Source organism: Chanodichthys erythropterus, chromosome 16 (genome assembly GCF_024489055.1).
Source record: "Chanodichthys erythropterus isolate Z2021 chromosome 16, ASM2448905v1, whole genome shotgun sequence".
In the NCBI taxonomy this organism is placed as follows: Eukaryota; Metazoa; Chordata; class Actinopteri; order Cypriniformes; family Xenocyprididae; genus Chanodichthys; species Chanodichthys erythropterus.
The window spans coordinates 17,446,580-17,518,668 of NC_090236.1; the positions used below are offsets into that span (position 1 = coordinate 17,446,580).

Consider the following 72,089-nt stretch of genomic DNA (forward strand, 5'->3'; position numbering starts at 1 on the left):
TACATTAATTAATATCAACAAACACAACTTTAGATTTTAATAATGTATTAGTAAATGTTGAAACTAACATTAATTTAGATTAACAAACATGGTAGAAGTATTGTTCATTCGTAATTCATGTTAACTAAAGTAGTTAACTAATGTTAACTAAAGAAAGCTCATTGTATAGTGTTACCAATATAATGTAGTCTGATTAAACCCAAAGCTTGATTTTGTATCAAGGATGACCCTTGATTATCTTTGTGTATTATTTAGTGAAGTATCATTTGCCAAAATGTGACTGAAACTGAAACTGCACAATTATTGCCATTATCTCAAATAATTGTGACTAGATCGAGTAACCACGATTAATCCGTAATCGTGACAGGCCTATTCCCCTTATGTTTCTGCTTATGATCTCCAGCTTCTAAGCCTGTGTCATATAAAAAGGAATATTCTGGATATGTTGATTTTGAATTATGATATAAGACCCATTACAGGAGCAGGAGTAATTTTAGCTCTGAAATAGGTAAAGGATAATTTGCATTTCTGTGAAAATCATCAAGTTTCACAAGGATCCCAATTAGCTCTATTCACTATGCGGGAGTTCAGCAGTGTTTTTAGGTCCAGGTGAGAACACATCACTGATAAAATCACTGGCAGTTTCACATCATTATTTCACATCATTAGTCTGGCTCTTCTAGTTTAATGCTTTAGTACAAGAAGATATGGACAAATATCTTTGTATGATCTTGCAAGCTAGCACTTTTCTTGGCATTTTGAACCCATCACATTAATAGGCCATAAAATGGTCCATCAATGATTATTTGACATAATTGGGCCTTATCATCTGTAATACTGTCTATAATACCACAAAAAGGTTAAAGCTTTTAATGTGTCTCTCGTGGATGTTGACATGCTTGATGTTGCAAAGAGGCTTTTTGAATCCATATTCTGACACCTTTGAGGTCTTTATAAATATCTGAGCACACGCTGTGCTTTACAAGGTTCACATCCCAGTGTTACTTGGTAACACATTTCTTGATTACCTTTTCCAGGAAAGCTTGATGGCCATTCTTTTAATGAAAAGATTGTATGAAACATAAATAATAGCCTGTGCCTCATGTTTCCCATTTAGATTTTATTGCATTGGTGCCCTCCTAACCCCCTCCAGCTCTGACCCAGGTGCCATTTATTACTTTCCTGTTTTATGTTCTTCTTTATCTTTAATTTGTTTCTCTTTATTATTTCATATAGCTCAGAACCATATGTCTGCTGACGACTGTCTCAAACACCTGTCTGTTGATTACTTGTAAGGAAGCATGTGTGATCTTATTAGGAATATTGATCTACATTTGACTTTGTTTTACACTGAATATCTCACCAGGTGTGAAAAGCAAATAGAAATGCTAAATATCTGTCTCCTATGAAATTTAAAGACCTCAGTAGAACTGAATGATAGACCTCTTCTAATCTTATATGACTTCAAATAATGTTTTTGGAAAGTATTTAATTTTCACCAAGTTTATTATTATTATTATTATTATTTTATTTTTTTATTTTTATGGAAAATGTGTTATTAATAAAAACATGCAATAATATAACCCATGAGGTAAATAATACTAAGGTACAACCATGTTGTTGAAATGTCTTGCCTTAAAGTTCACCTAGAAATCTTCTAGGTAAGTCTTTGAAAAATATGGAAGTATTAAAAAAAGAGAAAACATCCAAAAGTTTTAAATTTTTATGATATTCTACATTATTATATTGTTTTCATTTCTATCACTTATTTACACATAGTATCTAACACAAACATTTATTTTGCATATGGCAAACCATGAAAGAATTGATTAACTTTTCATTTGTTGTCTATATAATTGTATTGAAATAAATTATTTTATTGTTGAAAATTTCAAAATATTTTTTTTTACCATTTACGACAGACTTGTCTCCCACCATATTTCACATCGACATTCTCATTCCAACATATCGCCCAGAACTAGTAAATTCGATATTTCCAAATTAAACAACGAAGTATCCAAGGGTTTTCAATAGCAACCTGTTTTACTTTAAGAAAGCAACCATGCATTGGTGTTTTATTTTCTTTGCTATTTTATTATTGTTTTTATATTTAATTTCATAATCATTTATAATCATTAGTCATTTATGTAGTTGGTATTTGATTTATCATTTATTCATATTATTGTTGTTATTATTATTATTATTACTTGATTTACATCTTTTATTCATTTTTATCATTTAATTATTTTTTTTATTTATGTAATTTTGTTTTTTTATTTTATATTACTTATTTATTTTCTATTGTTGTTTAAATCTTATGATTATGTGGTCTAAAGGGATGTTTGTCTTCACAGGTAGGAGATAAGAGAACGTTTCCATTTCAATGTTTTTATCGTCACAGGACAATGTTGTGAAGCAGCAATTTTCTATTCTTTTCCACTTGGTATAATAACATTTATTGGAATTGTACTGGTCAGACGAAGTCAGAGCATTGAGCAGTGTAGCATGTAGATGAAGTCTGAACTTTGAAACATTTATCATTAAACTCTGCTCTTTTATTATCATCACTTACTCTCTTGCTTCTGCTCTTCTCTGGCTTTATAGTCAACTCTTAGGCTGTTACAGTTCTTCTTTAACTGCTTACATTTTCAAAACTTTGCCTCTTTTTTAAAAACTTTACACACAAATCCAAGAATTGCACACACAAAATGAAGCACTGCATTCAAAATATCACAAACACATCTCAAAAGCAAACATTTGTCTTACATTGCAAACACCTTTGCCATAATATTCTATTTTTGGATATATCATATACACACAATTATTCAAAACCTAAAGCTCTTCTTTCATGAGCTCCTATGTACATTTTTGTACAAGATTGAAAGTAATTGTCAGAGAGATGTTGAAAAATTCACTGTAAACATGAATGCAAGATTGAAACCAAACTATTTTTTTACTGTAAGCATTTGTGGTTGTGAATACAGTATTATACAGTACAAAAGAAAAGAAATACATCACCCATGTGTAGTTGGACAAAAACAATGGTTGTGTTTGAAAAAGGAAATCAAGATACTTCCTGTTACATAGAGAATTGTGTGTTTTGTTTTGCAAAAAATGTTTTATGAAATTGAAAATTGTGTCGAAGGCCGAGAATTAGTGTATGGTTTTGCAGATTAGCCATGTGGTTCTGGTGTTTGAGTGTCAGATTTCAGAAATTGTGTGACAAGTAAGGATTTTGTGTGTAAGCTGTTGGAAAAAAAAAAAAAAAAAAAAAATCCTGTAATAGAGTTCTTGAGGTAACAGACAAGACTTTCTGTTGACAGGTTTGCTGGGTTGCACACACCAGACAAACGGATATCTTTTGACAAGATCCGCCATCCGGAGCTGAATTGGATATTTCTGACATGGAGATTTCATCAGATCTAACACAACCATATATAAAAGATCATTAAATTTCAAACATTGTTCCAAGAGTGCTGACAGCACAACAGCACTGAACGTTTCACTTTCACGACTTCACACCCCATTGTTTGCACGTTTCAGGCCAACACGATCACATGAGAATGCGTATCAATAGTACGAGTTTGTAATCTCGTAGAATATATACGGCAAAATGAGTTTTGGCGTGCTTATGGTACGCAGTTTTTCACGTGCATATGATACGCACTTTATGGCGTGTATATGATACGCTCTTGGTTAGGATGGGGGTGGGGGAGTGGGGGGTTCGTACGTATAATACGCCATAAAGTGCGTATCATATGCACGCCAAAACTCATTTTGGCGTATATATTCTACGAGATTACAAACTCGTACTATTGATACGCATTTTCGTGTGATCGGGCTCTTCAGGCATACTATCAATCTCCTTCATTGACATTCATTCAGTTTGAGCAAGTTATTCATTGGATCATTCACTCAACTGATCTATAGAAAACACTGATTTGATTGATTTGATTTTTTTTTTTTTTTTCAGACTATGGATAACACTCTTCAAAATATCTTCTTTCAGAAGAAAGGAAGGTTTGAAACAAATTGAGAGTGAGTAAATGACAACATTTTTTGAAATATCCCTACATATTGTGTCTAAACTGTACAGTAAGGCATTCAAAACTTCTAGTTTACTGAACTTGTATAACACTAGTATAAGTATTAATCTGTTTAATGGAGGTGAGAAATGCTGCTTTTCAAATTTCGCTTTTAGATGAGCCATAACTATGAGGCTTTCGGATAAAAATAACAATGTCTGCACTAAGCATAAAACTCATAAAGAGCATTACTTTGTTTTTGTGGTGTCTGCCATATACTGTACCTTCTGGACAAACATCCCACTGCATTGCATGTGTGTCGCCTTACTATGTTTTCACAAAGGGACTTGAAAAATGAAAGAATTATGAAATATATGCATGATCTTGATGACACATAACAAATCAGTCGCTGCTCCTTTCCCTGGTGCTCTCTCTCTCTCCTAATGTGGCTGTCATAGCAACATCCACACAAGTGCCTTTTGGCAGCAAATGTAATGAGGTGAGCACACACAGTGTGCATGGTGTGTGGTTTGGCAGACTCATTCGGCATAGTGGTCTTCACAAAAATTAATATCAGCAAGGATCTAAAGCGAACTGTCTTGCATACACCTCTTCATTCCAGCATCAGACAGTGTCTTACCATCCTTTTAAATAAGCTTTGAAAACACAGTACATTTTACATTAGTTTTACATTCTCTTTTAGCAGAGGCTTTTTTTATCTAAATTGTTATAGAGAGAACTGATTGAAGTTGCAGTTCAGTTGGAGCAGATAACTGCTTAAGGGAAAAAGATGTTATATCAGTAAGACGGAATATAGGTAGTTTCTCAAAGCCAGACTTTTGGCTAGCGGCATAAAGTCTGATCCACTTATACTGGTCAAGAACTTTCCAATAAGACAGGAACAGACCAGGGCTGGAAATAGTGGGGGGCACAAGGGAACTGACTGAGTCTGTGGAGTAAATGTCAAGCAAGTTTTGAATGGAAACAGTTCATCGTATAATAAATTGAATAACTGGATACATAAGGTGCGTTCACGCGGCCTTGTAATTCCTGTAGTTACGAGATTCTAGCTTGTAAAAAGCGTTCACGTCCTCATAGAGATCGTAGTTACAGTTTGTAAGCTGGGAGTTTTCTGAAAGCTCCCAGATGTACCACGTGGCCACTATACCACCTGACCGCTGTAGATTAATTTAGGCATTGATAGTGGTGCCATGGAAATGCATAATTCCCAGTCCAAGGACCAAAAGGACGTGAACAGCTCCGAATATAACGTCACATGTTGTCATTTCAAGATACCGGTAAATACAAGGTGACGTGAATGCAGCATAATCATGTTTGGTATGACATATTTATTTTGTAGAGAACTATGTTTGGAGTGTGCCTTAAAATAAAAACAGAAATCATGGAAATTGTGTGACAGGGTGTTAGTTTAATGGCCTCTGTGTTTATTAAAAGTATTATTAATTGTCTTTCTGGAGGAGATACTGGCTAAAAATTTTTCTCAAATCAAGACCAATAATAAGATAAATAAATAAGATTTCAGTTTGTTAGCTTTGTCAAGCCAACAACAACAACATGATATATATAATATATATTAAAATATATAATAAATTAAACAATAAATTAGTTAAAATATATAAAATAACATAAATAATAACAGCATATAATATACATGTAATATACAGTACCCTCCACAATAGCCCCTGTAGTCTGGAGATCATCTCAAGCTTTCTTTTGGGAGCAGAATACCAACCACATTAACGATCTCCGGTGCCCACAAGGAAACTGCCTACTTAAGTAAACCCCATACAGGGGAGGCAGCTATGACATAGTGTGTGCCAGTGTGTTCCCTTGATTAATGATTCACCTGTTGTTCAATTAACTCACACAGTCTGTGTATATATACTACCTGTATTGTTCAGTTCTTTGTCTGGTTTAGTCTTGGTTAAATGAATGTGTTTCCTATTTTCCCTGTGGATTTTTGGATTAAAGACTGTTTCCTTGAATTATTCTTGTCATACTCTTCATATATACAGACACCCATGACAGAAGACTGGGTTATTAACACAAGTTATTTTTGCATTTTTTTTCTTTCTCCTCTTGTGTGTTTGTGTGTGTGTGTGTGTGTGTGTGTGTGTGTGTGTGTGAGTTTGTTAATATTACATTGTGGGGACCAAATGTCCCCACGATGTAATATAAACCTGAGTTCACCTACATCGTGTCCCCACCGGTCCCCACCGGTCCCCACAATGTAAATTAATTAATAAAAATACTAAATTATGTTTTTGTGAGAAAATAAAGGTGTGCACAGTTTCCTGTGATGGTTAGGTTTAGGGGTAGGGTAGGGGGATAGAAAGTACGGTTTGTACGGTATAAAATGCATTGTGGCCTATGGAAAGTCCCCACAATTCCCAAAAACAAACATATGTGTGTGTGATATGGACCTGCCTGCTGTGAACTTCTACTGGAGGACCATCCACTGGAGGGCCATACCCAAACAAACTCGCTAACCACGACCAGCCTGCCCAGGCCAGGAGGACACTGCCAGCCCCACTCTGTGCCCAGAGACCAGCCAGGTGTTTTCTTCAGCTACAACAGCCGTTCCTGTGGGGCTGCTCATGGAGTTCGAGAGCATGGAGTGGAGCCCTGCCTACACTGCCACAGTTGAGGTAATGCTGGACCTGGTCTATGTGGACATTTATTGTATCAATGAGTTTAAAGAGGATGTTTCCCTTTTCTCCCCATCCCCACTGGTTTCTTATGTCCCCGCTGGTTACGCCCAGCCCAGGGTTTCCTGTTCCTCCAGAATTCCCAGCCAGCCTCCCTCTCCCACCTCTTCTACAAAAACCAGCCAGTGTGTCGGGGGGCGCTGGACCCTTCTAGCTGCCCTACTCATCCATCCACAAATGGATGCGCAGTCTAGCTTCCAGTCACCAGCTCCGTCATAGCAAGAGACCAGCCACAATCTGGATGGAGATTACACATGAGCCTTATATATATATATATATATAATTTTTAATTGCACAGCATATGAAAATTAAAGTGCTGCAACTCTAGAGGGCGCGGGCTGATAGGTCCTTTACATGCAGTCTGCAAGCAATCACACCGTGGCACAAGCTGATTAGCCTCTGCTGATCCTGCAACCAATAATGAGATATTCAGCACTTAAATAGTCTGGTTTAGTGTTTTATGTAAACTAATCCTGCAGCATCTCCCCCAGCTCCACCTGCCTAGATCTGCTACAGGATTGCAAAATGTGATATTGATTTCATACAACAGTTCAAAGGTGACCTATATTTTAGACTGAGAATATTGCCTGTTTTTGCGTTTTTTTTTTTTTTTTTTTTTTTTTTTTTGCCAATGAAAATGGTTCCAAACAAATCCAATGTATATTGTGTCTCCAAACAACACTAATGTTTCATTACTGAAATTGTGTTTTTGAATTGGTCTTATGAATGGCTAGTATTTGAATAGTAGTATTTGAAATGGGCCTCTGAGCTGCAAAGGGCACCTCTGTATAAGTAGATGTATGGAAGCTTGTTTTGCCACAGAATAAAAAAAATTGAAAAAGGTAATTGTGACCTTTTATCTACAATTTATCTACATTACCATTACCGATCGGTGTATGACATCAAAGTACCATGAGAAGGATTAGAGAGCAGATGGCCCTGTATGCTTTTAAATTGCTCTTGCGGTACTTTGATGTCATAGGCTACACCGATTGGTCTGTGCAGTGCCGAATGAAATGCGCGGTGTTTTGCTCGGAGACAAAGAGTTCTGCTTTGTCTTTATACATTTGTGCTCAGAATTATTGGCACCCTTCGTAAATATGATCAAAGATGACTATAAAAATAAATCTGCATTGTTTATCCTTTTGAACTTTAATTCATAAAATTAGCAAAAATCTAACCTTATATAGAAGGAAAATAATTAAAAGTGGGGGGAAATCACATATGAAATACATTTCTTTTTCTCCAAAACATGTTGGCCACAGTGATTGGCACTCCAAGAATTTTTTTATAAGAAAAATATCTCTGAAGTAAATTCCGATGACTTCCATGACTCCAGCCATGACTTCCTGTTCCACAGGAGTATAAACATGAGGAAACACAAAGGCCAGTTTCCCATAATCATTCATCACAACGGGTAAAACTAAAGAATAAAGTACTGATGTGCAGCAAAAGATTGTTGAGCTTCACAAAATAGAAAGTGGCTGTAAGAAAATCCAATTTCCACTACCAGGGCAATAATAAGGAAGTTCCAATCAAATAAAAATGTTACAAATCTTCCTTGAAGAGGACATGTCTATATCATCCTAATGCATGGTGAGGAGGAGAGTTTGAGTGGCCAAAGACTCTCCAAGGATCACAGATTGCAGAGATTAGTTGTGTCTTGAGGCTCAGAAAACCTAAAACGAATTATCAAACAGCACCTACATCCCCACAAGTTGTTCAGAGGGTTTCAAGAAAAATCCTCTGCTCTCATCCAGAAACAATCTCCAGCATATTCACTTGTCAGACAAGACTGGAACTTCAAACAGGGATAGCTGACAGATAGCTTTTGGGCAGCAAACCCACCAGATGGGTTTGGTGCACACAGAGATAAAAAGTACCCCATGCCCACGGTTAAATATTATGCTGGATCGTTAAAGGGGTGGTTCACGTTTTTTTTTTTTTTTTTTTTTATAGCAGTTTAACATGTCTTAATGATTTGTTTAAAAATTTTTTAAACAATTTTACCTTTATTCTACACCACTAAGCCCCTCCTTCAGAAATACACAATGGACTGAGATTCGTTAGTTGGCCCTGTGTATTGTGATTCACTCTCTGGAATACGTTGTCATGATTCATGTTGTCCGGAAATGCCACGCCCTTTATTTAAGGGCAAACATTGCATGTGCTTCGGTCAAAGTCCAGCCTTTGCTTCGGTGAAAATGTATATAATGGCTTCAATATTGCCGTATCAATTTGAGCCCAAATCAGACCCAGATAGCAGTAATGATGAAGAGGGTCAAGCAGAACCTCTGCAAGCACAGCTTTTAATGGATGTTTATGAATGTTAAGTATTTTTGTTTGTATTTGTGTCAAAGTGTTTAGATATACTGTCACTTGTAAATGTTACTGCTGGCCCATAGTGTTCTGATTAAAGCTTTACTGTAGCTGAATACCTGACTGAGTAGTTGCATTTTTGTAAAGGTATTGTTTAATTTATAGCATGAACGAGTATGTGGGTAAACACAACATAAAAGTGAAAACAATGCTGTACAGTGACAACAGAAATGCCAACAAACACCAACAGAATTTCGCTGGTGTGATTACATAGAATTTTGTTGGTGTTTATTGGTGTTTGTTGGAGAAGTATGAAATAGAATTTAGCTAAGTGGCTAGTGAAGCCAAACTGCACTGGTCTTTGTTTACGTCCCAGAAACTATATAACTTTATAAAAAAAATAAAACATACTTACAGGTTGGGGCCCATAAACAGCAGCTCCTGCTTTTAAAGTGGGAATGTCTAGGTTACTACTGTAACCCCCATTCCCAGAAGGAGGGAACGGAGATGTTACGTCGATACTGACGTAATGGTGTCTCACCTGGGAGCCCTATCACCTCCAAGGATACAAAACAAGCCAATGGGAATTGGCCGGTGAGATTTACATACGGGACCGGCATACTCATAATAGGGCCGGCATACTCACCTTCATTCATATTTTTGCTGAGGAGCCGAGATAGATATCTGGCCGTTCAGCGGTGACTCAGAGCTATGGCAGGGGAACATAACGTCTCCGTTAAACATTGTTCCGGAAGTCCAGCGTCCCTAGGAACAAGACTTTTATGTACGTAACATGGCCTCGCCCACTTTTTTACGTGTTCCCGGGGGCAGTGTTTATGTTAATTGCAGGGTTTATGATATCACCAAGCCGGGAAGAAGCTGCTTCTAGTTTTTGTAGGCATTAAACTGCCATAACTTTAAAAGACAATATCTCCGTTTACATTTAACTTTCAGTGTTTTAACTTTGCAGATACTGTTTATGCTCAAGCAGCAACATTACATACTAGCTAAAGTTAAAAAAGTGTAATTGCAATGAACCACCCTTTTAATGTTATGGGCCTATTTTTCCACTGGAGGTCCTGGATATCTTGTTCAGATACATGGTATCATGAATTCTATCAAATACCAACAGATAAAAAAAACAAAACCTGACCACTTCTGCTAGAAATCAAATAATTGACCGTGGTTGGATTGTCCATCAGGACAATGATCCAAAACAAACATCAAAACCAACACAAAAATGTGTCACTGAGCACAAAATGAAGCTTCTGCCATGGCCATCCTAGTCCCCTGACCTGAACCCTAAAGAAAATGAGTGGGGTGAACTGAAGAGAATAAGCACCAACATGGAGCTGGGAATCTGAAGGATCTGTAGAGATTCTGTATGAAGGAATGTTCTCTTATTAAACTGTTGTATAAAATCAGTATCAAATTTGCACTTGTGCAGCGTTCGTGTGATTTTGCACTTGTTGCTCGTGTGATATTGCTTAGCTATGTCATATTATGTAAACCCAAACGAGGCAATTTTTGCCCCATATCTTGAATCTGTTGCCCTGCATCAAATTCGTCAACAACAGTATGAAATGTCACATGAACTACGTAGTTCTAGGACGGGGCAAGTGCATTAAATACGTTAATAATTTTATTGCGTTATTTTTTTTCACCATAATTAATTAAAGTAACGCATTAAATGAACAGTCATAATAATAAAACATCATATGTATTTGTTACTACTGTAAAACTATATTAAATCATTCAATCTTTCAGAATCTTTACTGTTTTTAAAATAACTTTTTTTTTGCATTTTTAAAATGAACATATTTTAATGACAATATATTTATTGAAAAAATAATTATTATAAAAAAATGTATTTATCAAAATAAACCAAAAATAGTAGTTACAAACTTTGCTGAAGTGATTGTTTTTGAACAAGTATTAAATTAATGTTAACTTAACATTATTAAAAACATAATTTTACCTAAAATATTTGTGCCATTTGCCCCATGCTGGTGACCACCTTGCCACCTCATACATTTATAAGATTTTTAAACAAACAAACCACTTTTATGATTTATTTTCACACAAAATATGTTGCTGCATCAATGTTCAATAAAAACAAAGATTTTTTATTTAATTTTTTTTCTGCAACACTTTGGGAGTAGTGAAAAGCACAAAATTTTTCTTAGGATGTGCCTTTTAGCCCCACTGTAGGCCTAAACTCACAACTGCAAGAAAAAAATCTAGGTAAAAGGTCCCAATTGTGCCTACCTTTATTATTTTTTTTTAATTGTGTGGCAGAAGGATGTATGTATGTGAGGAAACGTTTAAAAAAATAAAATACATAAAACGGACACAGCGCATGTGAACAGTTCCGTCTCTTTTTATTTGATATGATATCAGATGAGGCGTTTTACACCAGTTACTGTTTACTGTCACTGTAAGAAGGATGGCATTTAATGATTTTACTTTGAAAAAGTAAGATATTAATACATATATTTTTGGCTTTAACATGTGTATATGGGGTTGCTGGCACCCCTGTCTCTTGTACCATACTGCTTATATATTTATAAAGTGATAGATGTCCTTCAGCATTGCTGTTTCACACTCCAGTACATTTAACTTTTGTTCAGTTGTATTATTACAATTTATAACAGGGGTCTCCAAACTCGGTCCTGGAGAGGGCCACTGTCCTACAGAGTTTATCTCCAACTTGCCTCAGCACAAGTTTCTAGTATGCCTAATTAGACCTTGATTAGCTGGTTCAGGTGTGTTTAACTGGGGTTGGAGCTAAAGTCTGCAGGACAGTGGCCCTTCATGACTGAGTTTGGAGACCCCTGATTTATAATATCTGCATATATAGCAGCCCAGTACCTTGTTTTTTTGACTTTGTTTCCCATCTGACTGATGCAACCTGACTCTCAAATTGTGTTGCAGCCAGCCAAACAGATTCTGACTGCTATTTCATTAACATTTTTTTTTTTCTGTGCAATATGCATTTGGCAGTGAGTGTGACAAATACTGTGGATTGAGTAAATTGTATTCAACCTGGAATGTTACCTGTAGTTGTAGGCACATGTTGAAAGAAAGCACTAGGTACAATTTAAATATCAGCTACATACAACAGATGTTTGTTGTATTTCCATGTCGCCTCAATGAATCCAAATGTGCAATTTGTCCTGAACGCTGAATTAGAGTTCACACTCAAACCCAGTGTTCTTTAGGACCGCGCGGTGTCACATCGGTCTGTGCTCGCCGCTCTCAAGAATGGGTTCAGTCCGCGCGCACAGCACACACACTGCCATCTCCAAGCGCGAGCGGAGCGCGTCAATTTAATGACGGCATAATCTGATGAAGTAGCAACAATTCGGGGAAAAAGTGGATCTTCATGCGCACATTCCCAGGAATATTCCAGCTGGCTTCAGGATGAAGACACCAATGGTAATTTTTATTGAAAACAGTTTGTCTCGCATCTCTCCTGTGCAGCATTGTTGCTGAAGTACTGCGGCTCTCTGTTGTATTCACATGCTGAATGAAAGAAGATTAAAGACAATAATAATAAAAATGTTGTTAATCCCCATTTCTGAATAATGAGGAGTTTGTCGGAAATTAAATTTCTGAAGACAGGAAATTTTGCTTTGTGGAAAGAACGTGGCTTTTCTACATTTATTTAAAAATATATTTTAAAATGATTTTCATGAGATTATTATGTATTTTTATGTATTGCAAAATGATGCTAATAGTTTTCTTATTTTAGTGTGGCACTATTAAATAAATAACATTCGTTGAAATAAGGGAGCTTTTTTTTTGCTATGACATGATCAACATACACTAAATACAAAATTTTACTTTGTTTAATGTTGCTGTTGCAAAACCATCACTGCATGATCTGATGCATAGTTTTAGGCATCAACATTTAGTAAGAACCTGCAAGTTCTTATAATCTCAATCTAATTAATAATTGAGCATGGAATGTGATTTGTATCCTATAATTGATTGCGCCGAGCGCATGAGTTGGTGATGATTTATGACCTTGCGCTCTGTGGTTGATTTGAACTTTTGCCCTCGTGTTTTCCAGCGTCATGGAGTAGCCGTGTTTCTCGCGATCACCATGTGCACCAGTCTGTTGTTCGTGTACAGCGTCAGCTACAATAATAATACTACAGCATCCAGCGCGTCAAAGGGCGCGTCAGGTGAGAAAGTGGAGCCCACCAGAGCGCCGCGCGTGCCTCCAGCACTGCAGGGATACAGCAGCATCATTGAGCACAAGGTAAACGGTTGTACTTCATCTATTCAGCTGAAGCTGGCTGTAACCAATGGATAAACAAATATCTATCGTAACAATATGAGAGGTTGTTACAAGAATAATGCTCATTTGTATGTCCATTTGTGTTTTAAAAGAAGATAGCAAGTTTATAACTGACATTTTTATATAAATTGTATCAGGTTAAATATCAATTTTCCTACAATAATATACTCTATTCACAACTTTACTATGAATCAATGCAGGCTAGGTGGTTGTACACCAAACTGTGGGATATCTGTGGGATAACAACAGTCCATTATGTTTGAAGCCATTATGGTGATTAGTGTACCTGCTGGCTGGCTTTCATTTTCTCCCAGCCCATAATAGTGTAACAATTGGTTCCACTGTTACATAGAGAAAATGGTTTGAGCATTATGATTGACCTTTAAGCCTGATCATAACTTGCAATCTGCACTTTATGTACTGTAGCCATTTTGTGCTCAACAGTTCAAATATAATGGGAGAGAGGGTTTGCAATACTATTGTGTTAATCTGATTGGTTGTTATATCTAGGGAACTTTTAATGTATACTTTTAAAGGATTAACCAAAGCTGGACTCCATTAACTGGAAACGGATCTGTAAATACATTTTTCACTGTTTTATGCAAATAATCTATAATTATATCTCGTGTCTGTTGCCTTGGACTCAAAAAAAGATAATTAAGCTAACACTCATAGAAAAGGCTAGAACGGTGACATGATTAGATAAAAAATAGTATATAATATTATTCTAATCATATTCAAGATATTGCTGATATGCAGACAGATAATCACTGTCATTCCATGTTTACTGTGAAATCAGTTTCCTTGAAATTGTAATAAATTGTAGAACTAATTCTGTAAAAAATTACTGGTAAATTACAACAAATAGTAACCAGAAATATACTGTAAATTCATGATTGTGGTATTGGGACATGTTATCACCAAATGTTTCCCTCTGCAATAAAGGTGAAAATGTTCAATAGCTTTTAAAGAAATTGACTTTCAAATTAAACCTGCTCTAACAATGAAATAAAAGATTATGCTTTGTTTCTGGTCTGATTGGTGTTTTTAAATTATTATGGCTCAATGCCATTTTTTAAGTTTGAGATTTGTTTAGAGGTGAGCTTTTCATGAATTTTAAATAGTGGAAACCAGGGTCCCACTTTATATTAAGTGGCCTTAACTACTATGTACTTACATCAAAAATGAGTACAATGTACTTATTGGGTTCATATTGAATTGCAAATCATTTTTGCCGCTTTTGAGATGGGATACGGGTAAGGTTAGGGACAGGTTTGGTTGTATGGGTAGGTTTAAGGGTGGGTTAAGGTGTAAGGGATGGGTCAACAGTGTAATTATAAATGTAATTACAGAAATTAATTACATATGTAATTACATGCATGTGTTTTTAAAATATAAGTACAATGTAAAAACATGTATGTACACAAGAAGTGCATTGTATCAAATGATTAATTTAATTGTAAGTACATAAGGCCACTTAATATAAAGTGTGACCGAAACCAGTTTCATCTAGGCCGTGCAATACACTAGAAAAGTACCTTGATACATTTTTGAACAATGATCTTGGAAGGGCTTGTGGTTAAAAATTAAACCGTGGCATTTAAAATGTCTACAGACAGACATATTTCTCCTAGCTTTTTCCAAGCTTTGAGCCAGTTCAGTTAGTGCTGCCTGAGCCATTCTGACTGATTTAAAGCTCATTCAGTTGCTGACACTTCTAATCAATAAACAAGATAGATTGAAAAATCATAACATCAGTGCTGGTGTTCTCTAAGCTCATCTTAACTGGAGCAGTTTCAGGCATTCCATTTCACTTCCATCACTGAATTCATTTCTCTTGTTCAAATCATCTGAGTTGCATGAGCTTTAGCAGATTCTACAGAGAAGGGCTGAAGGGAAGAATTAGATCGCAGGCACTCGCACAGTTCTTTGCGAAACCTTCCACCGTCGCCCCATTAATCACTATTTACCCCAGCTCAGGCAGACGGGTGGTTCGATACTCACCTGCCTTTAGCAATATTAGCTTCAACTCAAGCGAAATCCCTCATTGCCCTCGTCTATCTGTTATTGATAAACCCAAAGCAATTTTTTCTGCAATGAGATTTGACACCTCTGTCTGATGCCTCTCCCAATGTCTGCCATTGTTGTTCACATGAGGGCTGATAGAAAATGTACTGTTATGGTAGTCGCGGTGCACTTTAAGTCACAGAAGAGCTGTTGACAAAGCCAAATGACTCTGTGATCGATTGCAGAGTTACTTTGACGGCTGTCTGTGAGATGGTCTTCCGGTGCTCAGTTTTACTTTTGCGAAGTATCTGATGGCTTGAGTTGACATTTGTTGAATGATTTCATTTAATAATGACAATAGTGATAATTTATTAATCAAAATTCTTTCTTTAAAACTCATGTTGTATAAACAATGTAGGCCAGAACCTAAATATGGACTGAGCATTTTTACACAAGTTGCAAATACCCGAAACTTTGACCTTGATAATGACCATTAAACATTGTTATTTCATTGTTGCTGTCTTTATGGTGGAAGAATTCCTGCTATTGAGCAGGACACAAGTGCAGACAGCAGATGTTTTGTAATATTCAATGATCTTACATGGTGTTAACACCTTTGTGAAATACAGTATATTGTGTACATGTATTAATAATTAATTTTAAATATTTTATCAATATGTATCCTCACAGGTAGTTATTCACAAAGTTGTCACAAGCAAAATGTAGAGAACTTAAAATGTAAGTTTCAAACACAACCTCTAAAATTTTTTTGTAACATTTTACAATAAGGTCTCATTTGTTAACATTAGTTAATGTAATAACATGAACTAACAATGAGCAATATATTCTTTGTACAGCAGTACTTTGTCCCTTTGTTAATGTTAGTTAAAAATGTACATGTTCGTGTTAGTTTACTAACTAATGTTAACAGATACAACTTTTGATCTTAAAAGGTTAGTTCACCCAAAAATGAAAATTCTGTCATTAATTGCTCACCCTCATGTCGTTCCATACCCGTAAGACCTTCGTTCTGCTTCGGAACACAAATTAAGATATTTTTGATAAAATCCGATGGCTCAGTGAGGCCTCCATTGACAGCAAGATAATTAATACTTTCAGATGCCCAGAAAGCTACTAAAGACATATTTACACAATTCATGTGACTGCAGTGGTTCAACCTTAATGTTATGAAGCGATGAGAATACTTTTTGTGCACCAAAAACACAAAATAACGACTTTATTTAACAATATCTAGTGATGGGCAATTCAAAACACTGCTTCATTAAGCTTCGAAGCTGTATGAATCTTTTGTTTCGAATCAGTGGTTCAGAGCGTGTATCAAACTGCCATAGTCACACCCCCATTGATGAAACATTGAAATTTCGAAACACTTATGTTGTAACAAAGAAAACTGAAATCAAGTGACTTTGGCAATTTGATACATGCTCTGAATCACTGATTCGAAACAAAAGATTCGTAAAGCTTCAAAGCTTCATGAACCAATGTTTTGAAATCGGCCATCACTAGATATTGTTGAATAAAGTCATTATTTAGTTTTTTTTGGTGCACAAAAAGTATTCTCGTCACTTCATAACGAGGTTGAACCACTGTAGTCACATGAATATGTCTATAGTAGCTTTCTGGGCATCTGAAAATGTTAATTATCTTGCTGTCAATGGAGGCTCACTGAGCCATTGGATTTTATCAAAAATATCTTAATTTGTGTTCTGAAGATGAATGAAGGTCTTACAGGTGTAGAACGACACGAGAATGAGTAATGAACTAATCCTTTAATAATGTATTAGTAAAGGTTGACATTAACATATAAATAAATGCTGTAGAAGTATTGTTCACTGTTAGTTAATGTTGTAGTTAACTAATGTTAACAAATGAAACCTTATTGTGAAGTGTTACCAATGTTTTTGTAATTTCTTTTCTCAGGAGAAAAAAACAAAAAAAAAAAAACATTATCACCCTATTGGTTTGATAAAAATGTGATGATATTGGATTTGGCTATTGAATTCTGTCTTCTACACTATTACACAAACAATAGATAGATAGGTAGATGGATAGATAAATAGACAGACAAAATGTAAAATTCACAAAATGTATTTATACTCCTATGTCCTGCACTATATATGTACTTATATTTGTTTTTGTATATGCAGAATTATGTGTGGTTTAATGAATGTTTTTGCAACTTTTGTTTAAGACTACTCAAGCTTAGTGGATCAGAATTCAGCTCATGTCTTTTCAAGCACTGTCTAAGTACCTCAACCTCAATGGATGTCTGGGAGGTCTGTTTCTTTTAGCATCTGAATTTGAGATTCTGCATTTGATCAGTGGCTGTCAGTGTGAAAGCAATGTATGATTTCAGCATTTGTGATATGTTCAGGACAGTAAGGTCAGAAATGAGAGCAAAGTGCATGAATCTGCTTAAAAACATTTGGTATAACTGATGGCAGAGTGCACATGCATTTATGCTGCTTTAAGACTTTAAAGATTAAACCCCTGCACATTTTTAAAGTAGATGCCAAGTGCTGCTTATTGTTTTGTTTGCCACTGGATTATGTGGGTGGATTAAAAAGTCCCCCATTACATCAGTGATGTCTGGCTGACAGTATAGAAAGAATGCATATTATACTGCCCTAAATTCAGACTTGCCAGTTCAAAGGAAACAATTCTCAAGAGCATGTTAGAGAATGTACAGCCTGCTAATGTGGTTTGAAGATACGGGAAGGGTTCAGTTTGAAAAAACCACACGGACGCAAATAGAATGATGAAATACTATTTCAAATGCTTGTAAAGCCAGCTGAATTATTTGAAATGCCAAGATACTGTACGTATTCCAGTGCTTTCTACCATTTCACAGATCTTAAAGAGATAGTTCACCCAAATAACAACAACTACTCACCCTCATTTAATTTCATTTTAAACTCAGATGACTGTCTTTCTTCTGTGAAAAGCAAAAGAAGGAATTTGGCTTAATGTTCAAACTCTTTTTTTTTTTTTTTTTTTTTTTTCATAAAAGGCAAAAATGACCCATGGCATCTCATTCAAATTTGTGTATATTCAAAACTTGTTAAATTGTGTGTGTGTGTGTGTGTGTGTGTGTGGATGTGTGTGTGCGTGTGTGTGTTTGTGTCAGAACTGATCACAATGTGTGAAATTGGATTATGCACATATTCAAATCACATCAGTGAGATTTTGGACATACTGCACAAAAAAAGATAATTTCAGTGTGTCCCTCACATAAAACTTACGACTTCAAAAGACTGCACACAAAATGAACAAACCATTTTTATGATGTTTTTGTCATTTTTGATCTTGACAGCTCATGGTTACTAAGAACTGTCATACAATGAAAAATAGAGACGTGCATTCTTCAAAATATTTCCTTTTGTGTTCCACAAGAAAAAAACAGCATACAGGTTAGGACTGACAGGAGGGTGAGTAAATAATGACAAAATGTTCATTTTTCTGTAAATTATTAGGATAGCAGAAAACAATTTTATAGTCCATAGCTCTTATAATTCCTCATTACACAGCACATTAGTTGCACACAGGCTCGGATCCGTATACACTTTGAGTGTTCAGTAATTGAGAAGACATATACAAAAGTAGCATGCATTTGGGCATCAAAGGATTTATGCTTATTAACCTCATTCTGTGATTGTGGATGATTATACCAGAAAAATTTTGAAACAGTTTAGTTTAATTTTTGCACTACTCTTTTTCATAAATCGCAATATACTGTATTGAAGATAAATGTGAATTTTTGAAATGTCACTGACACTGATGAAGGCAAATAGCTGAAACCTTTGTACTATTTTATCTCCTGTTTGAATATAATAAAAATGTTTTTTTTATTATATTCAAAAAAGTGCAGACCTTTTGCATTTTTTTACTGAATTTAAAAATGTTATATTGTTATCATGCACTATAAAAAATGCTGGGTTAAAAACAACCCAAGTTGGGTTGAAAATGGACAAACCCAGCAATTGGGTTGTTTTAACCCAGCGGTTGGGTTAAATGTTTGCCCAACCTGTTGGGTAGTTTTATTTAACTCAACTATTGTTTAAAAATTACTGTATTGATTAATTAAAATTAACCCAAAGTATGTTGGAAATGAACATTTATTAATGTTCAATGAATAATTAAACAATAAACACTTATTAAATTGCTTATAAATACATTTATATTAATAAACTATTAAAATTATATTAATAAAATATTAAAGCTTATTAATAAACATTCACCTTTTGTCTATTATTGTTGCTTCTAATTGCATCTGGATTTTAATTTCCCAACTATTTTGGGTTCATTTATGCTAGCCATATAGCAATTTTTAAATAATAGTTGGTTTAAATAAAACTACCCAGCAGGTTGGGCAAACATTTAACCCCACCGCTGGGTTAAAACAACCCAATCGCTGGGTTTGTCCATTTTCAACCCAACTTGGGTTGTTTTTAACCCAGCATTTTTTAGAGTGTGTTAATACTACAAATACAGGGGTTGGACTATGAAACTGAAACACAGGCCATTATAGCGTTGAAGGTTTCACACCTATATATCCTGGTGGTCAATCCTCACACATTTTTAATTCCATCAATTAAAATGTCCCATTTCCCCACCACTTTTTGAAACATCTCGCGGCACGGATGTATATAATACAAAAAGAAACATAGTTGATTAGCAATTCGTTCGTTTGTGTTAAATAATAGGCGATCTGGCGCTGGGATGTGTTTTTGAAATCAATTGCTTTCTTTTGCGCTCATGCACACTGCACAGTCTTCACATGGACGAGCGCTTCAATCTATCGGAGACTCTCCCGGTGAAATCACAAAATAAAATGCACATAAACGTGTCCCTGCTGTTGATATACGATCACTGATGAACATCTTTGGTTCTAATGAGAAAAAAAAAAAAAAATTATTCGAGGGCGGATTAGAACCCAGAACCTCTGGCACGCTGAACAAAAATCCTACCACTAGTCCATCAGGACAATCCAATACAGAGCACGGATCCACGCATTTATTGACTAACATAAATACTCTCTGTATTTTCTCTGTATTCTACTCTCAAAGACTGAAAATATTTTATATTATAGTAGATGTAAGATGAAACTATGCCAATACATTTTGTCTATTTATTATTGTATTAATAAAATTACAATACACCAACAACACACATTCCTGTCCCACCCACTTATTAAAACAAGGTTACGCCACTGTCCATCAGTAAGAGCAAAGTGTAAAGTTTGAATTAGCAGAGCAAAAGCACAGCTGTACATAAAATATTGCAATTCACACAACATAATGGGAGATATATCAGAGTTCAAAAGAGGACAGATTGTTGGTGTGCAACTCGCTGGCTCATCTGTGGTCAGGACAGCAAGAGTTGTATCGAGAGTTGTACCCAGGGTAATGTTGGCATACCACCACGAAGGACAAACCACATCTAACAGGAGTAACTGTCAATGCAAGAGGAAGCTGTCTGAAAGGGATAAAATAAAATAAAATAAAATAAAAACACAGCTGCCCAACTCACTGCAGAATTAAATGCACACTTCAACTCTCCTGTTTTCACCAAAACTGTTCTACGGGAGCTCTACAGAGTCACTATTCATGGTCAGGCTGCTATAGCCAATGCCAAATGTCAGATTCATTGGTGCCAACAGTGTAAATCTTGGGCTGTGGACAATGCGAAACATTCTCTGATGAGTCCACCTATACTGTGTTTCCCACATCTGGGAGAGTTACGGTGTGAAGAAACCTCAAAGAGGCTTAACACTTGGACTGTTGCATGCCCAGAGTAGAGCAAGGGGGTGGATCAGTGATGGTTTGGGCTGCAGTAGGCATTCCCAACTCTGCTTGATGGGCGCATCACAGTCAGGGACTACCGAACCATTCTGGAGGACCACGTGCACCTAATGGATCAAACATTGTATACCTGGAACGCAGTGTTGTGTGTCAGCATGATAATGCACCAATACACACAGCAATACTTGTGACAGAATGGTTTGATGAACATGAAAATTAAGTTGCACATCTTCTGTCCTGCACAGTCACCAGATCGAAATATTTTTTTGCCATTTTGGGGTATTTTGGAAGATCAATTCAGAAAACCTTTTTCTTCACCAGCATCACATGGTGTTCTGGAAGAGGAATAGCTCAAAGTCCCTCTGGCCACTGTGAGTTGTATCTGTCATTCCCAAAGATGAATTGATGCTGCATTGGCCACAAAAGGAGGCCCTATACCAGGTGTTTCAGTTTCATTGTCCAATTCTTGTACAATAATATAATCCAGCAACTGGTTGACACTCCAACACAGTAGGTGGTGGTATTGCATCTTAATTCTGGTTGCCACCCATTATAAAATGGAAAAAAGGAGATGACGCAATGTGTAGCTACTATTGCTGCACAAAATCAGGATATAAAATGCAAAAGCAGGACACTCTAAACAAACCTGAAAAAAGGTTTATGCATAAGTGTGGGAGTCTTTTGGATTCCAGGAAAAAAAAAAAAAAAAGATGTGCAAGTTCTTTTTGTGTGCTTTTGCACATTGTGGTTACAAACTCATTCTTTGCCTCCCTCGCATTTTGAGTGATTTTTTTTTTTTTTTGGGTGAAAATGCAAATTAAAGTAAAAGATAAAAACTGATGAAATTTGACTAAATAGCATTATGTATTTGTTTAAATTTTGTATCAATTTTTTTGTGATTTTTATAAAACAATATTGTAATAATATCATTATTGTGAATACTTTCACTGATATTGTGACAGGCCTAGTTCCCGCCATGGTAGTGATTTGCATAGTTTCTATAGTAAATTCTGTGCAAAAATAACGCAATTGGTGTGAGCGAATAAACAACTACTATGGTCAAAAAAATATCTTGTCTTGAGTTGTGGTCAAGTAATGTTGACACAGCACAGTCAAATGTTAGAGGTAAGGGTCTCATTTAATTTTGTCAGTCACAATTCAGAAAGGATTTTATCCCAGCCTATGCAATTAACAGTTTCCGAAAGGTGGATAGTAATAGGATTGGTCCCCCTGCTCTCTGCTGAGCTCTCTCTGCATTTCATTTGCTGGATGACTGCTCCTTTGAATCCTCCCAGTGTGGGACAAGATGAGTGTCAGTTCTTCTCTCGACTGTGGAGAGGGAAGAGAATCTGAGTGAGAGAGAGCAAGAGAGAGCGAGTGATCCCAACGGTCTTCCCTCAGCTCAGCAAGCCGGGCTGATGTCTCCAGTGATGGTGGATTTGCACGGCTCTCAGCTCTGGGCTGAAAACATTCTCTGCTCTCACTCTGAAAACACACAACCTGTGGATGTAACCAGCAGGGGAGCTTTGAATGCGTACTGATATGTACACATCAGGAACACAATTTAGAGGGTATTGGAAAGGGAAGGTTATGAATGCCATTACCCTACTGTCATTATCTGCCAGTTCAGTTGTTACTATGTGCCTGATACCTCATTTCCATTAGGTACTAAAATTTTGTTCTTCCCAAAGCTTGTTTGTCATGCAGATTTTACTTTTATGATGGCCTAGTGGCTGCTAAAATTCATTCAACATTTTCAAAGTTATTAGTGCTGTTTGCTAAGGTGCTTGGTGTTACTTACTTTTATGGATTTGAACAAACTCTAACCCTAAGTGGTAAATGGGATGTATACATTTTTAATTAAATTTTTCCCTAAGGTACATTTATACTGTTTAAAGTTTACACCATCTCTCTAACCTGAAGAATTTAACAGGTCTCTATTTTTTGTGACTATGCCTTTAAGAAACACCTCCTCCTTTAAATTTTGAATTTCTTGAACCACCAAGATGTGAATAAAATGGGAGCATATACAATTTTTAGAGATACACAATATATGGGAATCTATTGGTATTGGTGACTTTTTTTTTTTTTTTTTTTTTTTTTGATATATTAGTATCAGTTAATACTTGACACCAATGAGCCAAAACATTATGAGCTCCTGCTTAACATGCTGTTGGTCCTCCGTGTGCTGCCAAAACAGCACTGACCCACCAAGCCATGGACTCTACAAGACACTGTACTGTGTTATCTGGCACCAAGATTTTAGCAACAGATCCATCAAGCCCTGTAGGTTGCAAGGTGGAGTGATGCCGTGGATCGAACTTGTTGGTCCAGCACATCCAACAAGATGCTCGATTGGATTGAGATCTGGGAAATTTGGAGGCCAGGGCAACACCTTGAACTCTTCATCGTGTTCCTCAAACCATTGCTGAATAATGTGTGTCAGGTTGCATTATCCTGCTAAAGGAGGCCACTTCCACCAGGGAACACCATTGTCATGAAGGGGTGTACCTGGTCTGCAACAATATTTAGGTAGGTGGCACGTTAAATTTACATCTACATGAATGGCTGGACCCAGTGTTTCCCAACAGAACATTGCTCAGAGCATCACACTCCCTCCACCGGCTTGTCATCGCCCCACAGTCTATCCTGGTGCTATCACTTCCCCAGGTAATTGGCGGACACATACAGAGCTGTCCACGTGGTGTAAAAGAAAATGGGACTCGTTGGACCAGGTGACTTTCTTCCACTGCTCCAAGGTCCAGTTCTGACACTCGCATACCCATTGCAGGCACTATCGACGGTGGATAGGGGTCATCATAGGCACTCTGATTGGTCTGTGGCTATGCAGCCCCATATGCAGCAGAGTGTGATGCACTGTGTTGTGAAACATTTCTTCCATAACCATCATCAAAATTTTGTGTGACTTGTTTTCCTTGTGCATCAATGAGCCTTGAATCACTGTTGGTGAATTCTCACCACTGCTGACCAGGAACAAGACACAAGACATAAGACACAGAGATACTCTGACCCATTCGCCTTGCTATAACAATTTGGCCCATGTCAAATATGCTCAAGTCTTTATCCTTGTCCATTTCTATCAATCTTTATTTAAATCATTTATAATTTTAATAACATCCATTTAGCGCTTGTCATCCATAACATGACATTAATTATCAGCTTATCAGCATCGTCTAGAATTTTAATGTCTGTGCATCCCCAACATTTTTTATTCCAACTAGAATTCCTTCATGAATGTAATATTGTGGACAAGGCGGTTTGGGCATTCTAGGTCAGGAAACAGCTTCTCAATGTTTCAGTACAAAGCAGGAAATAGGGGGATTTGGGAAGCACTTGTCTGTACAGAATGATGATTTTATGATTTTCATGTTTAACCTCTTATTTTGTCTGATCCGTCAGCTTGAGGGAATGATGTTTGCCAGTTGAGTCTCAAGAGGCATCGCACAAACCACAAACCGCTACACAACAACATATTCTCGCTACGGTCTGCAACAAGGTGTACATACATAACAGATGGATTGATCTTCCTCTGGCTATTCTCCTGGTGAGAAATGTAGAGGGGAAAGCAGCAGATGAATTGGATATTAATGATTTCTTTTTTTGCCCCATAGTGCTCTAGAAGCCCAAGGCATTATGCAGCTATTTAGCAGTGATTGATGAGTTTGTCGTTCAGCCTCAGAAAAGAGCGATCAAGCTGTTATTTGTGTTTTCTATGTAATCTGGCCTTGATAAGTTTGTATGCCGATAACATTTCCCGGGAGAGTCGGAACATATTGCGTGAACCACATGGAGCAATTCATTATTGCTCCACCAAGTCAAATAATTCTCATAAAGTCGCCCTAAATGAGCTTTTCTTAGTTGAAAGAAAAAAGAAAAGGAGGGAATAAACATTAAAGTATGTTTCTAGATGAACCAGTAACATTAAATGGAACCTAGTATGCTATTTATATTTCTTTTAATGTGTAATATCTGTTTGTGCATGTAAACAATCTGTAAAGTTACAAAGCACAGTCCACGGCAAAAGTACTGAATCTCTCCAATAGAAAACACCTGCCTGAAACACATCGTCTGTAGTCCTGCCATTATCTCTGTAATGTAGCTATGTCACCATGTAACACATTTGCATATTTGCTGGCTTCTTTAGCTAGCCGTCAAACAAAAGTCGTTATGACGCCAAGAAGAGTTTATCACTTCTAAAGAAATGCCTTTTCTCTAGCAAAACATCATTACATGGACTTCCAAAGGCAAAGGAATTGAAGAATCAGTGGGTAAAATTTATTTTTAACACTATTCCTCAGCAGGACAACCACATCCTTTAGTCTAACGACTGCTTTCTGAATCGTGCAGGTCAGTGTGTTAAAGTTATAACAAGACATCTGAAATGTAAGTAAGGAATAAATAAAACATTACCACCGTGAAATGTTCTGCACAATTTGTGTTCGCGATGGTGGTTTGGGTCAATCAGCTTGTTCTTCCTGATGGTCATTATCAGACTCACACTCAAACTAATAGGTAGGAGGTAGACCAATCACAACAGACTGGGGCCGGCTGACCAATCAGAGCAGACTGCACATTTCAGAAGGTGAGATTTAAAGAAACTAAACCTAAAACAGAGCGTTCAGACAGAGGCTGAAACAGGTGTGACAACAAAGCAAATTATTTAAAAAAAATAACGAGTTTTTGGAATATTAAATCATGTAAACCCCTAAACTAAATTATAAACCTGTAAATTAAACTAAAAGGGGCTCTTTAAATATAATCCTAAGCGCTCAAAGCAGTGCAGGTTTTATCAAACCACAATAGCAACAAATGAAAAGGATTTCTTACATCAATTTATCCTTTAGTTTCCCCACTGGACTCAAATCACAGTGATCCGAGAACAAGCTGACACTTTCTGCTAGCTTAAACTAAAGTGGTATTCCGAGAGGAATTTGCCGGTTTTACCCACTTTTCAACATTGACTAATAGCACAGCTTCATGGCTATGATTGATGCTGTTGACAGCTCTCATCAGCGCTTGTAACACGACAGATTGAAATATCGCACAATAGTTTGGTCCCAAACACACTTGACAGCCCATTGTGTGAGATTTCCTAAGCCCTATAGCACAGCATTATCATTCATTTTTATGCATATGCAGATCCCCGCTGGGACTCCATAGTAATTCAGGATCAGTCTTGTTGCTGAAGGATAAGCAAGACTGTGAGAGATGAATGGAGAACGTTTGTGACAGCATCTCCTTGATCTGCGCGCTTTAATGACTTTCTGATATCTGCCAGCTATTCGAGATATGAACGCACTTTCTTTAGAGCTATTATGGAGGTCAGGGTTTAAAGAGAGGTCTGAGTGGTGAATCGCAAATGATAATAAACCCTATGGACGGACAACGTTTGTTATCAAGTCTAATCATATTGCATTAATCACTTTTAAATTAAACCAAGTCTTCAGGGTTAATTGTACTAAATGTGCCTCTTTATACTCTAAACTGGCAGTTGTGGCTACCAGGAGATAGACTAAAAAATGGTGACAGTGTTTCAGGTATGTAAGCTTTAGAGTTCATAAGCATAATGTGTATTTAATGATGTAAAGTTAAGATAGCAGACTTCTTTCTAGAATAGTGCAACAGTGCCAACTCTCATCTGGAGTTGTTTACTTACTTCTTGTGTGTTTGTGAACTTTTCAAATCATTCTCTCATCTGCTTGATCACACTTTGATTGGCTTTGACCACACTGGTACTTCTGCTGTTTGAAATACTTTAAAGAAACCCAAATAACTTTGTATAATTTTGGGCTGCAAAAGTTAAAATGTTAATTTATATGATTAATTAAATAGACCTGTTTGGACAGGATTAATATGTAAACACCATTTAAAGGTGCCATAGAACGTCTTTTCAAAGGATGTAATATAAGTCTAAGGTGTCCCCTGAATGTGTCTGTGAAGTTTCAGCTCAAAATACCCCATAGATTGTTTTTTTTATTAATGTTTTTAACTGCCTATTTTGGGGCATCATTAACTATGCACCGATTCAGGCTTCTTTCTAGAATAGTGCAACAGTGCCTAAGTTGTGATGATCGATATACAGCTGTATTGTCTGTGGTTATGTTTGAATGTGGAGTGTGAAAAGAGCATTTGGCGTTCAACTTGTGTGACACAAGTGCGCAACCAATGAAACAAGTACTATCCGCTCAACAGCCCATGGGGAAATGAGGCGTAATTTAGAGCATTATCAACACAAGGTTATATTCTCAGTAGCTCAGCAGAAGCCCAGGATCATTATCATTATCTGATAAAGAGAAGAGAAGTTAATGACTGGCAGAGCGTGCATGTATTCCTGTTTTTATATAAAGATGATGGGATGTCTCTAATGAATTCTGTGTGTCTTTATGGGTAGCATTATGTGCCTTTAGAGCAGTGTCTATTATTATTGTTGCACACTTTAACTGATTTAGTCCAGCAAAACCTCAAATACACTCAGCATGTATATAAAATGTCAAACAGAATCATTCTCTCATCTGCTTGATCACACTTTGATTGGCTTTGACCACACTGGCACTTCTGCTGTTTGAAATACTTTAAAGAAACCATTCAACCCCAAATAACTTTGTATAATGTTGTGCTGCAAAAGTTAAAATGTTAATTTATATGATTAATTAAATAGACCTGTTTGGACAGGATTAATATGTAAACACCATTTAAAGGTGCCGTAGAACATCTTTTCAAAAGATGTAATATAAGTCTAAGGTGTCCCCTGAATGTGTCTGTGAAGTTTCAGCTCAAAATACCCCATAGATTTTTTTTTTTAATTAATTTTTTAACTGACTATTTTGGGGCATCATTAACTATGCACCGATTCAGGCTGCACGTCCCCTTTAAATCTCTTGCTCCCTGCCCTCCTGAGCTCTCGACTATAAGTGCAGTTATACAGTGCATAAACAAAGTTCACACAGCTAATATAACCCTCAAATGGACCTTTACAAGATGTTCATCATTCATGCTGCATGCATGCATTGATTCCTGTGAGTATAGTATTTATTTGGATGTTTACATTTGATTCTGAATGAGTTTGAGGCTATATGCTCTGTGGCTAACGGCTAATGCTACACTGTTGGAGAGATTTACAAAGAATGAAGTTGTGTTTATGAATTATACAGACTGCAAGTGTTTAATAATGAAAATAGTGATGGCTCTTGTCTCTGTGAATACAGTAAGAAACAATGGTAACTTTAACCACATTTAACAGTACATTAGCAAAATGCTAACGAAACATTTAGAAAGACAATTTACAAATATCACTAAAAATATCATGTAATCATGGATCATGTCAGTTATTATTGCTCCATCTGCCATTTTTCTCCATTGTCCTTGCTTGCTTACCTAGTCTGATGATTCAGCTGTGCACAGATCCAGACGTTCATACTGGCTGCCCTTGTCTAATGTCTTGAACATGGGCTGGCATATGCAAATATTGGGGTCATACATATTAATGATCCTGACTGTTACGTAACAGTCGCTGTTATGTTGAGATTCGCCTGTTTTTTTTTCGCCGGTCTTTTAAACAAATGAGATTTATATAAGAAGGAGGAAGCAATGGAGTTTGAAACTCAACGTACGTCTTTTCCATGTACCGAACTCATGTTATTCAACTATGCCGAGGTAAATTCATTTTTTGATTCTAGGGCACCTTTAAGTTACAATTAATAACAGAGGCCATATTGATTTGGACAGGATTGGGATCTCTACAAGCCTGGATATGGCCTTTATGGAAAGTCAAGTCAAATCACCTTTTGATTTAATTTTATATAGCACTTTATACAACACAGATTGTTTGTTTGAAAGCTTCACAGTAATAAACTTCATCAATGAGGCAAATTCAAATTCTGTTGTAAAGCACCTCTAAAAGACAATATATAGTGTCATTTTCCAACTCAGTCATTAATCAGTTCAGTGTTGATTCAATCCAGTTCAATAACTGCGTAAAGTTCTTAAATAATGAAACGAGTTCAGTTCAGCTAGAAGCAGCTTTGCAGAAGACAAAAGTGTCATTATTCAGCTTGAGTCAGTTCACTGTTCATTTAATTCAGTTTAGTGTCAATTTTGCAAAATTTGTCAATTATGAAACAAATTTGATTAAGCTTATAAGCAGCTCTACTCAGGACAATAGTGTCATCATTCATCTCAATTCAGTTCAAGTTGTTTTATTGAAAGTCACTTGCTCATCACAAAATTTACTGAACTCAAGACTTATGTAATATAAGTTAATTAATTAAGTAATTAATTAAGAAGGTCGTCAAACCTGATGCTGGTCATTCTGTGCAGTTTGAGGTAGAACTCTTATTATTGATTTAATCCCTTTTTACATCAGATGGGATGCCAGATGAACCAACTGTTATTTTACTCAGAAAGTTGGCTGAACACTTTAAATCCATAATGAAGGTACACCAGGCAGTGCAGCAATAAATTTAGCCTCATTTATTAAGGTCAAAATACATACAGAGAAGCATTGTGAAAAATAAAAATACTGCAATTTCAGACATTCCTCAAACAATCTAGGCAGCATTCAATTTCTCAGAGGACCTCTCAGTTTGTTGAACAGCTAGGTGGGTAATTTGCTCCATATATTTTACAGAATTTGTGTGATGAAAAAACTGAATTAAAAATACAAATTTACCTCACCTCCTCAAGGAAAACAAGTCTCATCTGAATAGGGCTTAATGCTGTTCAATTTGTTAAAGCATTTATTACACACTAAATGCATTTACCTACAGTACAGCCATTTCATTCTGTTCTGTGTTGCACAACTACTGCAATCCCATAGCCAGACTTTTGTTTATCAGCAAATGACTGAAAAAATAACATTTTAACAGCAACCTGAAAAGGGACGTTTAACAGAAGTAAACTACTTGTGGTATATATCTGTTGTATATACAGTGGTATAAGCTCTGTTAACAACAAAACTGTATGATTCTTACACATTTTGTTCATCTTGATAATCTTCACAAATAAGCACAAATTTTATGTATTTTGAAGCCTACGTACAATTACCAGAGATAAAAAGCTAAATGTAGGTAATAAACAAGTGGCATTTAGCCACTTGTTAGCAACCATCTTAAAAGTAAAAGTAGGAGGTATTACTGCTGTATTTTATAGAATATAACATGAAAATATGTTTATGCTTGTGAAAACCCTTTCAAAAAGCCCATTGACTTCAGAAAAATGGAACCAAAAGTGCTGTTTCCAGGTTTTGGCCTACAAAAATACATAAGCCCTGCAGCACTCTATGCTAAGTCAAGTCAAGTCACCTTTATTTATATAGTTTTTTTTTTTACAATGCAGAGTGTGTCAAAGCAGGTTTACAGTGATAACTGGTATATAATTTTGGCTGCACAGCAGCTCTGGTGCTTTCACATTAGCAGTTTTGGTGCGCACCCGGGTTCGATTGACATCAGAGTTCGGTACGTTTGGATGATGCGAACACGTGCTGCGTCCGAAATCGCATACTTCCCTACTATATAGTATGCGAAAAACAGTATGCGAGGCGAGTAGTATGTCCGAATTCATAGTATTCGAAAAACAGTAGGCGAGAAGTACCCGGATGACCTACTGCTTCCGCCCGAATTCTGTAGTAGGCATTCGATGGAAGCTGCGCTATCCCGTGATGCCACAGGAGAGAGGATTCTTCAGCGGCGATATGCAGCTCATTCAAGTCCTTCAGTACCTCAGGGAAAAACTGTTTATTGTGGTTAAATTGCACTTGTTTAACATAATGTAAGTAAACGGCTGACTTATTGAAAGTTTAAACAATGTAATGAGAAGATTAAGAGTCGGTTGTAAAAAGATGTTTAATCATTATTACTGACAGCACATCAAGCTAACCAACAGGTCGAGATAACGTTACATCCGCTTGTTAACACTGTTTTATTTAACGGAGACGTTCGTTGTTAAGCAGTTTAATGAGATTAGAAAACTTAACGGACAGCAACATTCAGGCAGCAGTAGTTTATAGGGCTCAAAGTTTGTAGTTTTTTTTTTTTTTTTTAGAATATGTATATTATTATCATTGTATTTATTTGTATATATTGTATATATTTAGGCCATGTTGTGCATTTCTCTCGCCATCTCTGTCTATCTACACACTATTTATATATAATGTATTCAAGTTTGTTTATTGATTCATGTCTTTTGTTTCTCGTGTATTTTTATATGCATTCATTTTAACAATAAATTGCTTAATTTCGTTGCTTCAAATCAGCCTCTGTCGTGATATTCACAGATGTATTTTTATTCTGAGGTAAAATTTCCTAGCTAAATAGGTGATTATACTTTGACATATTTAAATTTGCGCGCTGTTGTGACGACGCATGACAAGTGACAACATTAACATGGCGGATGTAGTACGTCCGAATTTTATTCATACTACCCATATTCATACTATATATAACGTACTGTTTTAACGGTCGGGAAGTACGTTCAAATTCAAATGTAGTACCTACTCATGTAGTATGCGATTTCGGACGCAGCTACGGTCTTCTGAACTCGGGTGCGCACCCGCGAACCGTGCCCGAGTCTGCTTAAAAAGGGTGGTCTAGGGTGCGGTTCAAGTGAACTCCGGTACGGTTCGCTTCTGATATGAATGCAAACGTACCAAATTGCGGAAGTGAACCGCTGTTAATGCCGTATTATTTGATAAAAATCTGTGTTTTTGTGTGTGTTTAACTCACTTTCCCAACGAGCGTGACTGACCTGCTGCAAGCAGAGAGCTGTAGTGTAGCCTTTCATATTTCTGCTCACCTTCCGTACTACAGTCGCAGCAGATAGAGGCAAGTGTCGTTATGAACAAAACCAACGGTTCAAAAACAAAAATATGAAAGTGAGGAGAGCAACGTTATGCATTTTGCCGCCTTCTCCTGCACCGTCGTTACTAAGCAACGGAGTAAACAGCTGCTGGTTTGATGACGCAAACGAACCGCGGGTCGGACCCAATATAATGTGAACACAGTCCAGTGGGGGCAGGGGGAGGGGGGAGCAATCGAACTCGGGTTCGGTCCAGGCAATCGAAACCCTTAAAGAAAATGGTGTCATTGTCCAGCTTAAGTAAATTCAATATTAATTAATTCCATTGTAAGAATCAATAGTTATTAATTTAGTTAATTTATCTATATCAGCACTGGAGTAAACAGTGATGTCACTAAATAAAGTATCTTAAAATTGTAACGTAAAATATATACACTTTAGTATTAAATACATAAATGTATTCATAACATGTTTTTGACATTAAAATATACTATTCTGGGTGTTTCTGGGTCAGTCAGACCTGCATGTTTTTATAAAATGTCATCGTCTTCTTCAGAAAAGTGCTCTTTCAAGTACTCCCATGATTCATGCTTAAATCTTTTTCTCCTTTGCCGCCCATCCAGAACACCCTCCCCCCTTTTAAAGCACTTGTTCTTGCAATCCTAACCCATCCTTGCACTTTTACTATGATTGCCCCTTCTACAGTGCATCTCTCCTTTCTATACCCCCGTCATTGCTCTCCTTGAGAGGAGCTTTTTATCATTGCGGCCCATCTCTGGTTTATAAGCCCGGGGATGGATGCTAATTCCTCCCTGAGGGCTTGTTTTAAAGAATTGCGGATGTCTGCGGCCGGACCTAATCTGTGCTCGCAAACAACACGAATTGTTTGCAGAGATGCACCTTTTGTATTCAGGGCAAAGCAATCATCCCAAAGGGGAGCGTCTTCATCTCATCTCAATTCTGACAGTGTCTCCTGGTTCTTTTTTTTTTTACTCGTTTTACTGCTCTTTCTCTCTCTCTATCTCTATTTCGCACTTGCTGTCTTCCCCTTTCCCATTCAGTCATATTACCTAAGACGAACAGAAGTACTGGAAACACATTCTGTGTTTCTTTCCCTGCTGAGGAGGTGACGAGCCCTCAGTATGAAGTCAGAGGAGCCTCTGTGGCTCAGAGATTAAGTTGGAGAATGAAGATGAATCTGTAGGCTTGATGATGCTGGAAGGGTTACATTCAAACTGCCCTGACAAACATGTCTCTCCTGCAACGCTTATGTGTAATTTAATGATATGCAAGTACTTGAATAATATGTTGTCGGGTACTAAATTAGGGGTGTCTAAACTCACTTCTGGAGGGCCACTGTCCTGTGGAGTTTAGCTCCAACTTGCCTGAACACACCTGTCCGGACGTTTCTAGTATGATTCTAGTTGATTAGTTGTTTATGGTGTGTTTAATTGGGGCAAGATTGGACACATCTGGCCAAAACTGTCATAGGTTGTGGAGTGATACTTTAAATGCATTTTGATTCATTTGCCAAAAATAAAACACTAGTACAGCTCTACTGTAATGGTGGTGATTTTAAACCTGTTAGCTGCTGGTTAGCAATAGCAACTTTAATTTCACTCATAGTAATAACATAGTAATAATATATATAGTGATGAGTTTAACTTAACCATAAGTAAACAAATCTTGCTTTATTTCAAGATGGAGATGAAAGTAATGAAAACTTGATTCATCACTTAAATTTATTAAAAGAACCGAATCATTTGTTCGAGAGTCTGTGACACATTCTATGAGGAATTCTCAATAGAAATTTGTGTTTTCTTGCCATTATTTTGCAGTGCATGGTCTGTTTAATCACATACACAGACTGCTCAATTAACCCTTAAATGCATGTCTGTTTCACCAATCGTTCTTACATATTCGGGTCTTTATCGACCCAGATCTATATCTAACACAGAAGGATCTTTACTTGTCGCGATAATATAAAACTCCTCTGATATTAGAGTAACAATTACAGAAGAATAAAATAAAGCATATTTTGTTACCTTTTGGAGCTTGAGGGGCTCCATTTGAGCAGATGTTTTATGACATCACCAATCTCCTCATCAGAGCTCATTTCTCAGTAAATTCAGCAAATAATAGGCTAGTTTTATGTTTGAGGTCACGAATATGAGCCCATTCGCGATCTCAAATGTATTCTCAAAACTATATAATTTTCGACATCTTCAAAATCAATATTTCGATCGGTAACAGCTTCACCAGATCCATCCAGTAACAGTTACAGTCATATTTGATTGCGTTCAGTACTTGCTCTGCAGTAAATCGCTGAGCCATTTCATGTTTCTCTTATTATTTTGTTTTCTGTCTGAATGAGTCGTCACTTCAGCATTGTGTATCAGACATTGCCACCTTGTGGAAAAAGGTGAATTGCACTTATTCCGTCATCTAAGATTAAATTATTGTTGTGAAGAAAAAATATATGTACACTGATACACACTTCGGGTCGTTAGCGACCCTATACAATTTTTACAAAAAATGAATACAAAAATAGGCATTCTTTTATAATTTTTATGATTTTTTTCTTGTTATATTCTTTATAATGATTATATTGAGGAATACCAAGAAGGTTGATGTCTAATTTTAAAAAATTTAATGAGAAGGAGGGTAGTGAATGATATCCCAGGTCATTAAAGACCCGAGGTATGCATTTAAGGGTTAACCAATTTTTTTAATTTCTTTTGCTGGGGCTCTGCAGGTTAACTTTGATAAACACAAATATAATGTGAGCAAATAACAAGCACAAAACTTTATAAAATAATAATAAATTATATTTAAAACTTATTGCTAAAAATGTACATTTTTAGCTGATAATACACACCGTGGATAATTATCCAAGTGGACATTATTTTAAAAGGTTTTCAATAATATCTAGGCACAAACAGAATCTTTGGCCTTGCATTTTCAGTGCAATTTTGGGGAAGAATGGAGGAAAGGATTCTGCAGAGAAATGGATTTAAATCTAGTAAAAAAAAATAAATAAATAAAGTAAACAGAGCTGAGAGTATTAGTCTCTTATTGGCAGCTGATAGCACAATAAGATTAGCTTAAATATTTAATAAATGAAATGTCAGGAGTGGATAGTATTTTATGAAGTTCAGACACTTCTCCATTTTCCAGGTTTGCAATATCTGCAGAATATTTTGCCTGAGTGCAGATTCCATGTGGGTCTTCTCATAACCTGCAAAAAAAAAAAAAAAAAAAAAAAAACAGCATAGGCTTATTGGAAAAAAAACATTCCTCTACCTGTATTTTTTGCAAAACTCCAAAAATGTACCTATACATACGATTCACTGCAGTTTCCAGTTGAAATTAACACTAGTGGCAGTAAGACACCAACTTTTATTCCTTTTCACACAAATAATGATTACATGGGAAGATATACATATTTTTGAGTGGTCCCTTGCATAATACTTACATTATGACTTCATAAACACTTTTACCTGTACATGATTTATAAACTAATACATGTTGGCGTTTGCATCACATAACCAGCTCTATATGTGTGGCTTTTCAAAACTTACTCGGTAGCTTACCTGCAGAGCAAAATGCACAAGTTCTGTGTAAAATGAACTCAATAAAAGACCTCGAAGACTTGTACAAGCAGGATAAAATGGCATGTTTGCTTCAGCAAAGGCTTTTTTTTTATATCTCACATTTACTTATGTTAACACTATTGGTTAGGTTTAGTGTACGATTTAGTAGGTGATACGTTACTTTCAAAAACGATTAAAGAGCATTAACTTTTTAGCTCCACTCACTGGGCATTTCATTTCCATACAACTGCAATACCAAAGCAATAAAACATCGACAGATTTGTGTTTGTCTGTTTTCAGATAAAACTGATCATGCTTTTAGCACCATTCACTGGATATTTCAGTTTTAAAGGTGCTAAAGTGGATCTTTTCGTCAACTAAGAAACCAAAGACTGTTAGTGAGTTTTTTAAATGAGCGCATGCGTAAGAACAACCCCCCTACTTCGAAGGAACGCCTCCCAAAACTCGTAAACACTCGTATTGGAACACGAGTGTTTACCACCGGCATTCACTGTGTTGTGTTAGTGGATTCATTATGGAGTGTGGAAAGTTACTGCTCGTCTCACACAAGGAACGTCATGGCAGTGATTGACAAGCCAGAGGGCCAATCCGCGCACGTCTCTCACAAGGAACGCCCCTACCTCGTGCACAGATGATGTATATTAATATTAAAAATATTCCTTTCAGTGCACCTAATAAATAATCTTTTATCAGTTAGTAAAGACAGTTTCAAGTAATATTGCAAAAATGTATAAAGCAAAACATCCTCTTTAGCACCTTTAAAGTGTTGCAAAAACGTGTAATTCACAACATAATATCATTTTACACAAATGTCACCGCAGGCACATGAGAGCCAGTGAGCCAGTGTAAGCAAAAACACAGATCTGTGAAGATTTAAGAATAACACCCTCTGACAATAACAGTATTCGGTAGATAATAATAATAATAATATTCATTTTTTCTGGAACAAAAACAACTTTGTCTGAAAGTCTCACAGCCAGAACAGTCATTTAGAGATTAATGGTCTGTGCTGTTCCATTATGAGTCTGTGTAGTGATGACTTGACTTGTTTCCTTCAAACATCATAGACAAGAACGCTTCGGTACATTTCATTTTCGGGAAAGAGACATACCCTCATCTACAGCTATTTGGTTCTGTTTGAAACATAATAAAACTCCTCTCTGTCCTCTTCCCTTTCCCATTTTTTGACCTCTGTACTGTTATTAGAAGCTCCAAATAATTGGGATAAATTTCTTTTTTTAGTGGACTGTGTAGCAAAAATGAAAAGCTTTTGTCTAATTAAGAGTATGCAAGAACATGCAGCTTGGAGCATCAGCAGGGTGATGATGGGACGCCGATGGGATTTGGCTAATTGCCGTTCGTTTCGTTATGGCTGGTGCACCCCATCACGTCTTCTTTGTTAGCTCCGTATATCATGTGCACCGTGGGCCATTCAGGTCAGCAGAGCGATTTGCAGAGAGTCAGCGATCTCGGCAGGCCCTTTAATCGATGATGCCCCAGAGCCACTTCCTCCCACAATGCAAATGCAGTTTTATTTCCTCTCTCTGCCCTGATTTGAAAGAGATATCTATTTTTTAATTCTAGAATTGCCTGCAGCATGTACACTGAGACTAATTACTCCCTCTTTCCCTCTCTCCCTCCCTCTCTCCCTCCCTGTGTTTTTTTTCGCCTTCATTCTTAATTTTATTCCATGAGTTCCATGAAGCACTGACTAAACATCATGGAATCTCAATTCAGAAAGCCAAGATTTGTAAAGCTTCGAAGCTTCATGAAGAGGTGTTTTGAAATCGCCCATCACTAGATTTTGTTGAATAAAGTGTTTTTTGGCGCACAAAAAGTATTCTCGTCGCTTCATAACATTAAAGTTGATGTTTTAAATATGTTTTAAATATGTCTTTTTATAAACTTTCTGGGCATCTGAAAGTGTTAAGTATCTTGCTGGCAATGGAGGCCTCACTGAGCCATCAGATTTTATCAAAAATATCTTAATTTGTGTTCCGGAGATGAACAAAGGTTTTACGGGTTTGGAATGACATGAGGGTGAGCAATTAATGACAGAATTTTCATTTTTGGGTGAACTAACCCTTTAATGCTGTAACTAATAAATGCTAATAATCAAGTAAATCAATGCTAAATGTATTTCTTTTTATTATTATTTATGCAAAAATTAATTTTGAACCTTCACATAGCACAAATAATCTTTGCTGACCTTTAATAGAATTACACAAAATGCTTTCATTCTCAAGTTGTCATGCAAGGGTAGCATTCATGTGTCATTTTGTAAGATTAGTCTTGTCAACTGCTTCTCAGATGGCTGCCAATCTGATACTGCCGTTTTCCAATGACATTTCCTCAAGCTTGATGGACAGAGTCTTGCTCTCTCTGCAATATGTAATTCACAGTGTGAAGTAAAAGCTGAAGCACTGCAGACAACACTCAGGACAGTGAGGCATTTTGTTTAAACTGCACACAAATCCAATTTGGTTTTCAAATCAATCATTAGGATTGACTCTCTTCACTTTGTCATTTTGCAAGTGATAAAATCTGATCCATTTGTTCAGACATTGTAATCAATATGTGGTGTATTTACAACAGTTACTACAGTAAGCAGCATGCCAAGAAATTTTCTCCTAAAACTGCGAATAGCTGTCATTGTGGAAAGACAGGATGGAAAATCTTGAGACACATGAATCAATATGGATGACAGACACATATTATACATTCATGTGTATACTCTGTTCAAAACTGCTGACTCAGTCACTCGTTCACTATTCACTACAAAGTGAATGTGGCACAGCCATATAAATGAAATTTAAACAATTATCCAAATGACATCCCAAATGACCTGAAAATCAGAGACTGTTTAGGGTACATCTACATTAATCTGGATACATTTGAAAACAGTGTTTTCATTTCAAAACACTCTCTGTACACACTTGCACTTTCAAGTGTTTTCAAATAGTTTCTTGTACACACTGACGAATGCATAAAAAACGTAATACAAGCTCACAGAGATTGTACAGAAAGACCAGACATGATAAAATTTTCATGCTATTCATCTGGCACTGTCATTTTACAACCCAATGGAAATGGTGGGACATTTTTTTTTTATTTTAATAATATGAAAACTAAAAGACTTTCAAATCACATGAGCCAATATTTTATTCACAATAGAACGTAGATAACATAACAAATGTTTAAACTGAGAAATTTTACACTTTTATCCACTAAATGATCTCATTTCAAATTTTGATGCCTGCTACATGTCTCAAAAAAGTTGGCACAGGAGCAACAAATGTCTGAAAAAGCAGGACATTTTGAAAAGATTCAGCTGGGAGAACATCTAGCAACTAATTAAGTTAACTGATATCAGGTCTGTTACATGATTAGCTATAAAAGGGATGTCTTAGAGAGGCAGAGTCTCTCAGAAGTAAAGATGGGCAGAGCTGTGAATGAGTGCGTATTGTGGAATACTTTAAAAACAATGCTCCTCAATGTCAAATTGCAAAGGTTTTGCAAATCTCATCATCTACAGTGCATAACATCATCAAAAGCTTCAGAGAAACTGGAGAAATCTCTGTGCATAAGGGACAAGGCCGAAGACCTTTATTGGATGCCCGTGGTCTTTGGGCCCTCAGACGACACTGCATCACTCATCGGCATGATTATGTCAATGACATTACTAAATGGGCCCAGAAATACTTCCATAAACCACTGTCGGCAAACACAATCCACCGTGCCATCTGCAGATGCCAACTAAAGCTCTATCATGCAAATAGGAAGCCATATGTGACCATGGTCCAGAAGCGCAGTCGTGTCCTGTGGGCCGAGGCTCATTTAAAATTGACTTTTTCAAAGTGGAAAAGTGTTCTATGGTCAGGCGAGTCCAATTTTGACATTCTTGTTGGAAATCACAGACACGTGTCCTCCGGGCTAAAGAAGAGGGAGACCTTCCAGCGTGTTATCAGTGTTCAGTTCAAAAGACAGCATCTCTGATGGTATGGAGGTGCATAAGTGCATACGGTATGGGTATGTAAAGGTTTTAGAGCAACATATGCTTCCCTCCAGACAACGTCTATTTCAGGGAAGGCCTTGTGTATTTCAGCAGGACAATGCAAAACCACATACTGCAGCTGTCACAACAGCATGGCTTCTTCTTAGAAGAGTCTGGGTGCTGAATTGGCCAGCCTGCAGTCCAGATCTTTCACCTATAGAGAACATTTGGCGCATCATCAAACGAAAGATGACCACGAACTCTTCAGCAGCTGGAAACCTATATCAGGCAAGAATGGGACCAAATTCCAACACCAAAACTCCAGATACTCATAACCTCTATGCCCAGACGTCTTCAAAACTTATTTTGAAAAGAAGAGAAGATGCTACACCATGGTAAACATGCCCCCGTCCCAACTATTTTGAGATCTGTAGCAGGCATCAAATTTGAAATGAGCTCATTTTGTGCATAAAATTGTAAAAATTCTTATTTAAACCTTTGTTATGTTATCTATGTTCTATTGTGAATAAAATATTGGCTCATGTGATTTAAAAAAAAAAAAAAAAGTTTTCTTTTTTTTTTCAAATTTAAAAAACGTCCCAACATTTCCGGAATTCAGGTTGTACAGTATTAACAAAATATCCCACCACTTATTAGTGCCTCCAGGTCACACTCAGTCCCTATTTGCCATTGCATTTGCTCTCATGTTTTTCCACATGACAGCAATTGGGAGTAAATTATCTGTCATCTTTGCAGAAATACTTCTTTGAGTACTCTGGGTTCAGGTTCAATTCAGAGCTTGGAACCCTCCTCTCGGACAGCACAGCAACTATGAATATTCTGTAGTATATCTGATTATATGTAAGTGCAAACTCATGAAAACATAATTTTCAAATTTATCAACTTGGGAGAGTGTCTTCAAAAAGCTCAGTTTTCACAGGACAAAAATGCTGTCTCCGTGTGAATGGAAAGCCAAAACGTAGTGAAAATTATGCATTATGCATCCAGATTAGAGTAGACGTAGACTGAACCAAAAAAATAAATAAAAATATTTTAAACAGATTGCAAACCATGAATAAATGCGGTTTGTATTAGGTTTATCATGTGTTTTGGGATGTTTAGACTACAAAACAGATGGATTTGAGTTGGATATGCCCACAAATCAATTTTATTGTTGTTTTCCCAGGGCAGATTTAAATTTGTTGGACAATGACTCTAACTGCTATTGTGTTCGCTTAACCCTCACTAATTCCACATCTGTACAGAACACATCTTAAGAGTCTCCTGTGCAAGTTTCAACTATACCAGGTTGTTTTTCAGTAGTTAAATGAAGGGTTTTGGTCGACACAGGAATCTAATGCGGCCCACAAGGATTTCAGCTGCTCCCGGCCTCATTAAACATTATGTCAGTGGAGCAGCACCTGTGTCTTCTTTGACCTGCGGCTGAGTTTCATTACCTAGAGAGCGACGGACGCCAAGAGGAGACATGCAAATGCTGCTGCATTGCCTGCAGAATACATGGCGCCATTTGTTATTATTATTTCTCTCACAGCAGATGCCTTCATCCAGGACAAATTACGCAACGCTGGCTGCGCTCTTTGCATATTATTGATTTAAAGAGCGTGACAGAGGATGGGGAAGAGGAAATTCACTGTAAATGCGATACTTCATTGAGAAGCGGAGATGGGCCTTTATTCCTGAAACACTTTATCCCCCAAGGATGGGGCTGGAGGGACTGTGCCCTTATCACTGTAAGAATACCAATGGTGCTTTTATGCCGGCTTGGAATAATTCATGGAAAGCTGTAGAGAATAGAAAGGCATGCAGTGGAATAGTATTTGGTATGAATGTGGAGATGTGCAGGAGAAACTGGATGGATTTTCAAACTATTCAGGTCTGGAGGCCTGAATTACTAACCGCTTTTATATTTGACCAAGATGTTGTAAATAAGAAAAAATTGCAGTGCAATATGTCAACAACATCTTTGAAACTGGGACTTTTTCCTCTGAATAGATCTTGTTACGGTTCCTCGCAAGGAACGCAACAAAACAAGGGAGACGCCACACAACCGCTTAATTTGCAAAAAGAACAATTTATTAAACTATAGAAAATAAACATGAAGTATAAATGGATAGTCAGGGTGTCAGCATGTTTGTAAGTGATACAAGTGTTACAAACTAACAAAACCAACGAAAGATAATGTCCAACAAAATCCGTTCTAGGAAGGGCGGATCAACTCCTCGAGTGCGGCGGTGGTCCCCCGCAATCTCCATAACCATCGAGAACGCCTGCAGCCCCATGAAAGGCAACAAACGCCAACTAGCACCCGACTCTTCTCTCCCTCCATCAGTTCAAACGTGTCCTTTTGACAGAGCGTTGATTCGGTACAGGTGCAACATTACGTCATCCAATCGGCCAGTCACCTGTAGCTCATAGAAACACAGTGACTCACTGACTCGCTGAGACGTCACAATCTTTTAATTTGAAGAGCCTCCGTTGATTCTCAAGGTCTGGAGACAAAAACTGTTGTTCAGTCATACACGGATGTTTCTTCACCAATGAAAACATGAAACATGACTTTCACTTTTGGACATTGGGATGAATTATCTCTGTAACATTCTTTGATGAGAATGCCATTTTTGGAAATAAAATGACTGACTCCTTTGTCTTGCTATATATATATAACAGAAATACACACAATTCTAAAAAAAAAAAAAATAATATATATATATATATATATATATATATATATATATATATAATATATAAATATATAAAAAATTTAAATATATTTTTTTTTTTTTTTTTTGTGCATAATTTAACAGAAACACAGTTGAATTTAATTTATTCCAAAAACTGTGAATTTGTGAAAACTGTAATCTAATCATGTGTATATGTATTACATGTTCAGTCAGAACATAGAAGAATGCATATGTGCGCAGGTGTGTATCGTTTCTTTACAAACTGACATCTCCAACTACTGGTCTGGCATGCATAATACAGCATTTTTTTATTTTTTTTTTAGTCGTTTTTGCGGATCCTTGTGAATGGTGATCGTTTTGACAATGTTGTCATCTGTGGGTCGTGAAATTTTTCAAAAACGCAAAAATTTTTTCAGTTTTTAGGACATCGTTGTCATGTAAATGTTCCCTTAGTGCCCTATTTTAATTATCTAAGCATATAGTCTAAAGCGCACGGCGAAAGTGCACTTAGGGTGTGTCCGAATCCTCTTTTGCTAGTTTAACGACTGGAAAAATGGTCAGCTCACCCGGCACTTGGTCTAAAAGGGTTGTCCCTGTTCTCTTAATGAGTAATTGGTGTATTTTGGGTGTGAAGTGCAATAAACCAATCTCCCATTCCCTTTAAAAGCCAGTTGCACTCGCGCCATGGCGGATTCGCATTTACATAGCGGAATTTGCAAGCAGAAAAACCGAACGCTTTTCTAGCAAGGAAACGGATCTGCTTGTGCACTAGGTTAAAACATGCGAGCAGACCATCTACTGGACAAGCCGGATTTCATCAAAGCATTTTTATCTTTATGCTCACAATAATAATATTTTATATTGTAATCCTTTTATTTTTAATATTTGGCATGTTTGTGTGCTGCTGCATGTGCGTAATAAGCAGAGTTGTTCACCCACCTCTAGGCGCATTTTACTAACGCACTCTTTAAATAACAAAAATATATTGCACCATTGACTTTAGACCAGGTTTCAGTTGGTTAATGGCACATTCTATTTCATTTGCCTCAAAATAGCAATGCACCAACAATGTGCCTGAACACACATCGTTTTCAGACCAGCACGCCCATGGGTGCACAAATGGGCGCAAATGCATTTGCTATTTAAACAATGTGGTGCAGGACGTGAAAATGATAACTGCGTCGGGCTGAAACTAGCAAAAAACACTTGCATCACGCCTGGAGCCGCACTGTGCCAGATGTATGATAGAACCCTTGGAGTTAAAATTTTTTTTACTGAGGGGATTTTAGTTTTGTCTTTTTTTATCACCATAAATCAGAAAATACTGTAAAAAAAATTATAAAATAAAAAAATCACCATGTTTTTAGGAATTAAATGTTCATTCACGAGGTAAATGATAAATGAACAAACTTCTTTTCAAAAACCTTCAAAATATTAGACAGGAATGAAATTTTAAAGTTTTAAGAAAGTGCTACTGAGTGTTCTGGCTTAGTGCATGCCAAAACTCTCATATCGAGAAAATGGCTTTTAGAGATATGTACTGTAATTAAAATCTACAGATGCAAACAGATAAAGTGCAATAAAATATACACTTCAAAGTGTTTTTTGGATGTTTTCTTTCCACTAGCCATCAACATGTAATGAAAAGCCAAATAGCCCAAAATATCAAAATTGACCGTGCATGAAAAAGTAATGCTTTTTAAGTAACTGCAAATAATGCTTTGCCAATATTGTTTTGCCTTCAGATTAAAAGTCTGGGTAAAACATCACTTAATTAAAGGCAACTAAAAAACAAGCTTAAAAATAATTGATGAAGCCATGGTAAAAAGTTTTGACAGCTTTAATTTGACCTTTATATAACAAAAAGCTGAACAAAGTTGAAATCTCTGTCTTAATAAAACACAACCTCCAAGCCATGGAAGTGTAGTTGAAGAAACACCAATAAGACTTTGATGTTGATCTTGTTTGCCTTGAACTGATACATTGGTGACCACATTTCCTTAGCTACGTATACATTATTTAAATGACCACTGTATGTATTATGGACTCAGTATGAAATATTGACTACGATTTTATGCTTGCATAAAGCTAATATTTACTCTCTTCCTCCCAGCCTCTGAAGATGCACTGCAGGAGCTGCGCGCTGGTCACCAGCTCGGGTCATTTAACCGGTGGGGGTCGTGGAAAAGAGATTGATCAGGCGGAGTGCGTCATCCGAATGAATGATGCACCCACAGCCCGTGGCTACGGGGCGGACGTGGGTCACCGCACGAGCTTGAGGGTCATCGCTCATTCCAGCATGCAGAGAGTGCTGCGCAGCCGCCATGAACTCCTCAACTCCAGTCAGGACACGGTCTTCATCTTCTGGGGACCCAGCAGTTACATGCGACGTGACGGGAAAGGGCTGGTTTATAACAACCTGCGGCTTATGAACCAAGTGCTGCCCAAACTCAAGGTCTATATCATCTCCTGGCAGAAAATGCTACAGTTTGATGAGCTATTCAAGAGAGAGACCGGCAAAGACAGGTAATGTGCACTGTACTACGTTCTACAGTGTCGATATAAAATGGTATTATTTGATGTGAGGCCAATTTTAGTATCTGTAATGATACGGTCCAAAAATAAGCTTAAATATGTGATGATATACTAATTTGACGCTACATTGTATAAAGCAAAATATTTCCAAACCCAATTCTGAACTGAAATTGATCTTCAAAACATGATTAACTGAAAGCGTGCATTTACATGATTGTGATGACAGACGTTTTCATCAAGCTGCCAATACTATGCATGTGGCATGCCCTAATTTTTTTGTGACCTATTTTTTATTTAAAAAAGGTGTTATATGGGGAAAGATGATAAGTGTCCTAGAATAGAGTCTGCAGAGGCCATTCTTATTCCACATTTACTGCTCTCTGAGAACACCAACATCCTTTTCCCTTTCAACTCCAGGATCACATGGGAAATCAGTTTGTGTTTGATTCTAGATTTGAACATTAAGCCAAGATCTCCACTTAATCAAAGCAAAAAGGAGCTTAGTGTGTGTGTGTGTGTGTGTGTGTGTGTGTGTGTGTGTGTGTGTGTGTGTGTGTGTGTGTGTGTGTGTGTGTGTGTGTGTGTGTGTGTGTGTGTGTGTGTAGGAACCGATTATGTTTCTGCCGGTGGTTCACTAAATAAAATTCAATAAGTACCTATTTACAATAAAAAAATAACTAATAAATAATAAAAAATTACTAGAGAACTTGTACAATTTAAAGGTAGGCCTACACTGTGTTATTTCATCAGTGAATCATGAAAGTCTGGTGGTTGAAAGATTCTGGCAACTTCAAATCCAGGAGAGAAGAGAATTCTAGAGAAAGAGCAAGTAGAGATTCACGAGTGTACAGGACAAAATTTGAGCGCACAAGTTGGATGGCCTCAAATAAGCTATCAAACGAGAAGAAAGTCGTTTCTGAAAGCTGCAATCATTTTTTTTTTTTTTTAGTATTATTTTTTAGAATGAATGGACAATACCGTTTTACCATGGGCGCTCTGCGCCTGTGTGTGTGTGTGTGTGTGTGGGTGGAGCTGGATATAGTCATCATTGCCCACAAAACATGAATTTTTCACAACGGTAATGTTGTACCATTTTAAAAATAAAAGGTCCTTTATTCACTAAGAACCTTTAACGTCCATGGAATCTTTCCAAATACACAAAAAGTTCTTTAAAGTGGAAAAGGGTTCTTCAGATTATCTTCAGATTATTGTATTCTTGTTGTTTACACTAAGAAAAAATGGTTCTTTAAAGAACTGTTTACTGAAAAGTTCTTTGGAATCCCAAAATGGTTCTATGGCATCACTGTGAAAATGTTGGCACTGTTCCATTCTGGAACTTTTATTTTTAAGTGTGTACACTGTAAATTTACAGGATATAGGCCCTGGTTTTATTCTGATCCTTCAAATGAACACTAATATACACTGCTAAAAAAAATTAAAGGAACACTTTGAAAACACATCAGATCTCAATGGGGAAAATATGTAGGATATTCTATACTGATATGGACTGGATGTGTTAGGAACGAAAGGATGCCACATCGTTTGATGAAAATGAAAATTATCAACCTACAGAGGACTGAATTCAAAGACACCCTGAAAATCAAAGTGAAAAAATGATGCAGCAGTCTAGTCCATTTTCAACTCAAAATGGTACTCAGCAGTTTGTATGGCCCCCACGTGCTTGTATGCATGCCTGACAACGTCATTACTGAGCTCCTGAACAGTCTGAGGTGCAACCTGGCTGCATCAGATGGATTGAAACATAATGTCCCAGAGGTGTTCTATTGGATTTAGTTCAGGCGAGCATGGGGGCCATTCAATGGTATCAATTCCTTCATCCTCCAGGAACTGCCTGCATACTCTCGCCACATAAGGAACCCAGGACCCAATGCACCAGCATAGGATCTGACAATGGGTCCAAGGATTTCATCCCAATACCTAATGACAGTCAGGGTGCCATTGTCTAGCCCAGGGGTACTCAACAGGCGGCCCGCGGGCCGCATCCGGCCCGTCAGCATTACATTTGTGGCCCGCATCATGCTACATATAAATGTATTTTTATTATAATTTGCGATCAAAATTAGCGTGAATATTACTTCGTTTTTTTACACGTACAAAAGGGTAGGCGTACAGTGCACGTGACGCTGTAATCATCAGCAGAGAACGCGTATAGTGTACGCGCGCAGCATAATTTTTCTAACCGCAAAGAACAATATAAACTGAAGGCACTTTGCACGCGCGCATTGAATAGTTTTTGCACTAATTTAGTTTGTCCACAAGGTGTCAGCACTGAAACGGGCTGTTGTTTCAGTCTGAAAAGAAACGGAGAAGACAGCACAACAAACACCTACCGTGTTGAAGAGCGCTCGTTTGAGGGGATTAAAAGATACCAGCAACTCTAATTTTAAACAAGTACAAAGAGATTTTATTGTAACTATTTGAGCGAAAAAGACTAGACAAGCATGAATCTCTCTAGTGTGCATGTGTCGGGCACTTGTGTTCGTGAACGCCATCAAAGGCTCGAGACTGTGCGCGCAAGTAAAAAACAAAGTAACCTTATTTTTCCATGATGAAATGCAGTTGACATTCCTCAAACTTTGCAGTGTTAAGTTGCCGAGCAGCATGAAAAACACACCTTTTATTCTTAATGTCAATGTGTTATAAACCGAAAGCAAGCAGCGCTCCCATTACAGATCTGTCATCACATAATTGAGCTCACGGAGAATATCTGATTTATTATGTTTACAACGTTGGTTATAGTTAGATAATTCATAAAATTGTGATTGAACATTAAAAAAAATATATATATATTTTTGGATTCTGACCAAATTAAAAGGTAGGTAATAATAGTACAAATAATAAAACATTTATTCTCTGAGTATAAATAGGTGCTATAAAAAGTGTTAAAAAGGTGCAATGGAGTATAAAAAGACTATAAAAAAGTGCAATGTTTTCATCTTATGGACAAACTCTCATCAGCCAGTGAACAACAGCCAGGCCCTAAAAACTGCACTTTTAGTAAATAAACAGTAAAACTACAAATATTGTCTTAGATAGGCCTAAATAAAAGTCTTACGATCCAAGTTATAATTTGTGGCCCTTCGCGTTTCATTTGGTTAAAATGCGGCCCTCTTGGCCTCTGAACTTGAGTACCCCTGGTCTAGCCTCTAGAGGTCTGTGCATCCCTTCATGTATATGCCTCCCAAGACCATCACTGACCCAAACCGGTCATGCTGAATGCTGTTGCAGGCAGCGTAATGTTCTCCACGGCCTGTCCAGACCCTTTCATGTCTGTCACGTGCTCAGGGTAAACCTGCTCTCATCTGTGAAAAGCACAGGGTGCCAGTGGCGGTTCTGCCAATTCTGTTGTTCAATGGCAAATTCCAATCAAGCTCCATGGTGCCGGGCAGTGAGCACAGGGCCCACTAGAGGATGTTGGGCCCTCAGGCCACCCTCATGAAGTCTGTTTCTGATTTGCTCAGAGACATTTACACCAGTGGCCTGCTGGAGGTCATTTTGTAGGGTTGTGGCAGTGCTCATCCTGTTCCTCCTTGCACACAGGAGCAGATACCAGTCCTGCTGATGGATTTAGGACCTTCTACGGCCATGTCCTGCTCTCCTAGAGTAACTGCCTTTCTCCTGGAATCTCCTCCATGCTCTTGAGACTGTGCTGGGAGACACAGCAAACCTTCTAGCAATGGCACGTATTGATGTGCCATCCTGGAGGAGTTGGACTGCCTGTGCAACCTCTATAGGGTCCAGGTATCGCCTCATGCTACCAGTAGTGACACTGACCCTAGCTAAATGCAAAACTAGTGAAAAACAGTCAGAAAAGATGAGTAGGGAAAAGAATGTCAGTGGCCTCCACCTGTAAAACCATTCCTGTTTTGGAGTCGTTTCATTGTTGCCCATCTAATGCACCTGTTGTTAATTTCATTAACACCAAAGAAGCTGAAACTGATTAACAACCCCCTCTGCTACTTAACTGAGCAGATCAATATCCCAGGAGATTAACTGACTTGATTCTATTCTCTGATTAAAAAGTGTTCCTTTAATTTTTTTGAGCAGTGCAGGGTTTGACATTAACTTGTTTTGCTCACCAGTCACTGTGGCTAGTGGTTTTCCAAAGTTATAGCCACTCAGAATTTTTTACTGGCCACAATTTTAACATCGATACCATGACAAAACTGCCATATAGATATTTTTTAATGTTATCTCATAATTTGGCAGCAGATATATTACGTTGCTATCACTTTAAGACCTGATGCACAGGTCCATTACACTGTTACACATTTTCTTTCTCAACTGTTTACGTTCACTTAAAACACAACTGACTGTGTTTACGTGAATACTCAATAAGGCATTTTGACATTATTTTGTGTATTTGATTGTTTAAGCACAATAAGCAGCAAAAAATAACTCAAGTTAGTACTGAGAGTCAGCTTTATACGCATTTTTGGCTGTGAGCACAAAATCTTTGTGAATGACAATCCCACTCCGAAATTAAAGCCCTCTAACACCAACAATATTCATCTGGAGCAATTGAGTAAGTAAGGTGGGCTTGTGTGTCAACTCACTGTCGGAGAGATGAGAGAGTGAGAAAGCGCAGCTGGTATCAAGTATCTCTTCTGTGGAAAATGAGTATTGGAAGCAGTTCAGATCGAAAAATCTATATTTTTGACTACATTGGACTTAGTTTATTATTTCAGATGACTTTTGAAAAGACTACAATTGAAAAATTATAAATAAAATGTAACCTACCAAAGTGGCCAGTAGGAGTGACTGCTTTACACGCCACTGCTGAAATCCACCCGTTTTTGTCGGGTTGGCAGGTGTTAATGTCAAGCCCTGGTGATATGTCATCCTGATGCTCTCATTAGTGAATTTCTTTTCATGTTGGTTTTATTCCAAAAAAACCCCTCTTATTTGTACAGATTTTTATTTTGTGCAGTTCTCTTTAAAACTCTTTGGAGGCTTATTAGTAAGAAATGCAAATATTACCACAACTGGCTTAGAATGATACAGGAGTGTTTTGTAGCTTCTGTCCCTTATTACCACAGCAGTCGTATTGCAGACGTCAAAGTATGTCTTTCTTTCATCTTGTGTATCTTTGGTGCTATTCTCCAAAGTGGCAAATTAAAAGTGGAGAAGACAAAGGATTGCTGTGAGAATCACTCCAATAACACTCAACAAAAATCTGCCACTGTTAGATGGTAGACTTAGGCAGGTGAAGGATGGCTGCTGTCGTTTTATTGGTTTGATCAGTGTTTTCCCATGTTTATTTGCATACAGAATTTCAAAGAGCTTGTCTATCAAAAGTTACTTTAAGAAACAGAAACAAAGAAACAAAAAATGCATTAATCACAAACAATAGCCAGGGATTAAGATTAAAAAATGATAGTCATGTAACATAATTAATATTCAGTGAGATGTGCCTTTACCACAATAGAATAGAATAGAATAGAATTCGACTTTCCACAGAAAATCATATTGATAATTAATCTAAAATAGTTCTTGCCAAAGGTGTGTCTACAAAGACTTTTTAAAAGCATCAAATGCAATTCAATCATTGGCCCTACACATATATTATACAACAATACTAAATATAACAAACATTTAATTGTTACGTTCACCGTCTCGTCCAGGTTGTTTGACTGTCACGTGTTCCTTTGTGTTTTGCTCCCGCCACTCATTATTCACCATGGACACTGATTTCATCCCCAGCTGTTTCTTGTTAGTGTGTGTACTTAAGTTCCTCCCTGTCTTCAGTCCAGTGTCCGGTATTGTTTTATGTTACTCATGTTTCCGTGTATCCTGACTACTTAGTGTTATTAAACTACGTTATTGTTCCTACTCCTGCCTTCCTCATCTTCTCTGGGACACCACCGTAACAGAATACCGGACCAAAAAACGAAAGATGGATTTCTGCAGTAGATTCACGCTAGTGGCACAGAAAAACCACGATTTTTGTTTATTCACCAAGGAATTCATCAGTGTTGCACTCTCCTGCCCCTACGACGACGAAACCCTGAAGTCGTTGTTCTGGATCAGGGCCAACTACCATCGTCCCGTGGACCTCCCATGGAGAGCGTTCGTCCCCGATCCAGAGCACAGCCAGACCCAGAGCCCGTACTTTCCCCACGGACCGCGGAGTACTCGTGCGAGCCCCCTGCAGACGGAGAGTTACCACCGGCAGCTACAGGTCAACCAGATCCCGAAACCCCGAGGACAGAGGTGACCAGCGCCCAGGAAGTGGAACTCCACCAGACGTCTGACCAGGGGTGTGAGCCCACGACATCTGCGGACGAGGGAGATTCGACTACGGAGAGGGAGGACTGGCTGATTGACTTCAGCGATGAGTCAACGCCCACCCAAACCCACCCGTCATTTTCATCCTCGTTACTTAACAGAGACTGTACTATGGACTGTGTTTTATTTATAGATTTTCCACCGATCTCTCGCTCAGCCAGTCCTCCTACACCATCGCTGCTGGATGTCATCTGCCCTGCGCCGTCTCCGGTGAACCCCTGTGACGTCGAGCCGCAGGTCACACTCCCACCAGCAGCACATAAGCCAGAGGTTCCTGTGGCTCCGCCTCTAGCTGCCGTCCTCAACGCTCCATCTCGGCCCGTCGACCTGCCGGCTCCGTCCAGGCTCCTCCCAGCTATGGTTCTGCCGGAGACCCTCTGACTGATGGCTCCTCCGGCCTCCCTCGTCCGGCCGGCTCCCCCTTGGTCAGTCGTCCTTCCTCTTCCGCCACGGACTTTCGAGACGTTGAGTACTCTCCGTCCCTCCACCCCTTCGGCTACAGAGGGCTTCTCCTTCCCCTCGGAGTCGCCTCTGTCCTCGGTCGAGCCGACGTCACCGCAGCCCTTGGGATCTCCAGCTACACCTCCGCTGATCGTCGCCTGTACATCGCCGCAGTCTCCTAGGCCAGCGACGTCGCGGGAGTTCGCCAGCTCTCCGTCTGCGCACCAGAATCCACCTGCCGAGTCTCCGTCGGTCATCCCCCAGATGCCTTCAGTCCGCCCTTCAGCACCTGGACTCCGCCCTCCATCTACCCGGCCGTGGACTGTCGGATCTGGGGAGCTCTGGGTCTGTGCCAGCGATCATCCACCTACGCCACCAGGGGATCGTCGTCTTCCCTTCATCACTCCATCACCTTCACTCCGCCCACCTCCAGAGCCCCCTCCAGAGGAGGTGGGAGCTACTGTTACGTTCACCGTCTCGTCCAGGTTGTTTGACTGTCACGTGTTCCTTTTGTGTTTTGCTCCCGCCACTCATTATTCAACATGGACACTGATTTCATCCCCAGCTGTTTCTTGTTAGTGTGTGTACTTAAGTTCCTCCCTGTCTTCAGTCCAGTGTCCAGTATTGTTTTATGTTACTCATGTTTCTGTGTATCCTGACTACTTAGTGTTATTAAACTACGTTATTGTTCCTACTCCTGCCTTCCTCGTCTTCTCTGGGATACCACCGTAACATTAATAACATATTTCATTAATTATTTTGTTTTTATAAAATACTTCTGAGAAGACTGGCTGTTTAGAGTAATTTTTTCACAATCAAACTATAATGGTTGCACTGTATGTTTTTGATTCACTAAAAAGCAGAAGCTCATCATTATTTCTCTAAGGGTGTACTCACACTAGGCACGGTTGCCTTGAACCGAGCCAGAGCGCGATTGTACCCCCTCCCCACTCCCTCGCTGGCCTGCACTCACACTGCACTTAATGTTCCGGGCCGAAGATGCAACTTTTTGAATGGAAGAAAACAGGAAGAAATGCACTTTTACTAAGATTCTGCCTAATATATTTATCATTTATATTTATCACTTGCACGTATCAGAGGATTACAGCAGCTGATGTTAATGGAGGAATTTGCAGGTTTACTCGCAAACTACAATTCCTCAGTAAGGTGAGAAGCAGACCCGTTATAAACCCAAATACACTCAAATTAATTACATGAATTGGTAAGTGTACTATCAGAGTAGTAATAAAGATGTTTGCCCTCGTAATGATGTCAGTAGCGCACATAAAAGTAGTAACTGTTCCGTGATCAGGCACAGTTAGCACTCGTACCGCATGCGAACCGCGTTCAAGCCCAACCAAACCGAAACGGAGTGCTCACACTTGTCAAACGAACCGGGCTTTGAAGGTCAAACGCGCTCGGCACGGATTCAGAGCGCCTAGTGTGAATACACCCTAAATGTACTACACTGGTTGTGCATCTTTTTTGCTCTTTATATTCAGTAATCAAGTTGCAACACCACTCAGTAAGTAGTGCAGGAAACCCTGTCAGAGTATTTTACTACAGGGCTCCATTTACACATGCCAGAACCGTCATTCTGTTAGGGGCAGATCTGTTAGGGGACATAAATATCAGGGAAATATCAGTTTACATTTTTCAAACATTCATTTTGCCATTGTGATAATTGTAATGACCACCTTTTGCATTTTGTCCAGGTACACTTGGGCATCATTTTTCAGGTAGCTTTGCAGGAAGGTTTCTTCATGCGTTTTGGAGACACAGCCACAGTTCTTCTGGATTTAGTTTGTCTCAGTTTCATCTGTTTCTTCATGTAATCACAGACTGAAATATCACACAAACTGATATTTCCTACTGACACACTACAGCAAAAGATATAACTGGCTTAAAAACTTTTGGGGGTGAAAATACTGACATGCCTAAGACTTTTGCACAGTACTGTATGTATTTCTATGCAATATAATAAATACATTGTCCTTTCCTCCTCAAAATTATTTATTATAAAAGGAATGTGTTAAACATTATTTTTGTATTATTATTGAAAAGTGATGTCTTTCATCATATAGCTCATCATATTTTTACAAAAGCAATAAGCTACACTAGTCATGTTGTGGACACCCATTTCCCACGGTAAAATCATCGTAATGCATGGTGTCTCATGGCTTATTGCTTTATTAAAGAATCATAGGGCCCTCAGAGCCTCAATCTGTTCTGAAGCTGTTCTTACTGCTAGACCCCAAGACTACTTTTAACATATTTCAGGCTAATGGTGCTATAATTCGTGCATTGTAGGTCATGGAAATAGTCGTTGCAAGAACACTTGGCAGTCGGGGCTCAGTACATTTGCTCTCTGGCCCGGCAGTGACTGACAGTCCTGAGGCACAAACACAGCCCAATATTCTGGCATTTTGTTTTTCCACGACTTAGCAGTTTGTTTGTCTCCTCTTCTGTTGTTTTCTCCTGCATCTGGTTACGCTGGCTTCTACTGCTCTGAAGAATACGGTCTGCCAGAATGTGTTCACAGGGATTATGAGCGTAAATCTAAGCAATATGTTTCCATGATATGTGGATCGTATTTGCCAGTTATTGAATGTTAAATATATTATGTTTGGTAAGTCTTTTTTAGTGTGATTTTACTGGCTAAAATACAAACTCACAAATGAATTCTTTGCATAATTGGAATGCAGAGGTTGTGGTCATCCTCTCTGTCTCATGTAATACCGTACCACACACATTTCTGTAAGTGATCTTCATGTACTAAACATTGTCAGGCATCATCATCCTCTAATCAAAGACTCAGTGGTGTATTGACCTGTGCATTCCAGAAATCATTTGTTTCTTCTGAAGAATCGTTGAAAGAAAATAGCACAAAAATTGTACTGTATTCATTTCATATTGATTTCATTTAACCCTCAAATAACACAAATATGTTCATGTCTTTGTTGGAATCTTTATCCTTGGATATTTTCCCAAGGCGATAAGATAAATGAATCAACCTTCAACTGACAGTCATACATATTTTTCAATAATGAGTCAAACATCCTCTATTTGCACTTCAAGTACAGCTGGAATTCCAGAAAATCTACATATCCATTACAGATAATGATTTTCATTTTTATAAGTTCTTCCACCTCCATAATCATGGTGACTAGGAGAGGATATGCTCAGTTTACTTAGTTTTGTCGTGGCCATGACATATTGGCTGCATCGGAAATAGTATACTCTCTTGAGGTAGGTACTTATTTTGAATAAGTAATTACTTCACGACCACTAAAAAAGTATGTTCTGTTTTGAGTGTGTGTAGTTCCTATATGAGTGTGTGTAGTATGAATGTAATCTGGACATACTACATTTGCCATGTTGCCCTTATCACGTGACCTACCAGCATCAGTTGCGTTGTGTCGCGTCACATCCATTCACAATATCTCTCTTGTGGCCTCATGGGATAGTAAAGTGTCCTTTGAATGCACACTTCAGAATCTTGCCAGAAGATGTAGGTCATCTAGGTACTATTTGTCTACTCTTCTATGAGTAATGTGAATTTGGATATACTTCTTTTGTCACATACTGTTTTTTGCCTACTGTATAGTAGGGAAGAATGTGATTTCGGATGCAGCCATCAACTTGTGGGAACATGATTGTAACATGTGGCTTCTAGTGTGCATGACAATGAAGATAATCTATATCAGTGTATGGATTTAAAAGATTTTTTTTTTCTTTCTTTTTTAGTAGTTTAAATATTCTTTTAACATATAGCATATTAATAATGAGAAATTATTCAAACTTCATTCAAATGCTGTCACAGGCATGAGGTAACCTCTAGCCTACATTTGTAAAAGAAAACAGGTGCTCATTTATTGTCATATACTGGCATAGCCTACAGAAATGCAATCATAAAGTCAAAACTTTATTGACATGATTATCAGGCATTTACAATATTTACAAAACATATTTTAAGTAACATAATATACAGAACATTAATTAGGTAAAGAGATACATGATGCATTCTTGCAATATAATAACCTTTTATATAATAGTAGGCCTATGATATACGTTAATAAAATAATTTCTTAAATACACAATTTTTTTTTTTTTCATTCTTCATTCAAAGTAAAATATTAATATGCCATTCCTTCAACACATGATCTTGAGGCCACGACTTTGCATCACCCCTTAAAGCATCACAGTACCTCGACATCACGTTTCCACGAGTTAATATGTTATGGCCATAGCAAAACTAAGTGAACCGAGCCAAACCGAATGTCACCTCCTGATCACCATACATACTGTATGAGTAATCCAATATATTTTTGCTTTTGAACGCACCATCCTTTCATGTCCTCTAGTAAAATGACCAGTACATATTACTAAACTTTCAAACTCAAAAAGGAGTGACTACACAACAAGTTTTCAGCAAATTCTATATCCACAATAAAAGTTAAAATTGCTGCTTGAAGTGTCACAATAACTGCCACTCAGAACTTATTTGATATTTATTGGCCCAAACATTTCTTGTGTTGGAATTTGATTAGCTGAGTGGCATTTCAAGAGTGCTGATATAACAGTGTTTCAGTTGTCTCTGTTTGTGTGTTCCAGGCAGACTGTTAAAGTGCCCCTATTATTCTTTTTCAGATATTCAGTGTGTTATATATCTGTTTGTGAATGTAAAATGTCTGCAAAGTTTCAAAAATCAAAGTGCACGATAAATGGAGTTATTGTCTGACATAAGAAAGAATTGTCAGTAATTACAATTTTACTTCCTGCACGAACCTACATTGTTTTGTAACAAATTTGCATAATGCCAGCCCTATGGTTATAATTGCTGCCTTCGAACAACATCTACTTTGACCCACCCTCAAACACTGTAGTTGTAACTGAGGCGTGGAAAAGTTTGCTTTTTGTTGTCGACATGATGAGAAGACTCTATTTTCTAAAGCAAATCCACTTTGCATGCACTTCCAAAGGATGGTAAAACTATTGTTACTCTTAGGGTATGTTTACACGACAACAATATGCTCAAAACGCAGAAGTTTTTCCTTCACATTTTCCGCATACAAACAACACCATTGTCAAAATGATCCCCATTTATACGAATCCGTAAAAATGACTAAAAACACTGTATTCTGCTGGTAGGCCATTAGATGGCCATGAAACACTATAGACTGAACATGTAATACGCATGTGCATGATGTAATCGTTTTCACAGATTCGCGTTTTTGTTGTTTACACAGAGACCGTTTTCAAAAGTTTGCATTTTCAGGCATAAAAAGTTTTCCGTTTTTAATTGAAAACGGTGTTGTGTAAACAGACCCTTAGTATCACTGTATAGCAAGTGCTGAGGAAGCCTCCGGAGCTGAAATTCATATATGGTAAGCAGTAAGAGGTAGACCAATCAGAGCAGAGTAGACCATTCACAACAGACTGGGCCATCTGACCAATCAGAGCAGAGCAGGCTCACGGAAAGGAGAGACTAAATCATTTATTGAACCATTTCAGACACTGTGGGAAAAGAGGTGATGCTGCAGTATATATTATGAGAAAATTAAAGTGTTTTGAACTTAGATGCAAGTATTGTAGGAGACATCCAAATTAGAAACATTAAAAAAGTATAATAGGGGCACTATAAGTCTGTATAGTGTTGAGGATTTGAGTCGCTAGTAGGTTGCGATAAGTGGCTGTCTTTATGAGTGAGTCATTGAATTTTTCATTCAACCTATTTATTCAAAAGCACTGATTGATTCATAAAAAAATTAGTGGTTGGCTGCATCCAAATACAAACTTCCCTGCATACTCCAGCCAAAAAGAATATGTGAAAAGAGTAGTATGTACAAATTCACAGCATTCATAAAACAGAAGGCAAAAAGTACCAGGGTGACCTACAATTTACGGAGAGATTCCTAAGTGCTTGTTTAACTTGAGGCAGCGTAAAGGTCAAAGCTATCCATCTAGTGCAGCGTTCCCCCACCGTGTTCTCCTGAAGGCATACCAACACTATACATTTTTTAACTCTTCCTAATCAAACACACCTGATTCAACTCGTTAGTAGAGACTCCAAAGCTGTGTTTCATTACGGAGGCTGAATCCTCCGGAGGTCGCATTTAAAGGCTGTATACGTCATCAAGGATGTCTTATTTAAGAAAAGTAACCATAATAAAATTGACTGTTTTTCCTCGTGAGGTGTAAAATACTGTCATTTTTTTCTTATTTTGGAATCTGATGGTTACTTTTCTTAAATGAGTCCGCCTCGATGATGTATGTAGCCTTCAAATGCAACCTTAAAATGCAAAGTTAAAAGTTCAAATAGTTTAGAGATGTGCTTTTAAAAAATGTATTTTTTTATCTTGAGTGCTGTGCTATTGGAATGCCATATCATGCGGGGAAAAAAAAAAATTAAAAGGAAAGCATTGCAGTGGAATGCAAAGGCACGTTCTGTGTGAAGAGCCCATAACTGTGCAGAGTTTAGATGTTGATCAATTCCACTATATTCTAGCGCATGCACAAGAGATTATTTACATTGCATATGCCAGACAGTGGATGCTCTGTTGTTGGAGGTAATTTAACATTAATCAGTGGCTTCTAATCAGTCACGTCTGGGCTGTTGTTCACTAATGCTGTTTGTTTTCCTTTATTAATGTGTTACTTGTCAAAGATTCACCAGGGCTTTCATGTCAGATGGCAGGTTGGCAGAACTGATGAACAGCTGATGATAACATTCAGTTGTAGAAATGATCCTGACATCTGGACGCTACTCTAAACGAAACAGAATCTTGGGGTTGCGTGTGAAGAATTTCTAACGGAAATGTCTTCTGGAATGTTAACTAAAGCACGCCTCGCAGTTTGGTATTCATTGTATTGTACTCAGCAGACAGTCTCTCTCTCTCTCTGTTTCTCTTTTCAGGAGAATCTCTAACTCGTGGTTAAGTACAGGCTGGTTTACAATGACTATTGCCTTAGAGCTTTGTGACAGAATCAATGTTTATGGCATGGTGCCTCCAGATTTCTGTAGGTAAGTCAGATTTAAATGCATTGTTTTTGGGTTTCGGTATACCAGTGAGGTCCAAAAGTCTGAGACCACTAGTGAAAATGTTTTTCTTTTGCATTTTTCTGATTTAACATATTCTACCGTTCAAGATTTTTAAATGTGTCTTATGCTCATCAAGGCTGTGTGTATTTTCTCAAAATTATGAAATATTATTAAAATGTAAAATAACAGTTTTATATTTTAATATATTTTAGAATGTAATTTATTCTTGTGATGCAAAGCTGAATTTTCAGCATCATTACTCCAGTCTTTAATGTCACATAATCCTTTAGAAATCATTCTAATATGCTGATTTATGCTTCCATCACGTGTTATCAGAAATTTAATATTTCCCACTTCTGAAGTCATGATTATGAGCTCATCGCATTAAAGTTTTGAAATTGGAGGGCGTTCGTGTGCAATTTTTACCTAGGAAACTACCATGAAGTCTTACTGGCCACAACCTTTTGAATGTATAAAGAATATCTGACCATGTATTCAAATGAATTTTTAAGATTAATGCCACACATTTGTTTATTTTTTTACTGACCTTGAAATAATCATGAACTGATATTACAATTCTATCTGATATGATAAGCCAATATTTATTTTCATGTTACATTTCATGTTATTTTTAATGTTATTGATTTTTCTCCCTGCATAGTGTGTAATATTGCCACTGCAGTCTTTGCTGTGTACTAGAGCTACGGGGAAAATAACCGAGAGCGAAAATTAAATGATTCATTGTGATTCCCTGCTGAAACATGACCTTCCCCCCAACCTAAATGTATTACACAAAATCAATTTATTCCCCTTAAAGCAAGCTATTCTCTGAACCAAATCAGGTTAATTGCCTTGAAAATGAATATCTAGCTCAGGATTAATTTGAGAATCTGGGAATGCAATGGTAAGTTTAACACGGTCCCCATTTTAATCTCTGCTCTCATTGTGTACAGGGAGTCTCAGCACCCCTCTGTCCCATATCACTACTATGAACCCACGGGTCCGGACGAATGCGCCATGTACATCTCCCACGAGCGAGGCCGTCGAGGCAGCCACCATCGCTTCATCACGGAGAAGCGGGTCTTTGCTAACTGGGCTCGGACATTCAACATCCATTTCTACCAGCCGGACTGGAGTCCTCCGCCCTTACCGAGAAATATCACGTCAACCACACCATTTCCCCGATCGCAGAAGACGTGACTCTTACCAGAGCCTTCAAAAGATCTCAGACTGCCTCAAACGGATCAGTGGCTAATTCCTGTTGCCATGTGGATGGAGCTTTATGTGTTTTGGCTGGGACAGGGAGCTCTGGGAGGACAGCGATTCATGGAGAACCGATGCTTAAACCTATTCTTTTGCATATTCATTGATTTTTTTAGGTATGAAAAACATTCCAGCAATCTGTACACATTCAAATTTCAGAAATTCTCATCAGCAGCTAATTGAGTATCACTGGGAGTTCTTAGTTTTATATAGTGCAAAAGAAAAAGGGTGGTGGATCCAAGAGCTCTGGGGTGATGAGAATCTGCTTGCACAAAAACGTGTGCTAAAGTCAATGTAAAAGAATTCTCAAGTCATTTTAGTTCCATAATATGATATATTTGTAAGTGAAACAGGATATTCAATGAGAGATCAAAACAGTGAAACTTAATTTTATCCAATTGGAACTGATTTGATTGTGAAACATGGTCTTTATATGACAGGTGGTTGGAGATATTTGTTTGTGATATCAGCTGAACAGCAGTATATATATATATTTTTTTTTTTATTAATTTTGATTATGAGTACCATTTTTTTTTTAAATTGGAACAGCCTGAAGATAATAATTCATAATGAGACCATGAATGTGTGCTAAGGGGCCGTTTATACGACACCATTTTCAACTAAAAACGTAAGGTCATTCATTTACACAACAGCATTTTGGGGGCCTGAAAATGCAAACTTTTAAAAAACGGGTTTCAAAGTGCAAGTTTTTGAAAATATACCATTATCGTCTCTGTGTAAACTACAAAAACACATAGTGTTTCTTTACAAAGTGACATCGCCAACTACTGGCCTGGCATAAATAATACAGCGCTTTTAGTTGTTTTCACGAGTCTGTGTGAGCGGGATCTTTTATGTTTTTAAAATGTTTTAGTACATTGTTTTCATGTAAACATACCCTAAGAAAGTAAACAAGTACATTTTTATTAATGTTGTCTTTAAGGCAAGACACCCCAGGTGAGTAGGTAAAAAAGCTGATTGATTACATTAAAAACTGCATTTATTTTTTTTATTATAAGTTTTATGAAATGTTATGTTTAAATATGCAAATGATATATATTTTCTAATTAAATATGTTCTAATTTCATTTTGTTGAAATATTACAGTTTAACGGTTTTACTGAGGGGATTTTGGATTTCTCTTTGTGACACTTCATAAATCAGAAAATACTGTCAATTGCTAGGGAAAAAAATGCTTTTAGTTAAAATGTTAAAATCAGGAAAATTATATATGAACAAACCCTCTACAATCTATACTGTAACATTTGATGTAAGTGCTACTGAAGTGGCGATTTCTGACTGAAAAAAGCCCATCGTGAGAAAACAGCCTTTATCGGATGCAAATAGATAAACTACATTAAAATAAACACCTAAAGGTATACTTTGGAGTTTTCCCTTACACTATGAAATGACATGTTATGAAAAAAAAAAAAATATATATATATAAAATTATAAAACCCCAAATTGACCAGTGCATGAAAAAATCATGTTTTTGCCTGTAATGTCTTGCTTTAAATAATCAACAAAACCAATAATGTCCTGTGTAGCTATTAATGAACACTATAATATTTAAATGCCTATTTAATTGTCCCCACTGACACTGGATTGTTGTTTGTTTGTTTATTTAGGCACATCTCTCTCTCTCTCTCTCTCTCTCTCTCTCTCTTTATGTTTGTTTTATTCTCTTATTTTTCTTAAGATAAGAAAGTTTCACACTGCAGAAATCATTACACCGAAGATAAATGCCGCAAATGATTTAACTTGACTGTGAGATTGATTTTACATGCTTTAACATGAACAATAAACAATGTTTTTTTAAAACCAAAAAGAAAATGACATTTAATAAGCACTGTGATCCTGCAGTTTTGATCTAGAGTTTTCACATTTATCAAAATTGTAATATTTAAATGACTTCAGATGGGATGCGTAAGGATACGCAGTGTTGGTGCCAGGTTTCAGATCCAGTAAAACAGAATCTTGAACCCCACAAGAAATGCAGCAGCATGAAGGCAACACAGAGCGTATTAAAATGAAATAGAAACCCAGCATGCATTATTTTTGTGGTCAGTGTGGAGAGGAGTATGTCAGAGGTGTATAGGACGCATACAGGTGTAATTATGCCCGTCACAGCAGGAGGCCACGCATCAATGACCATGATCGCGCTGTGCCTGTCAGTCATGCAAATGTACACACGCGTCGGGACTGTTAAAGCAGCCGTCGCATTAATGCGCCCCAGATGACTGACAAGTTGGCATTGCTGTTGAATGCACAAATGTTTGCAGATACACCACGCAGCAATGAGTGATGGGTCGGCCTATTATAGCGTGAATTATTGCAAAAGCGACTGTTCGTTGTATAAATGCTGATATAGGCCTGTCTGTCTTGAAGGGACGCACTAGAATTCTGGGAGATTTATTTCTATTTGCTTCTAGCTGTGGAGAAACTCGTGTCACTTTGAAAAAACAGCAAGTAGGAAAAAAGGGTTTGCAAGTTAAAGTCATTCCTTTTATAATTAACAGGGCTGTTATCATAATTGATCTGGCCACAGTAATTCAGTCTATTTTGAAAACAGAGGAATGATGCAGCTAATTAACAAATTCTGTATGAATATATCGCTCATTATTACTTAATGATAGTTAATGTATTAACTAATGTTAACAAATGATTGTCATACTTATTCATACTAACATCATGTTAATATGCATATTGTTTAAATATTGTGGCTATAGATACAGTGAGTATTTTAATGTTCATGGATTGGCTCCATTTACTTAAGTTGAAAATATCTCGCTGTAAAGGCCTGATTACACCAAGAATGATAACTATAAAGATAACTACACAGATGCTCAATTAGATTGAGATCTGGGAAATGTTCACCTTGAACTCATTATCATGTTCCTCAAACCATTTCTGAACAATGTGTGCAGTGTGTCAGATCGCATTATCCTGCTGAAAGAGGCCACTTCCACCAGGGAACACCATTGTCATGAAGGGATGTTCCTGGTCTGCAACAATGATTAGGTAGGTGGCACATGTCAAATTTATGTACACATGAATGGCCAGACCCAGTGTTTCCCAGCAGAACATTCACGTGATGTAAAAGAAAACATGACTCATCGGACCAGGCAACCTTCTTCCAATGCTCCAAGGTTCAGTTCTGAAACTCGCATGCCCACTTTAGGTGCTTTCGACGGTGGACAGGGGTCATCATAGGCACTCTAATTGATCTTTGTCTATGCAGCCCCATACAAAGCAGAGTGTGATGTATTCCTTCCATAATCATTAATACAATTTTGTGTGACTTGTGCGACAGTAGACCTTCTGTTTGCTTGGACCAGACAAGGTAGCCTTTGTCAAGTAAAGTTAAGTCACCTTTGTTTATATAGCGCTTTTTACAATGCAGATTGTGTCAAAGCAGCTTTACAGTGATAGAGGGAACATAATTTTGGCTGTACAGCAGCTCTTAAAGAAAATAGTGTCATTGTCCAGCTTAAGTAAGTTCGGTATTGATTCATTCTGTTGTAAAAATAAACAAATAAATAAATCAGTTATTAATTTAGTTCATTTATCTATACAGCAGCTATGAAGAAAACATTGATGTCATCATCCAGCTCAGTTCAGTTCGCATACAATGGTGTGAATGCAGGCAGATCAAAAACATTGCTGAATATCAAGTGTCCCCAACTAAGCAAGAGGTGACAGCAGCAAGGAACTCAAACTCCATCGGGTGACAAAATGGAGAAAAAAAAAACTTTAGGAGAAACCAGGCTCAGTCAGGGGCCAGTTCTCCTCTGGCCAACAAACGGACAGCGCATGATTATGTTTCAGGCAGCATTACAGGTGAGAAGTCAGATTGGGATCATTACAGTCAAAATATTAACACCAGTTCCATCTAGTTGAAGACTGAATTCATCACGCTTCATCAGACAGGTTTGTTGCGGATCTGTGCCACTGGCTGTTGTAAGAACTGTGGACGAACCAGACAAATGAATCATTCAGATGATTCTTTCAAAACATAATTCTAATTCAGAATTGAGGTTCCGGCTCCGGCCCATCTGCAGATAAAGCCAGGCTGATTACTTTTACGACACATGCTTCCTGATAGCAGAAGCGACATACCAAAGGGTCACCCAAGAAGACAGAGAGACAATCCAGACCCTTTTGTTTCCTTACTTCACAGGGAAGCCAAAGAGACTGTTGAACAAATACATCTGCTTCAAAATTGTTCCAACAATTTTAACGGACTTATCAAACATCTTTTAACTACATACATTTTGCATTATGTGTCCACAAGTACTACCTGTAAACAGTTAGGCTTTAGAACACTCACAATTCATGTAAATGTGTTAACTCTTGACTGAATGACTGAAAGTATGCCTTATTTGGACTTAATTTGATTCTTTCCCCCTTTCCTATATCCTGACTTGAATGAAATCTGTTTAAAATGTATTGTATCCCATTTAACAGCAATTATGTTAAAATGGCACTCTGCTAAAGCAGAGACAGACCGGGATGTAACACTTATGTTTTATTGGGGGCAGAGGAAGGCCCTCTTGAAACAGGACAATGTCTCATTGGCCAAGACTCCTCAGAGGTGTGACAAACAACTAAGTTTAAATGATCATATTGTAAGATAGTGAACGGGAAGAAGTTGGTTAGTAAACGAGAAAGGAGTTGGTTCTGTTCTGGGAAAAGAAGCCAAGACAAGTACCAAGAACAATGGAGTGACAAGAAGAACAGACCAGCCGCTCATTCAAGCCATCCAACCTTCACTCACTTTTCTTTTCTTTACTTAATTTTCCTTTACCGCTGAAAGTCTTGTGTCCTAAGTTCAACCAACGACTTTTGCCGCTTCAACTCCAGCGACAAAGAGACTTCCTTCATTGTTCCACACGGACCTGATCTGGACCAATCATCGACTTGGGAAACCCCTCTCTGCACGACGAGGGAAATTCACCTTAGTCAACGCAAGCAAGTATCTCCAGATGAAAACTGAACTGGTGCATTTAAATGAATGATTCATGGTTCGTTCTGGTCTTTGAAATGCATTGATAGGAATTCGGTTAATCAGATCTCTCTCTCTCTCTCTTTCAAAACTCTTTCTCTCTCATTTCCTTCTTACTGCAACGCGTATGAATGTGTGTGTGTGTGTGTGTGTATGTGCGTGCCTTTGTGTTAGATTAGTTTGTGTTAGAATAAATAAAATCTCTTGTAGATTTTAAAAGGAAAGTGTCTTGTATTATGTGCTTTATGATTTAATGTCTTAAACTGTGATCAAGTTACCGTGCTCTAATCAGTGTTTTCACGATTGTTGGATATTTATATCCGTTACAAGAGCTTATTACGGCTCGAGCAAATGAACGCTGGACCAATCAGTTGCTCGGTCGTAATCTAAACAACTCTTTATAATTCCCTAAATATTTCATTTGAGCTAATTTTACTTCCTAGGGTGTTTTCCCTACAGTAATGGTGGAGAATGCGGGCAGTTTAATCTAAATTTGGAGCACATATCAAGTCATTTTTCTTTTTATCAATGCAAATTATTAAACCCCTCAGTGTTTGTGTGACGTATGCAGCGCGCGTGGCGCGGTCCGTTTGAACGAGTGCTTGAATGAGTGAGAGCTGTAACCCCAGTCTGCTGTCTTGTCTTTAAACTCCAGTCTGCAGTAAATTTCAGATCTATATCACACATACTATAAGGTAAGAATTAAGCGTGTTCCTTAAATTCTAGAATGCCTTGTTTATAGCTATTCTGATGTCTGCATGTTCCAGCGTCATTCAAATAGCTATAAAAACGTTATTGTGTATCAGAGAGCTGAATTGAAACTAAACTGCATTTAGTTAAAATACTCTGTGCAGGACGAATACTCTCCTCAAAGAACGGCAAGATCGAGCGTGTTCCTCGATCTGTTTCCAAAACTATATATTTATAGCTAAAGTGTCAGTGCGTGTTCCACTGTACTCAATCTGCTATTTTCCCCTCTGTTAAACAGTAACGCTATACGCTTGCTTGTTTTATATTTATAGCTAAACTGATTATAGTGCGTGTTCCACTGTACTCAATCTGCTATATTCTCCCTCTGTTAAACAGTAACGCTATATGCTTGCTTGTTTTATATTTATAGCTAAACTGATTATAGTGCGTGTTCCACTGTACTCAATCTGCTATATTCTCCCTCTGTTAAACAGTAACGCTATACGCTTGCTTGTTTTATATTTATAGCTAAACTGATTATAGTGCGTGTTCCACTGTACTCAATCTGCTATATTCTCCCTTTGTTAAACAGAGACGCTATACGCTTGCTTGTTTTATATTTATAGCCAAACTGATTATAGTGCGTGTTCCACTGCTTTCAGTGTGCTATATTCTCCCGTTTGCTAAACGCTATATGCTTGCTTGTTTGAGCTTGTGTAATACGTGTCCGAGCGCAATTTAAGTGATTTGAAACTGATCAAGTGAAGCTTTTGAAACTGTTATATTTTGCGTGCAAATAGAGACCTGCCTAGGTCGCGATTTTTCCATCTATTACAGCAGAAAGCTATCACTTTAAGTCTAAGCCCCACGTTGTAAAACAGCTAGTGGTGTCTCTTATTTATAGAGTTGAAATGCGCAGACATTTCACGTAACGCTTGATTGTACGTGCATGTGTCTTTCATTTGTACAGTTACATGTATTTGATGTAATTCACATGTTCGCCACTATCATTTTGTTTGGTCGCCATAGTTACAGTCGTGGCACGGAAGTCTTAACCAACGCTTCCGGAAGAACGTCATTGTAAACAAACCGCACGGTGTTGCTAAAGCTAACCTTTGCAGTTGTTTACATTGAAGTTCATATGCTAAAGCCTTTAGCCTCAAAGCTAAGCTAGTTAACATAATTGTGTGAAAGCAGAGTCTGTGTGAGCAACTATAAAGTGATTTAACCACTTAAAACACTTAAATTTTATGTACACTTGTTGGTCTTTCCTTCTTATTTTCCCCTTTACTTTCTCACTTATTAGTTTACCTATATTTTACTTGAAAAGAAAAATATTGGTTTACAATTATTAATCGTTTTACCTACATTTCGTTTTACCTGAAAAAGAAATACTGGCTTACAATTTTTAATTGTCAAATTTGAATTTAATAAAACTAATTAAATTTAAATTGAAATCCTATTTTTTCTAGAAAGTAATTTTAAATGATTTCTACATTTCCAAATTTCCATTATTTCTAATTTCATAATTTTCATAACTAAAATTATATTTTAGATCTAATTACTTCAGGTATGAATAAGCCTTGAACTTTAAAAGTTTAAGCAAACTTATTCCACAAAAGTTTTTCCTAATTGTGACTCACATTTGTTCATTATTTTATTGCGTTATATCTTTCTTTTCCTTTCTTGGTTATACACTTAATAACACTTAATAAAATTCAAATTTTATTTATTCATTTACCTCTTTGTTTAATTCCCTTTTTCTTATCTCATCCCATTATTTTCATTTATTTTCTCTTTCTTACCGTTTTCCTTTCCTTTCTTCGTATTATAGCTTAGGAACGACACACCTGAGCCTCAATAGGAGACATTGATATCTTACGAGTTTCAAATCAATCAGAGACAACCCTCTCTTTACTAAAAATTTTATTCTCATGTGTTAGTTGTTCATCAACTACCAATTCTATACTCGTAATTAGACAAAGGCTTCAGAGCCATTTGTGGATCTGGTCTCCTTTCTCCTCCTTTCCTTTTCCTCGTGTCTTTCCTGTTCTCTCCTGCTTTCTTCCATCTTATTCTTCACATTTGTAGGGATCAAGCTTGGATGAACCATCAATCAATTCTAAAGAAAGAGAAACACAATCTTTCCAAAGAAACAATTCATTAGGTATTTGATCTTAATCAAACCCTTTTGTGTTCTCCATACTCCCTGCATTTGTAAACGCAATTTAAATTTTGACATTTCCTCCAAGAACATTTAACAGAGACAAGTGTTGAGCAACCGTTGCTTTCACAGCATCCCTGGTAAGCGGTTCAACTGAAGGTGTGTGGTGTCAATCCTGTCAAACTAAGAAAAGAGGTATCAGCATTATTATTGTATTATTGTCCTTGCGAACATAAACAATAATATATATTTTCTTTTCTTTTATTTTTAGAAACAGCTTTTCTCTAAATTGAAAAACTCTCTTTTTCCTTACTCAGTCGAGTAACAAAGTCCTCACATCACGAGTTGAAGACAGTTTTTTTTATTGATAGAAAATATTTATAGGAAATACTTCGTCTATTGAAATTTGTTTTAACTTTTCTCTTTCTCTTTCCCTTACTCAGTTGAGTGACAAAGCCTTCTTATCACTAGCCTACCTGTCTACACAGACCAACACGTAGCCATCACACTTCACGATTGGTGTACATTCACTGAACGACACTTAGCTGTTCCACCACATATAGGCTTGCACCCCACACAGATCTGTGTCAGTCTCTTCTCCCCAGCGTGCCAACATGTCGCAGACGGAAAACCCCACTGCCCAAGATGTGGACGCCTGGCTCAGCGGCATTACAAACTGCCTCATGCCAAAGACAATTGAACTGTTATTATTTTTAATAATAATCATAATTCTGAGAAGATTCCCGACACATGATTCAAGCCAGAACCAAGACCACACTGAACTAGGCAAGATAACCAATTCTCTAAGCATTGCCTTCACAGCCCAGCTGAAACTAAGCGACAAGCACATCACCCACCTACAGGAGGAGCTGACACGTGCCCAGAGCCGCATTGACAAGCTGGAAGTGAAAGTCCAAGACGACTTCAAACGTCAGACCACTGAGTTCCTGAGAGAGCTGATGCACATCCAACGCTGCGCAGACCAGCACAAGGTGAAAGCTCAAGACAAACTTGCAGAGCAAAAAACAAAGGAACAAGTTTACAAGCTCCAAGAAGCCCTTGCAGTTGTGGAACATGACAAGCAAGAATTAAAGACTGTCCAATGTCACCTGGTAAACCAACTAGAAAATGCCAATTCTGACATTAAAGATAAGAACTTTAAAATCAATGCTCTGGAAGACCATTTGAAATGGTACAGCACTGAAATGGACCATCTAAACCAACAATTAGACGATGCCAACGGCAATCTCTACATGGTCAGAAATGAACTTAAACATGTTCACACCCAGAAACCAGAGTCAAGAAGGGAGGGGCCTCCCTCAGCATCACCACTGCTGAGCACAACAGAGTCCCCCATCCAAGAACTGCCATGCAACGGAAGAAGTGAGTGGCCACCACCCACAACATCACCGGCCTTCACTACAGAATTCTTCCCTATCAACCAAAGAGAGCTCATCCATGCAGACCCCAAAGTTGCACACAAGATGACCCTTAAAGACCTTAACAAGCTGGCTAAGAACATCACACAGTTCAACCCGAACTCCATGGAGAACCACAACATCCAGACTTACCTCCGAGATATTGACTTCTACCTAGAGGTGAGACCCAATGTGACTGACAGAGACAGGTTGTATCTCCTCAGGTCCACATCCAGCCCCGAGGTACGAAGCTTCTTAGATCGACAACCTGTTCACGTTAAGCACAACTACCAGCTATTACGTGAGTCACTGATCAAAGAATTTACAGGCCCAGAGTCTGAACATGGACTGCTAGTCGCCTTGGAAACCAAACAAGGTCGACAAGAGACTCCCCAAGCTTACTACAACCGTTTCCAACAAGCCTACTTAGGAGCACATCACGAACCTGAACTTGAAGAGGATGTGAACTTCAAAACCCTCTTCCTGAGAAACCTGCACCCTGGACTAAGTCACCATCTTGGCGTCATGGCCTGCCCAAGCACAATGTCAATCCAACAGCTACGTGACTTGGAACACAAGGCCTACATCAAACAGAAGATGAACTCAAAGAAAGGTTTGAAAACACCCACAATTTCAAACTCCGGCAGCCAAGACTCAAGCCGTGCACTGCAAGACAGCCAGTGGCATGACAATGCCACAGCCTATCATAAAGGACACAGAGAACGTGACCCCCATGCCACTGACAGCTTCCACACCGACAGCTGGAAAATGCCATGGGACCAGCCACACTTCTCAAGAAACCCACCAGAAAGAAACATCTGGGATCCAAACTGGACAGCCAAAGTCCACCAACCAACACATTCAAATGCATCCACTGTGGGTAAGCGACGACGGAACCCACCTCTGCATCACTCAGTTAAACACAGCACTGAGAACAAGAATGCCCAAGAACAAGACAGTTCCACCTCAGAAGACATGGAACAACTGATGAGGCAAATTACAGCGTTCTTTGCAAACAACATAAACAGCGATGATCACAAGGATGAGTCACCCTTGTTATGACTAGAGATGGAACGGAAGGTCAGTGATCATCTGATCCACCTTCCAAATGGAGATGACTGCCACCTGTTCTACATCAGCACAGAACGAAGCGGTCTCTTGCAGCCAAATACCGCTGGAAACTCAATAGTACCAGAGAACACAGTTCTGGTTACTCATCACCCACCAATAAACCCAACGAGTTCCCATCTGAAGAACCATGCTTGTGCAACAGTAACAACAGTAAGCACAGAAGGTCAGACAGTCTGTCACAACCAGAAGGCATTACAAAAGGAATGCAACGTAGGAGACAAAGTTTTGCACCACAGCTCAACACAGCCATGTCAAACTTCCTCCTACCTTCTGCCAAAGAACTTCCTGCCTCACTGGACTGACTCCCATCAAATTAGGGATGATCTCTCATCCCAAGTCCAAGATGCAAAGAGCCAATCTTCATCTAAGCCCTTCAAGAAAAGGGGGGAGCAAGACAGACTGAACCAGATCTGACCATACATACACTGCACTACATTACATTTTACACTACACTACATTAACATACTCACCAACATGCTCTTCCTACAGACAGATATTAGTTTCAGAACCTAGCTCAACATCGACTTAGCTACATTCACCATAAGAAACATGCAACCATCTGCACAACAAGTAGGACACCTTTCATTAAGCTGGTACATGACATCTTAGATGCACGCAGTAGTGTTAGCCATACCAGGAAACACTTAAGTGTTTTATTTTGTTTTGTTTTCCTCTTCCTCTCTTTCCCTTCTTCTTTATAAGGTAAAATAACTGTCTGCCCCATAAGGGTCAAGGTTATGACATTAGGATTGACGCACCACGCCTAAGGTCTGAAAGCCATTTGAAAATTCGAATGTGAGCCCGAGAGAGCTCCATGATGGGTCACATCATTTTTACCACAAATGATGTCACCAGACAACCTAGAACAAGTTAGAAGAGATGGAAACTAACAATTTAATCACACAATTTGATCCAAGCATTAACATAATGAGACAATGTAGAATAACACTCCCAAAATTGAACTTAATCCATCAGTACTCAGATAATCTAATGCCCTGCACCAGTATAGTGGTCAATCATGGAGGTGTTGTTTTGTTGTTGCTTTGTGTGTCTGCTTCTGTCCATTTTTCTACAGTGTCCGCCGATGTCTTCATCTCAATACATCGCCGAACCAAGGGGGGATATGTAAGAACTGTGGACGAACCAGACAAATGAATCATTCAGATGATTCTTTCAAAACATAATTCTAATTCAGAATTGAGGTTCCGGCTCCGGCCCATCTGCAGATAAAGCCAGGCTGATTACTTTTACGACACATGCTTCCTGATAGCAGAAGCGACATACCAAAGGGTCACCCAAGAAGACAGAGAGACAATCCAGACCCTTTTGTTTCCTTACTTCACAGGGAAGCCAAAGAGACTGTTGAACAAATACATCTGCTTCAAAATTGTTCCAACAATTTTAACGGACTTATCAAACATCTTTTAACTACATACATTTTGCATTATGTGTCCACAAGTACTACCTGTAAACAGTTAGGCTTTAGAACACTCACAATTCATGTAAATGTGTTAACTCTTGACTAAATGACTGAAAGTATGCCTTATTTGGACTTAATTTGATTCTTTCCCCCTTTCCTATATCCTGACTTGAATGAAATCTGTTTAAAATGTATTGTATCCCATTTAACAGCAATTATGTTAAAATGGCACTCTGCTAAAGCAGAGACAGACCAGGATGTAACACTTATGTTTTATTGGGGGCAGAGGAAGGCCCTCTTGAAACAGGACAATGTCTCATTGGCCAAGACTCCTCAGAGGTG

The 72,089-nt window shown here is 37.8% G+C and overlaps 1 protein-coding gene across 1 annotated transcript; it reads left to right on the forward strand.

The window, feature by feature from the left end:
• The first annotated feature begins 12,378 nt into the window (after positions 1-12,378).
• st6galnac5a (ST6 (alpha-N-acetyl-neuraminyl-2,3-beta-galactosyl-1,3)-N-acetylgalactosaminide alpha-2,6-sialyltransferase 5a) lies at positions 12,379-59,857 on the forward strand. The gene is made up of 5 exons (XM_067363420.1): positions 12,379-12,511; positions 13,149-13,340; positions 44,444-44,856; positions 58,532-58,639; positions 59,611-59,857. Exons 1-5 carry the CDS (start codon positions 12,497-12,499, stop codon positions 59,855-59,857), a joined length of 975 nt encoding a protein of 324 aa, XP_067219521.1. The 5' UTR covers positions 12,379-12,496.
• The last annotated feature ends 12,232 nt before the right edge of the window (positions 59,858-72,089 follow it).

What these genes read in the sequence shown, in the direction of transcription:
- st6galnac5a (XM_067363420.1), top strand. An exon ending in GCAGCATCATTGAGCACAAG is followed by an intron (nt 13,341 to 44,443) that starts GTAAACGGTTGT and finishes TCTTCCTCCCAG; the next exon opens with CCTCTGAAGATGCACTGCAG. An exon ending in AGAGAGACCGGCAAAGACAG is followed by an intron (nt 44,857 to 58,531) that starts GTAATGTGCACT and finishes TTCTCTTTTCAG; the next exon opens with GAGAATCTCTAACTCGTGGT.